The sequence below is a fragment of the Phoenix dactylifera genome, chromosome 3, assembly GCF_051530095.1.
Source record: "Phoenix dactylifera cultivar Ajwa chromosome 3, Ajwa_hap1_PhDact_Kaust_v1.1, whole genome shotgun sequence".
In the NCBI taxonomy this organism is placed as follows: Eukaryota; Viridiplantae; Streptophyta; class Magnoliopsida; order Arecales; family Arecaceae; genus Phoenix; species Phoenix dactylifera.
Genome location: NC_143192.1, coordinates 55,410,139 through 55,468,717, shown reverse-complemented (window position 1 = coordinate 55,468,717; position 58,579 = coordinate 55,410,139). Strand labels below are relative to the sequence as shown.

The window sequence follows — 58,579 nt, the reverse complement described above, 5'->3', positions numbered from 1 at the left end:
AGTCGACCCCTAGCATCTAGGAGTCGACTCATGTGAAGCTTGAGTCGACCCCAGGGATGAGAGGGTCGACTCGCATCTGCCACAGTGAAGAAACAGAGAGCAGTTTTTTGGGTTGCTTGCAGGAGTCGACTCCAGTCCTGCAGGAGTCGACTCCAGTCCTGCAGGAGTCGACTCCAGTCCTGCAGGAGTCGACTCCAGCTCAGGAAGACAGAGCGTGCCAGTTTCGGTGCTGATACTTGGAGTCGACCCGAGGATGTCCGAGTCGACTCGAACTTATCAGGAGTCGACCCCTGAAAGTGAAGAGTCGACTCCTGATCACGGGATTGATTGAAACGATGGCAAGATGGGTTTTTTGACTTAGGGTTTTCGTAGGGAAGTTTCCTTATGTGTTGAAAACCTATAAATAGGGTTTTTTGGTGAACCCTAGGTGAGAGGAGAGCGGCTGTAGTGAGTTTCTTTTGGAGTCCTATCTCTCTTGTAAGCCTTAGGTGTGCAATCTCCAACAGGAAGAGAGATCATTGTAACCCTTGCTGAATATATTGAATCTGTGCGTGTGGCCTCCGTGGACGTAACCCGTATTGGGGTGAACCACGTAAAATTGTTGTCTTTGTGATTGTTTGATTTTATTCTCTACTTCTTCTTCTTCTCGATTCGTCTTTCCGCAGTTTGGATCCAGAAAGGGAATAGTACGATTGAAGGGTGAGTGCTTTCATCTCTCAACACTTTGTAGTTAATCTAAATCTTAATCTTCATCTGATTTCGGTAAGTCAGTTGTCGGATTTGGGGTTTGTGACCACCTTCAATGATGATGCTTGGAAGATCACTAAGGGAGCCTTGGTGATTGCTCGAGGTGTAAGGTCAGGAACACTATACATGACAGCTGATACTGATTCCACCGTCAGTGCTGCAAATCCGACTGTTGATGCAAGGACATGGCACATGAGACTCGGCCACATGAGTCAGAAAGGGATGAAGGTGATGATGTCCAAAAGAAAATTGGGAGACCTGAAATCTGTGGATTTGGAATTCTGTGAAGATTGTGTACTGTCAAAACAGAAGAATGTCAGTTTTTCAAAAGGAGGTAGTACCAAGAAAAATTCTAAGTTGGAACTCGTACATACTGACGTATGGGGACCAACTCAAGTGGCTTCTCATGGAGGAGCAAGGTACTATGTCACGTTCATCGACGACGCTACCCGAAAGCTATGGGTCTACTTCTTGAAGCACAAATCCGATGTATTTGAGAAGTTCAAGAGGTGGAAGGCTTTAGTGGAGAATGAGACAGGTCAGAGATTGAAGTGTCTCAAGTCTGACAATGGGGGCGAATACTGCAGTGATGAGTTTGAGGCTTATTGTGCCTCAGCTGGAATTCGAAGACTAAAGACGGTTCCAGGAACGCCACAGCAAAATGGTGTTGCAGAACGCATGAACCGCACCATCAATGAGCGGGCACGATGCATGAGGCTTCATGCAGGGTTGCCGAAGATTTTTTGGGCGGAAGTGGTCAGTACAGCAGTGTATCTAATCAACAGAGGGCCTTCAGTTGCATTGGAGCTTGGACTGCCGGAGGAAGCATGGACTGGGAAAGAGGTGAAACTGTCTCACTTGCGTACTTTTGGTTGCATCTCTTACGTGCTCGATACTGCAGACAATCGAACCAAGCTGGATGCAAAGTCAAAGAAGTGCACATTCATTGGGTACGGTGGTGATGATTTTGGATACCGACTCTGGGATGCGACAGATCGGAAAGTCATCAGGAGCAGAAATGTTGTATTCAATGAAGAGGTTCTGTACAAGGACCTGCAGCAACAGACGAGCCAAGGCGTCAAAGCTGTAAAATCGGAATATGCAGAGCTGGATGATGAAACAATGTCTCGAGACGATGAAGAAGTTGCTGAGCCAGTGGGAGAAGCACAGCAAGAAGAAGAACCTCCAGCTGATATCCCGATTGCTTTACGCAAGTGTAAAAGAAATAGAAAAACTCCGTCTAGGTATGCTGACTCCCTACAATACCTGTTGCTTACAGATGGTGGTGAGCCAGAAAGCTACAAGGAGGCTTTGCAGGTTGAAGCCAGTGACAAGTGGAAGCTTGCCATGGATGATGAAATGGATTCCCTATCATCCAACAGGACGTGGGACTTGGTTCCACTTTCGAAGGGGAAGAGAGCTTTGCACAACAAGTGGGTATACAGACTAAAGCTTGAACCAGATGGTTCTGAGAGGTTCAAAGCGAGACTTGTTGTCAAGGGTTTTCAGCAGAAGGAGGGCATTGATTTTGACGAGATCTTTTCTCCAGTTGTGAAGATGTCTACTATCCGGATGGTGTTGAGTATAGTGGCAGCCAAAGACTTACATCTTGAGCAGCTTGACATCAAGACTGCATTTTTACATGGCGACCTTGAAGAGAAAATCTACATGAAGCAGCCAGAAGGATATGTAGTGAAGAGGAAGAAAGATTGGGTGTGCCGACTTCAGAAAAGTTTGTACGGGTTGAAACAAGCACCTCGTCAGTGGTACTTAAAGTTTGATCAGTTTATGCTGAAGAATAAGTTTCAGAGGTGTAATGGTGATCATTGCTGCTACTTTAAGGGATTGAAAAGCTCATATATCATTCTACTTCTGTATGTAGATGATATGTTGGTGGCAAGTGCCAACATGGGAGAGATTGTGAAACTGAAGAAACAATTATCCCAGGAGTTTTCAATGAAGGACTTGGGTGAAGCCAAGAAAGTCCTTGGGATGCGTATCAGCAGGGACAGGAAGCTTAAAACGTTGAAGTTGTCTCAAGCAGAGTATATTGATAAGGTGCTGAAGCGGTTCAATATGGACGGGGCTAAAGCTGTGAGTACTCCGCTGGGCGCACACTTCAAGTTATCTAAGCAGGAGTGTCCGACTACGCAGGATGATCGAGATGAGATGAAGTATGTACCCTACTCATCAGCGGTCGGAAGCCTTATGTATGCCATGGTTTGCACGAGACCGGATATTGCCCATGCAGTGGGAGTGGTGAGCAGATACATGAGCGATCCAGGCCAGGAGCATTGGAGAGCTGTGAAGTGGATATTGCGGTATCTGAAAGGAACCAGAGACTTAGGACTATGCTATGGTGGTCCTGATGTTTGCCTACATGGTTTCGTGGATTCTGACATGGCTGGAGACATTGATGGCAGAAAGAGTACTACTGGGTATGTGTTCACGCTGGGAAGTGCTGCAGTTTCATGGGTTTCGAAACTGCAGAAGATTGTAGCATTGTCTACGACCGAGGCCGAATACGTTGCTCTTACTGAAGCGAGCAAGGAGATGGTTTGGTTACAAGGTTTGATGAAAGAGCTTGGCATGGAGCAAGGCGATGCAAAGTTGTATAGCGACAGCCAGAGTGCTATACATTTGGCAAAGAATGCTGCTTTTCACTCAAGGACCAAACACATTGATATCAGATATCACTTTATTCGGTCACTCCTCGAAGAAGATTTTTTCCGGCTAGAGAAGATACATACAATGGACAACCCAGCAGATATGTTGACAAAGGTGGTTATTCTTGAGAAGTTGCACATATGTGCATCTTCTGTTGGTCTTCACAGCTAGAAGTGAAGACAGAGGTTCACACACATAGAGGATGATTTGGAGATCATGTTGCTGATGGGGTTACGGTTATTTCAGGCTTGTTTCTCGGCAAGTGGGAGATTGTTGAGAAAATGTGCCTCGAAACTCGAAACGACTGCAAATTGAATTCGGCTCAAGTTTGCTTGAAAAATTCTGTGCCAACTGAATGGAGTCGACCCCTAGCATCTAGGAGTCGACTCATGTGAAGCTTGAGTCGACCCCAGGGATGAGAGGGTCGACTCGCATCTGCCACAGTGAAGAAACAGAGAGCAGTTTTTTGGGTTGCTTGCAGGAGTCGGCTCCAGCCCTGCAGGAGTCGACTCCAGCCCTGCAGGAGTCGACTCCAGCCCTGCAGGAGTCGACTCTCTCAGGAAGACAGAGCGTGCCAGTTTCGGTGCTGATACTTGGAGTCGACCCGAGGATGTTTGAGTCGACTCGAACTTATTAGGAGTCGACCCCTGAAAGTGAAGAGTCGACTCCTGATCACGGGATTGATTGAAACGATGGCAAGATGGGTTTTTTGACTTAGGGTTTTCGTAGGGAAGTTTCCTTATGTGTTGAAAACCTATAAATAGGATTTTTTGGTGAACCCTAGGTGAGAGGAGAGCGGCTGTAGTGAGTTTCTTTTGGAGTCCTATCTCTCTTGTAAGCCCTAGGTGTGCAATCTCCAACAGAAAGAGAGATCATTGTAACCCTTGCTGAATATATTGAATCTGTGCGTGTGGCCTCCGTGGACGTAACCCGTATTGGGGTGAACCACGTAAAATTGTTGTCTTTGTGATTGTTTGATTTTATTCTCTACTTCTTCTTCTTCTCGATTCGTCTTTCCGCAGTTTGGATCCAGAAAGGGAATAGTACGATTGAAGGGTGAGTGCTTTCATCTCTCAACACTTTGTAGTTAATCTAAATCTTAATCTTCATCTGACTAGTAGATGTAGGCAAAGTTTCTCTCGCCTAATTCAAACAGGTTTGCACTAATTGGTTGCCAAAGCTGATGAGGGCAAAGGTTATCAAATCCTTCGGAGTCTGTTGAAGCAAGAAGTAATATTACAAAGAGCAACCAATTAATGCCTTAAGAACGGGTCAAGATTGCTTCGAGGTTTCAAGCCCGAAGAAGTGCTAACAACTGGGATGTCAGATAAGTAGTCGTGGGTTCAATTGTAAATGAAATGTCCTGAAAGACTAGAACTAGACATTGTAAGGGAGCAAGCGGTCGAACAGGACCAAGCGCGGGCGCAGTCTGGACAAGACAAGCGATGTTGAAATCATTATTATCCTTAAAAGCTTAAATTGGTAGAATGAAATAGACTTATTTATATATTTTATATCTTTTTATAAAAGCTATATGGCATATTTTCATGGAATGCAAACTTTATGCTTCTAGGGTCCTCATCAGGTCATCTATTATTTTTCAATCATCTAGAGAGATTTGAAATGTCGACAACAAGAAATGTAGACTTTCACATGTAGAATTTGAAAAGTTGATAAGAAAACTTCATGTTTGAGAGAGAAATACATGTGTGGTTGCGATCCATGTTGCGTCAACCATTAAATCGATCAATAACTATTAGCTAACGCATTTCAATGAACCAAGAGTGGCGAATGGAGTAAATCCTCGGTATATATGCCATGAACTAAATCACTTCCAGTTGAATAGGTCAGCCTGAGAAAATACCCAGCACGTGCCTTGGCTTGTTGTTGCGGCCCTCCTCGTTCCACGTCCCACCCGATCTCCTCCATATATTCAGTGGCGCACCAAGACGTATGTACTAACACACACACTATTGGGAAATCGAGGAAGCATATTGATTTTATTTCATGATCAAAAGAGAGATTGAATAAAGAATGAGAGTAACATTTATGGGAGAGTCCGGGAGAGGAGTCGTCGGAGGAGCAAAGCCATTCATGGGCGCATGGATGCTGCTCGATCTGCTGCTCCCTCTTGACGGCACTGCTCATTGCCGTGACGGCGTCGGCATTGCCCAACACGCTGCCTGGCTGCCCAGCGAGATGCGGCGACGTTAGCATTCCCTACCCATTCGGCATCGGCCCGGACTGCTCCCTTCCTGGCTTCAACCTCAGCTGCAATAAGGACAATGCCACTGGCGTCAAAAAACCTTACATCTACAACGTCGAGCTCATCAACATAGACTTGCTGGAAGCCCAGGCTCGGATCTACTATCCAATGTCCTGGCAATGCTACGACGCCACGTCTGACAACACGTCGTATTACAGATGGACTCTAAATTTCATCGGCAGTCCATTCCGGTTCTCTGACGAAAAAAACAAGTTCTTCGTTGTCGGCTGCGACACCCTCGCGTACTTCAATGGGAAGAACCAGAAAGACAGCTACTCGGGTGGATGCGTGTTGAGCTGTAACAGCGCTGAGAGCCTGACAAACGGGTCATGCTCCGGCATCGGCTGCTGCCAGACCACCATCCCCAAGGGAATCAACTATTATGAAGTGACCTTCGATGGCAACTTCAACAACTCCCGGGTGGGGAAATTCAATCCCTGCAGCTACGCCGTTCTGGCCGAAGTGAACTGGTTCAATTTCACCACGGCTTACGTCACTACCAGCGAGCTCAATGAGACGAACGGAGGGCGGGCGCCTGCGGTGCTGGACTGGGCCATCGGCAACGAGACATGTGAGGTCGCGCAGCGCAACACAACCTCCTATGGGTGCCGCAGCGAGCACAGTGACTGCTTTAACTCCTCCAATGGCCCAGGATATCTTTGCAACTGCTCCAGGGGCTACGAAGGCAACCCCTATCTTCCCGATGGATGCCAAGGTCTATAATTATCTTCTCTCTCTGTGAGTATATGCGTCTCTCTCTCTGTTTCTGGAGCTGACCTTTTGATTTGTTGGACTGCGATGTTAGATATTGACGAGTGCGCTCTCAAGTATCCATGCAATGGGACTTGCACCAACATACCTGGGGATTACATTTGTACATGTCCACCAGGCACGAAAGGCGACGCGAAAAAAGGAACCTGCACTCCCGACCACGGAAGCCGCATCTCATCAGTGAAATTGGTTATAGGTAATCCCTCCCTTAGCAATAAATTTCGGTTTCTCCTACTTCCATCAAGTTTCTTTAGACATGCATCACGCACAAACTTAAACGGCGCAGAGCACAGAACTAGGCTGCTTAAAAGTCACAATCTTTCTTTAGCATGGGAAAGGAATAAAAATGAGGGAAAACCTCCTCGTTATTCGAACTCATGAATTATTTCTCCATCTGTCTATTTACAATCTCCAGGCATTGTCACAAGCACCAGCTTGGCCCTTCTACTCTTACTATGCATTGTCGTTTCCATGGTATATGATAGAAGAAAACTTTTGAGGATAAAAGAGGAATACTTCCGGCAACATGGAGGGCGGTTGCTGCTAGAAGAGATAAAGTCGAAGCAAGGTCTTGCATTTAAAGTATTTACGAAAGAAGAGCTAGAGCAAGCAACAAACAACTTTGACAAGAACCGAATTCTTGGAGGTGGAGGCCATGGAACTGTCTATAAGGGAATACTGAATGACAATCATATAGTTGCCGTAAAAAAATCAAAAATAATTGATGATCACCAGAAGAACGAATTTGGGAAGGAGATGGTTATTCTTTCTCAGATCAACCATAAGAATGTGGTGAAGCTCTTGGGATGTTGTCTAGAGGTGGAAGTCCCTATGCTGGTTTATGAATTTGTCTCCAATGAAACCTTATTCCAATTAATTCATAACAGGAATAGGACATCCCATATTTCATTGGATACCCGTTTGGAGATTGCTTCACAGTCTGCAGAAGCCCTTGCATATCTACATTCATCAGCATCCTCTCCAATTATTCATGGAGATGTCAAGTCTTCCAACATACTTTTAGATGACAATCACAATGCAAAGGTGTCGGATTTTGGAGCTTCGATGTTGGTGCCAAAGGATGAAACTCAGTTTGCTACACTAGTTCAGGGGACTTGCGGTTATTTGGATCCTGAATACCTACAAACATGCCAATTAACCAATAAAAGTGATGTTTATAGTTTTGGTGTTGTTCTTTTGGAGCTCCTCACTGGAAAGAAGGCAGTTTATTTTGAAGGATCTGATGAAGAAAGGAGCCTCTCATCAAGTTTCTTATCCGCCATGAAGGAGGATCAACTTCTACAGCTTTTGGACAATCATATTAAAAACGAAGAGAAAATGGAGTTGGTACAAGAAGTGGCTGAGCTAGCAAGGCGATGCCTCAATGTTAGGGGTGAAGATAGGCCTATAATGAAGGAGGTTGCCGATGACCTAGATCGGTTAAGAAAATTCAAGCAGCATCCATTTTTACAGCATAATACGGAAGAGATTGAGAGCTTGCTTGGTGAGCCATCAAGTTACACTAAAAATGGAATCTCTGGTTGCTACAGTTTAGGAAAAAAAGGAACGATGGATATAGAATGTGGAAGATGATCTTTATTTTTCGAAGAAGAGTTGGAGGATGATCGTATTGCATAGAATAATACAAGTTTCTACCCCTATGTATGTATTAGAATTATGATGTTGATTTATATGTACTTGTGCATGCGTCTGCGAGATGCCGTATTTCTAGTTTATGAAATATGGTTAGTTTAAATTATATATTTATGGTTTCATCATGATTGTTGTTGGTGCTGCTGTTGTTTTGCTAATTATCTTAAACACAATTAAAATTTTTGGACTTTTATTTGAACAAAAGATAGTTCCAAATTCGATTATTCTATTTACTTAAAAAATAATGGTATACCTCAAATACAAACTTGAAATACATAGTGTAAAAACTCTCAACCATGTGACAGATCCGCAGATGAATGATTTCCAAAAGAAAATTGCTTGGACTTCTATATTTTAGAATTGATGGGCAACCATGCTACCCATTTGGTTGCCGGCCGGCTAGAAGCCCGCGAAAGGGGCTCCGCGCTTTCACGCCTCGTTGACTCTACATGGGAATAAGATGACCCGGTCCAATTTTAACCAACGTCTTGGAAATGTGAACTTCTATTCATATGGGAACACATTGAATGCATCGGAGATACGGTGACAGAAATTTAGGAACACCTCTAGACCATCACTTCCAGACCTGTACGTATTTTGAGGGAACAGTCTTTGCCTGCTATATTTTATACTGAGTTTGGCATGATATTATGTCACACTGGCTTCAAGGGGGCACTCTGGTTGCTCTAGCTTTCTCTACAATGTAATTGAAGGACTATGGACATGGAAACTGTTAGTGAATCTAATCTAAATCTTCATCTGGATAATAGATATAGGCAAAGGTCTTTTTAATTAGCTTCCGTCAATTCTGGTCGCTGCCAATAAAACTGATGAAACGTTGAAGCAAGATATATTGACTTCAAAAGGGTTGGCATTATTTTCAGGTTTAAGTATAATGAAATACTGGCCAAACTGATGAAAAAACATAAAGAATGTAGCTCAATAATAGCATTTGATTGTAATAGATCGCGAAATTGAAAACGGTTCCACTTCATACACCAAACTCAAGGGTCGCTTCGATCACCCATAGTTCCTGCATTAATCGGCAGGGCACAATTAAACAACTTAATACATATGACATGATCATGTCCAATTGTTTGTGCCAATTTTGCTCAAACATCCATAGTCGATACATGCACAAACAAAGTAGGTATTTTGTCAGATCCTCCAATGCAACATGCAAACTAGAGAGAATCTAAGAACGTCAGTTGACTCTGCTTGGGATTGGGATGCCTAATTGATGCATGTACCACTAGATGCATTGATCCACCTTTTTGCTTCATTAACATATTTCAACTTGCTGGCAAGAACGTTATTTTAGCACCAATTGCCATTGATAGCTCTTTCTCCGAACTATTGATAACCACTTCGCTTGGGAGAAAGGAAAAAAAAAAAGATAAGCTCTCTGGTTTTGAGTCCAGCACCCGCATCAGAAGTCTGTGGGCACGGGGGACAAGCTCAAAGATAATGCAAACTAATGAAGATAGAAGCCTCATCTCTGTTCAAGGAGAGAAGATGCTTGAGTGGTTCTAGCATCGAGCATTCCTTGCATTCTTGAAATATGGTATACGTGTATGTATGTATATAGACTTGGCTATACTTGAATAGATTTTCTCTCAGATTCAATCAAATATAGAATGGATGATGGGAGTCCTACATCGATGATTGGAGTCATTGAATGTGATCTACCATCCCCAAATTGCTTATACACCAAAAATTATGGGAATTGGAAATCTCTGATCTATGCATAGTGGTCAAAAAATTGGATAGTTTAAGGAAAATAAAATAATACTTATATTTTTGATCATTTATTGTATAGCCTAGGAGTCTTTAAATTGTATAATATTTTGGCATGCAAGCAGTTTAGAAATGGTAGGTCACATCCTATTTTGTTGCTTCTAGTCCACTATATCCGCACCGACCTCTTTCTTCATGCATGATATGGTGGAAGAGCTAGCACACAAACAAGAGAGAAAAGATAGATAAGAATAAAATTAGGTTCAATAGAAAAGTAGAAAATAAGGGTGGTAATTTTTTAAATCCTATCTATGTTTTTTCTCGCACATTAATCACTCCATCGACACCTATTTCATAATCCAGCATATAATTGTTAATTTTCCCTTCTTTATTATTTAAAGATCTTGTCTATGCCAATGCTAGCCAACCATTCTCTCTTATGAGGATTTAACTTTTTTTATATATATAAGCTAGGAGATGAGTCCTGCGCATGAAAAAAAAAAACTTAAGGCATATTAGAACATAAAACTGACTAGAATTTTTTGTGTATATTTTTTGTGAACCTGTCCTCTTTATACAAAATCCTAAGGAAAGAAAAGTAATTTCCTGGGCCGTCTGTTAGTCTGCCTCAAAGCTTTCACTGTCACCAGTGTTTGATTTGCTTCGCCTCCAAACTTGTTCTGGCTTTTGCATTTGGGATGAACAACTCAATGGATGAATGAGTCTTCATTCTTGACTAATTCTGCTACATCAACTACTTCTACGAAATTGTCTTTGGCTTCTTCTTCTTCTTCTTTTTCATAAAATCTTTGTCAAGTGTAACTTTCTTAATTTCTGTGATACAGCTTTATCCTTGCCCTGTTTTGACATTATATTTAGTTACCTTTAAGTATTGGCGTAAGGAATCTACTTCAATTTCCAAGAATAATCACATACGTACATGATGCAGCCATCTAATCGAGTCGCCAAAACTTATCGATCATTTTACTGGCTTTTATGTCAAGATGAGCATCCTGGCAAGCTAGAATGTGCGTATTTTTTGGTAGATTCCCAAATTTTAGTATCTCAAGTTTGCCCAAGCCGGAGAAGATAACCACATGTTCTTTATGAAGACAATATATTCAGGATTCAACTAGGCAAATACCATGCGAATGTAAGACTGAATACTCAATGAAATTATTGTGACATTTTCATCTTATTTCGGTAAAAGATGGAATATTATATGGAAATGGGAAATGGACTACTGTTCCTCTGTTGAGTACTTGTCCTTTCATTAAAGATGCTATTAGCCAGTATTCTGTGAAGACTTGTACATTTGTGAAAGAACCTCAGCATAAGTCAATGTACATCCAGGGACTCGAAAATAAAGAAAAGGAAAATGATTGTTCGGAAAGTCAATGGACCTGAAAAATAAGTCATTGTAAATCCAGCGACCTGCTGATAATTTTTCATTATTATAAGCTCAATGACTGCATCCATTGACATCTTCATTGTGGAAATATGCCTTGACTTGAATTAATTTATCTTTAAACCAGGTCAACTCAACCTTAGTAATTAACGTGGAGGTGGTGAGGTTGATGACAATGAATGACTTGGTCTTGGTAAAGAAAAAGGAATTGCTGCCATGAACCTAAGTATTTGATCTCAATGGCATTTCTAACCTCCTTCGTGGCCTGGTAAATAGATATGGACACATACATAGATATGGATACTTATTTTTATAATAAATAGTTATGGGCACATATTTTTTATAATAAACACTTAATTTATATTACTTTGGAATGATCCACGAAAAAAAGGGGCAAAGACTAACATAAGAGCAATTTTGTAGTATATATCTGCAATCCAATTCAAATACGTACCTTCGACTGATAGGATTATACTATTAGTTAAATACACTCTTCCACACACCACAAGTCTCATCCTATATGGTTTAAAATAACAGCCATTTTATAATTGTTTCGGGCCCGCTCAATCCTTTTACATTTATAATAATGGATAAAAAAGAAAGTGATCGTCATAATAAATTTTTTGCTTTATTAAGAGCTCTTTATGACATAAAAATGGCTATTATCGTGAAGAAAGATTTTTTTTTTCAATTTTTTTAATATTTTAATAAAATGATAAAGACGATCACATCCTTTTTCTCCTTCAAATTTTTTAATACCAATTGACGCCAAGAAAGTGTTGAATTTAAACCGAAAATTCAAAGGCGGAAGGGGTATATCATTGCAATCGATTGTGGTGAGGTAGAATCTCACTACGGCATGAATGATGCAAGGATGGCGGTAGCTGGAAGATGTGCATGAGCGGATTATTTTCTTCTAAGGCCGAAAGTACCATCTTGGCCAACCATTCTAAAGATATAGTTCTCACGCGCTCAGTCGTAAATCCTAAGAACCCACCAAAAATGAGAAAAGAGAGCATAGACAGAAGGCAAGAAAAGAATAATTTCCACAAATAGATTTTTCGCCACTTAAGGATCTCGTTTATCTCAAGTATAATTACAAGAGGAGCCCCGGTGGGGGTATTTATAAGTAGTAAGAGGATTCTTTTCTCAGGCTATCCAACGTGGGATTCTAAGTTTTATTCTAACTGGAACAACTTTATCTATTAATTTTTCTAATAACATCAAAAGTTCTCAAAAAGAAAGTTTATAAAATTCAAACTTGCTAGAATTAACTAGCACCAAACTTTCCTAATTGAGATAGGAGAATAATGAATCGTAACTAACTAGTTGACCCACCCGTATGGGAATTGCAACTCGTGCGATCGGGATCTACAACCCATGCGACCAAGATTCACGACCCGTGCAGCCGGAACTTGCGATCTATGTGGTCGTCAAGTGCATCCCTAGGCACTCGGCATCACTTGAGCCTTTACAAATCTTCCAATGATTGCGTTATGTATATAAAGTTTCTAGCTACTGCAGCACCAGCAACATGGAATAAGTGGAAATACTTAGCAAGGTCGTGGATGAGCCTTTTGCATCCATTCCATATGGATTACATAGTTGCAGGTAGATTCGAATCTCATCAAAAAGCATATATTATACAAATATTGTCTGTTGTAATTCTCTCATTAATAAATATGCGGCAAGCACATGTAATCTCGTGTTCTTAATTATATCCGGCCACTTTCAATTGAAGGTTTGTTGGTGCCGTAAACTCGTTGCGAATAGCCTGCTGTGTCCGACCTATTCTTATACCGTCTAAACATATATCTTAGGCTTTCATCTTCCAACCATGGAACCCGCTATAAATCAACACTGATTTTGTTTCATTGAGGAATAAGAAATCTCTGGCTTGTCATGGGACTTCTTTTTGTTCATGAACCCGGGAGGTCGTTCTCTCCAACTACGTAAGGTCTGAAGAAGACAAAACCAGCAGGATCCACCTGAGCTAGAGCGTTGAAGCTGTGATGGAAAACCAGCCGGCCAGCACGAGAACGATCCCATGCCATGCTCCTAAATAGTTTGCATATATAAAATACTAGTATTGGAACTTTAAGAGCACTTACATATGCCGGTAAAATAAAAATTCTTATTTGATATTTTTGTAAAAGTATGGATAATTAATTACCGGCACTATCAGTATATAAAAGAAGATCAAAAAATATTGGTAAAAAAAATTGTGGAATTCTTTTTTTGCTTACAGAAACACTTAAAAGTACTGTTAAAGCTAATTCTTGGTTATTGAGATTCACGGATAATTCATCTCAATATTTAGGGATAGATCTTACCCATCTTTTTATCCCCACAAAAAACCGAAATGATTGAAGTTTTTCTATTTGGAATCGTCTTAGGAATTTCATCTTTCTTATCTTATGAAATTTCGAGTTAGCGTCGAAAACAGCTTATTCGAGAACAGCAAGAGGGTATTCGAGAGCAGCTACTTCTCCTTCTTCTGTGGCATTTGTCCCTGATACATACTAGTGCTACTCCCTGCCTTCCTTTGTATTCATCCCATCTGAGATCGAATGAGGGTCATTTTGGTTGCAGGGGAAGCATTGGAAACCAGCCAGCCAGCCAGCTTATGGGTTTCGCGAGATCCCATGCCATGCTCCTAAATAGTCTGCGACCTGATTTCTTAATTTTTCTGAATATATGAAAGGCGCGAAGGGCTTGAGTTTATGACGTATTCCTGAACTAAACCAACTAATAATAATAATAGAGGAGCCACCTCCAATCCTCAGCCTTTGCGTACATTTAGTGGCTCCAAGGCTGATATGAATCATATGATGCCATTGATCCTAAGCAGCAACTAATTCAACGAAAGGAACTGAATCGATAGCCAGATTTATTGCACCAATGCATAGCAAGCGACGATCATGACCAGGAATTATAAACCTGCACCAGCCTCTCTTCTCCCTTTGAAAGCTCTATCAAAGTTGACCTTGTGAGGATCTAGTTGCTGGGGAGACCAAACTACAAGACCGAGTAAGAAGGCGGCCACCTATTTGTTTAAGTAACATATTCCAACTTGCTTGCAAGCATCTTATTTTAGCACCAGTTGCGTTTCATAGCTCTTTAAATTAACCTTTGATAACCACTTCGCTTGGGAGGAAAAATGATCATATATATAGAGAGAGAGACTAGGTCTCCTTTGAATGAACCGGTTTATATCGCAATGTATTGCGGCCGCAATCTGCCCTACTATCAAACAGATGTATAAGAAAAAAAAAATCCAAAATCCAAATAAAATAAAATTCTAGTTGGGCCTTAACTCAAGAAAGGATCGGTAGCAAATATGGGATACTTGTGATTGAAAGAGAGAGTTCTAGAATTTTAATGATGTCTCGGTCTAACTATCCACCATAGTATATACCATGATTCAAAAATATGCGATGACGGAAGTGACTTCCAGTTGAATAGGTCAGCCTTCGGTTGTTGTTGTGTCCACGTCCGACCCGATCTCCTCTATATATTGAGCGGCGCACCAAGGCATATGTACCAACTCTTAACTATTGGGAAGACGAGGAAGCATATTGATTTTATTTCATCAAAAGAGAGATTGAATAAAGAATGAGAGTTACATTTATGGGAGAGTCCGGGAGAGGGGTCGTCGGAGGAGCAAAGCCATTCATGGGCGCATGGATGCTGCTCTGCTACTCCCTCTTGACAGTACTGCTCATTGCCGTGACGGCATCGCCATTCAACAACACGCGGCCTGGCTGCCCAGAGACTTGCGGCGACGTTAGCATCCCCTACCCATTCGGCATCGGCCCGGAATGCTCCCTTCCTGGCTTCAAGCTCAGCTGCAATAAGGACAATTCCAGTGGCGTCCAAAAACCTTTCATCTACAACGTCGAGCTCATCAACATAGACTTGCTGGCAGCCCAAGCTAGCATCTACTATCCGATATCCTGGCAATGCTACAATGCCACATCCCACAATGTGTCGTATTACATGTGGAGTCTAGATTTCATCGGAGACCCATACCGGTTCTCCGACGACAAAAACAAGTTCTTCGTTGTCGGCTGCGACACCCTCGCGTACTTCAATGGGAAGAACCAGAAAGACAGCTACTCGGGTGGATGCGTATTGAGCTGTAACAGCACTGAGAGCCTGACAAACGGGTCATGCTCCGGCATCGGCTGTTGCCAGACCACCATCCCCAAGGGAATCAACTATTATGAAGTGATCTTCGATGGCAACTTCAACAACTCCCTGGTGTGGGATTTCAATCCCTGCAGCTACGCCGTTCTGGCCCAAGTGAACTGGTTCAATTTCACCACGGCTTACGTTACTACCAGCGAGCTCAATGAGACTAACGGAGGGCAGGCGCCTGCGGTGCTGGACTGGGCCATCGGCAACGAGACGTGCGAGGTCGCGCGGCGCAACACAACCTCCTATGCGTGCCGCAGCGAGCACAGTGACTGCTTCAACTCATCCAATGGCCCAGGATATATTTGCAACTGCTCCAGGGGCTACGAAGGCAACCCCTATCTTCCCGATGGATGCCATGGTCGATGATTGCCACCTCTCTCTGTGAGTATGTGTCTTTCTCTCCCTGTTTCTGGAGCTGACCTTTTGATTTGTTGGACTGGGATGTTAGATATTGACGAGTGCGCTCTCAAGTATCCATGCTATGGGACTTGTACCAACGTGCCCGGGGATTACAATTGTACATGTCTGCCTGGCACGAATGGCGACGCGAAAAAGGAACCCTGCAATCCCGACCAGGGAAGCCGCAGCCATCCTTTCTCATCAGTGAAATTGGTTATAGGTAATCCCTCCCTTGGCAAGAATTTCGGTTTCTACCGTTTCTATCAAGTTTCATTAGACGCGCATCAAGCGCAAACTTCCACTGTGCAGAGCATAGAACTAGGCTGCTTAAAAGTTTCAATCTTCCTTTAGCATGGGAAAGGAATAAAAATGAGGGAAAACCTCCTCATTATCCGAACTCATCGATGATTTCTCTGTCTGTCTATTTACGATCTCCAGGCATTGTCGGCAGCACCAGCTTGGCCCTTCTACTCTTACTATGCATTGTCGTTTCCATGGTATATGATAGAAGAAAACTTATGATGATAAAAGAGGAATACTTTCGGCGACATGGAGGGCGGTTGCTACTAGAAGAGATAAAGTCGAAGCAGGGTCTTGCATTTAAACTATTTACGAAAGAAGAGCTAGAGCAGGCAACAAACAACTTTGACAAGAACCGAATTCTTGGAGGTGGAGGCCATGGAACTGTCTATAAGGGAATACTGAATGACAACCATGCAGTTGCCGTAAAAAAATCAAAAATAATTGATGACCGCCAAAAGAAGGAATTTGGGAAGGAGATGGTTATTCTTTCTCAGATCAACCATAAGAATGTGGTGAAGCTCTTGGGATGCTGTCTGGAGGTGGAAGTCCCTATGTTGGTTTATGAATTTGTCTCCAATGGAACCTTATTCCAATATATCCATGACAGGAATAGGACATCCCACATTTCATTGGATACCCGTTTGAAGATTGCTGCACAGTCTGCAGAAGCCCTTGCATATCTACATTCATCAGCATCCCCTCCAATCCTTCATGGAGATGTCAAGTCTTCCAACATACTTTTGGATGACAACCACAATGCCAAGGTGTCGGATTTTGGAGCTTCAATGTTGGTGCCAAAAGATGAAACTCAATTTGCTACACTAGTTCAGGGGACTTGTGGTTACTTGGATCCTGAATACCTACAAACATGCCAATTAACCGATAAAAGTGATGTTTATAGTTTTGGTGTTGTTCTTTTGGAGCTCCTCACCGGAAAGAAGGCAGTTTATTTTGAAGGATCTGATGAAGAAAGGAGCCTCTCATCAAGTTTTTTATCCGCCATGAAGGAGGATCGACTTCTACAGCTTTTGGACAATCATATTAAAAATGAAGAGGATATGGAGTTGGTACAAGAAGTTGCTGAGCTAGCAAGGCGATGCCTCAATGTTAGGGGTGAAGATAGGCCTACAATGAAGGAGGTGGCCGATGACCTAGATCGGTTAAGAAAATTCAAGCAGCATCCATTTTTACAGCATAATTCTGAAGAGATTGAGAGCTTGCTTGACATGCCATCAAGCTACACTGATAATGAAATCTCTAGGTGCTACAGTATAGAAAAGAAAGTAGCACTGGATATAGAACGTGGAAGATGATCTTTATTTTTTTCTTTGATTTTTCGAAGAAGAATTGGAGGATGATCATATTGCATAGAATAATATAAGTGTCTACCCCTATGTAAAGGAACTATATATGATGTTGATTTATATGTACTTGTGTGTGCATTTACGAGATGCAGTATTTTTAGTTTATGAAATATGGCTTGTTTAAATTATATATGGTTTCATCCTGATTGTTGTTGATGCTGCTGTTGTTTTGCTAATCATCTGAACCACAGTTACAAAATTGTAGGCTTTTATTTGAATAGAGGGTAGTTCCAAGTTCGATTATTTCATTTACTTAAAAAATAATGGTATCCCCAAAGACAAACTTGAAATATATAGTGCAAAAATGCTTGGCTGTGGAACAGGCCCCACTACAGTAAAATAATAAAACGCCAACGCTTATCTGCCGACGCTAGAAAAAAGCGTCGGCAAATTCCGCTCCCGCGCCCCATGTTTCCAACGCTTTGTAGGAGCGTTGGTAATTCGAAGCAATTAACGACGCTTAAAAGCGTCGTCGCGGACCTAACAACCAAACGACGCTTATAAGCGTCGCCGAAGCCCACTTAATACCCAGCGGCCGACCCCGAGCCCGCAAAATTGCCCTAGCCCCCATTCCTCTCAAGCTCATCTTCCTCGTCTCCGGCGCTGCTTTAGCCCCCATTCCTCGTCTCCGGCGCTGCCTTAGCCCCCATTCCTCGTCTCCGGCGCTACCTCCTCTCCGGCGCGGACCGATCCCAACCTGCTCCGCCGGAGGTATTTTTCTCCTCCTCCCTCCTCTCCCACCGTCTCGCTTGTTCTCTTTCTTCTCCTCCTCCTCTTCTTCGGGTGTTCTGGGTTTGTTCTCTCTCCTTTCCGGCGTCGACCGACCGGCCCCAAGTCCCGATCGATTCAGGCCCGCCTCCGCCCGAGGAGAAAACTTGGATCCAACCCACCGCCTATCTCGGGGTAGAGGAAGGTACGGATTGGAAGTTCGATGTCCTGTTGGAGTTTATATTTTAATTTAATTCAATCCAGCGTTCTTTTAAAGCTAAGATAGGGGCTGAAAACCCTTGGTCTGCCGCAGATCCACATCCTCTCCGTCTCAGCGATCGAAGAGAGTTCGCAGCCATTTTCGGCTCCAGCAATCGTATGCTCTCTCTCTCTCTGCCTTTCTTTTGAGCAAGTGGATATTTATCTTGTTTCATTGTTCTGTACCATTTAGGTATAGGGGTTTATACAAATTATGGGTGTAACAGAGAATGTTCTATTAGGAAGAACAATGAACAATATCCTGATATTTTTATTAATATTTGGAGGTATAATACCACTTCTGTGCATTGAATTGCAGGGAATTTAGGTTGATTTTTAATTCCTCGGGATTAAAGCACATCTCAGACCATGAGGATTTAGTTTGAAACTTTAGAAGGTTATCAATATGACTCATTTATGTGAATAATTATGGGATTCAATAATGTTACTAGGTATATCAATGATCCTTGATATTCAACTGGTTCTTTACTCTATCATGCCACATACTGTGATATTGCAAAATAAACAAGTATAGGGTTCTGGGAAATACAAACTAGTGATAGCAAAGCTTGTCAGCATCACACTGCATGATGTGCATTACTAAATCGAAAGATGGATTTTAATAACTTTATCTTTGCTCTCCCATACCTGAGTTGCAAGCATCCCCTCTACTATTTCATATGAGCTCTTGCTTCTATTTCTCTGCTTTCTGAAGTTCATTGCATAAACAATTTATTTTGTATATTTATTTAAGCCACTTTTAAGTAAAACTAGTATTATAGCCCTTCATATTGTTGGACTGAATTTGATTGGTAATGATATTTTACTACTAAAGTATCTTTTAATATGATATGTCCGACTTTACTAACATCTTGTTCTAACAGTTCCAACATACTTTCAGGCCTTTAGTTCCCTGTTCTTGCATTTGAATTTTCACCTGTTCCCCTCTTTCATTTTCATGCTGCTATTATTATATCCAGTCAACATAAAATATTGTTTCAAGTACAAGATTTTCACAGCGACCTTACTAACTAGAATATGTGTTAAGGTTCAAAATCTTTTATTAACTTTGCCAACTGTTGACTATAGTGCATGACTTCATCGCATGCTTTGGTAATTATATATTCTCTTGTTCATTTGAGTATAGTTATGTGTGCAAGGACCAAGCATCATTAACTTTGCATAAGTTCTTTTGGATCCAAAAGTCCATGCTATTGTGTAAATTGATGATTCATTATATTGGTAAATTGAAAGCTCGTCTTGTTTAAAGAATTAATGTTGCTTCCTTTGTTCAAATTGTTCTCTCTTTTGATTTTCTTTCACTGCACTGCAGGTTCTGCTTACAACACCCACAACTCCAACAGAAAGAGTGAAAGCCATCGTAGAAGCTTCAGAAGGTTTCATATATCTTGTAAGTTGTTCTGTGAAACTGGTTGAAATCATTATGTTGCCCTGTTTAATGGACATTTTTGTGTTAAATTACATAAAATCGTACACCACCAAACCACCATTCACCAAGCACAAGCACCAAACAGGAAAATCTAGAAAAGGCAAATGCAATTTCTTCTACCTTGAAGAGGTTATTTATCTTCTGATATTTCAGGTTAATTGTTGCTGCATCATTAATAGATTTTCTGTTGTTTTTTTCCTCTTTTCTTTGGCCTAATTTTGCTGCAAGGAAACCCATTAATTGTAATTTATTTTAACATTAGCTTATTTTATTGCAGTTTTGGATTGTTCAACTTATGTTTTAGTGCATCACTAGATATCTGCTATAGTGCTTTCCATGTGAAGTCCTCTCAAATCCATATAAGAGAAACTGTTACAACTTGTATGAAGTTTCTATCTGGATCGGTAGACTGGTTCCTCTCTTGACAAGATCAATTTCATGTTGTTTATTGGGTTCAGGCCTACTGACATGGTAGCTTACTTTGCATTAGATTGAAGTCAAACTAGGATTGCTTCGCTCCTTTCCAAGAGGAACTGTATCAAGACTTAGAAGCCAACACTCACAAATTCTGCGTTTGCATCACTCTCCTAACATATAATAGATCACTACTAACATATCATTAACGTAGGTTTTAGTGGATCACTGGGGGCATGCCGCCCCTCCCATAATGGCTACCTACTGGCTGTATGTCCTGCTGATTCCATGATGAACGTGCATTACATTTGGTGGCGGTTTTTTCTGACATATAGAACCACTATTCTGATGCTGTAGGATCCCGTGTAGATCATTAGTAGTCCAGTGCAATTGTGAAATATATGGACCACTCAAGTCCTTATATTTCAAATCTAACAGTCATAATAATGCTGAGGCAATTCCTGTTACAAGATCTTTTCAGCCTTAAGAAACTTTCCTCTTCCCTATTGAGGTGATGACATAGAACCTTCCATCTTCCTCATGTAAATTATTTGAAATTATATAAGCACCATGACCTATTTAATTTTGCCTGATTGGATCATGATCATTCTCAATTTTTTGTGTAATTATTGCTTAGTCATTTGCGCACTGCTGAAGCTTTCAGTCTTTAACTTGCCACCCATGAGACTTCCTCCATGGAAACATTAATTACTTAAAATTTATTTGTTCTATGCTGGTGCGATGCTACCACTGCTCATTAATTATCTTAGTTTAAATCTCCACTTCTTTTTTGATATTTCAAATCATGGTTTTCAGTACTGGTTTGTGTCGGTGTACTGACTCACCAGTAACGAACTGAAACTTGGTATGCCCCCGTATTGAGTGTTGGTACCAAGAACCGGATGTACCGGCAATATACCAGTTGGGCATTGATACAGTACTGAAATCGGTATTGAAAGCTTTGATTCGAATAACTACTACATTAATTTTAACTTTTTTAATTGTTGGATTTGTTATATATTTTTTATATAGGTGAGCTCTGTTGGAGTTACAGGTGCCCGTTCATCAGTTAGTTCACGTGTTCAACATCTCCTACAGGAACTTAAAGAGGTTTGTCACCCTCCTTTCCGTTTCCTTCATTATTGCAAAGCAAACCATCTGTCACTGAAGTGGTCAAATTTAACATTGACATTATTAAATATAGTGTGTGATGTCGAGTACTCTGAGCATGTAACTCAGTATTATTAGCAAATGTTAGTACTAACATGAGTACATATTTTTTAGGTTGGGAAGGATCACGATTTTGTTGTTTGCAAATTTTACTTGACTTGTGTACCAACAGTTATTTCATGGATTCTTCTGGTAAAGCCACATGAATGATTTATGGTTGTCTGGTCAGCCAGCAACTATCCTGTCTGTTAACTGAGGACTCTGTGATAAGATATAGTGGAGTTGAACAGTTGATGACAGGTCTCTGATTGAAGAGGAAAGTTCAATATGTTTGTTTTATCATATTCTAGTGGAAGGTTAATTGCCCTATTACCCTAGGCCAAATTAGTTTTGTTTTAAAACAGTGACCTCTGTGTATAGAATTCTTATGACCTATTCAATCACTCATTTTCTTATTATGCATTAGCCACTCTTTTGTAATGCATGGTACTTGCTTCATAAGTTATTTTACAGTATTGAAATATAAGAATGGGATCCAACTCTGTCCTAGTAAGTCTTCTTTTTTTGTTAAAGATTTGTTTAAAGGTTTTATTGTTTTAGTGTGTCAATGCCCCTTGAGGTTATATTGTGGCTGTTCTCACAGTTTATGGTCTCAAAAAGTTATATACATGTTCATCTTATACTTCAGGATGATGCATCTTATATGCTAATTTTTTAGGACCTACTTGCATGCCTGGCTCCCATGTTTGTGTATTATACTCCACATGGGTGAGAAGGCCCGAATAGAGTATGTGCATAGAGGGAGAAGAGCATGGGATCAAGGCCCGCCACCAGTTTTGCAATCATGAGAATTTTGGCTAGTAGAAATCAATTTTGGCCAAAATTAACTTTTATGCATTACTTTGATATAACTTTGATGCATTATGCATTACTTGCCCTTATGCATATTAGATCTTGATTCGTAATATCTTGGATTGGTGCACTTACCCTTATGAGAAATGATAAGATCAACTTTAGGCTCCTATGAAACTACATATGTAAGGTAGGTTTCTTAACAAGCTATGGTTTTGTTTTGAGAATGATTACAGCGCATTATTTTGGTATTTTGAATGTCAGGCAATATATTGTGAGGTTATAGTAAGTGTCACATGCTTTTCTTCATGCAATTTATATGTAGTCCATCCTTCTAATAGTGTTTATCTTTTTTATATGAACTGCAGTTCAATCGGTATTCTAATAGAATGGACAAAAGTTGGATAAATAAGTTAAGATCCAGTGCCGAATATTTGGATGGAGTTCAGAATTTCATTAAGTTTGCCTTTGAGAAATCTAATATGAACGGAAAAATTTTATGTCCATGTCAAAAATGTGTAAACGGTTCTGCTCTTGATCCAAAAATTGTTGAAGAACATTTGGTATGGAATGGTTTTCTAAAGGGTTATACTGAATGGGTACTCCATGGAGAGTTCATACCTTCATGTAACCAACCCTCCGATCTAGAAGACACCTTCAATTTTGGATGTAGTGACACGGAACAAAATTCTGTAGAAGAAGATGATATAAGGGGCCTACTTAGAGATGCTCTTGGACATAATATCAAAACTGTAGGAGAAGATGAGCGTGCAGTTATTGATCAGTCCATGCATGTTGAGGAATCTATACATGCTGATGACACAGCTCATTATGATAACTTGGTGAAAGATTGTGATCAAGAACTGTATCCGGGTTGTAAGAATTTTACGAAGATTTCTTTTCTTCTGCATTTATTACATTTGAAATATTTGAATGGGTGGTCCAGCAAGTCTTTTACCATGCTTCTTCAATTATTAAAGGATGCATTTCCGGAAGGTGTTACTCTGCCATCATCTTCATATGAAGCCAAAAAACTGATAAAAGAGTTGGACCTTGGATATGAGAAGATACACAGTTGTCCGAATGACTGCATTTTATATCGTGATGAAAATAGGAACCAAGAGTCGTGCCGAATATGTGGAACTTCACGATGGGGAAAACATAAAGATGACGAGAATGATTCGTTGACTGAAGTGGATGCTGCACCGACTAAGAAAAAACCGGCTAAAATTTTGAGGTATTTTCCTCTTATACCAAGATTGAAAAGGATGTTTGCATCACCGAAGACGGCTTCCTCGATGAGATGGCATGACGAAGGCCGTACAAAGGATGGAATGTTACGATACCCAGCGGATAGTCCCGCATGGAAAGCATTTGATGATAGGCATCCCGAATTTGCTTCTGATGCTCGCAGTGTCAGACTGGGTTTGGCTACTGATGGGTTTAATCCCTTTCGAACTATGAGTTCTACATACAGCATTTGGCCGGTTGTTTTGGTTCCATATAATTTACCACCATGGATGTGTATGAAACAGTCTTCACTCATTTTGTCAATGGTTATTCCAGGTGATAAGGGCCCAGGTAATGATATTGATGTTTTTTTGCAGCCTTTAATAGAGGAATTGAAACAGTTATGGGAGGGTATTGATGCATTTGATGCTTTTGCTGGCCAAAATTTCAAATTGCGTGCAGCTCTTATTTGGACTATCAATGATTTTCCTGCATATGCTAATTTATCTGGTTGGAGCACTAAGGGGCGTACTGCATGTCCTTCTTGTGGAGATTCAACCCATTCGTATTGGTTAAAAAATGGAGGAAAGTTCTGTTATATGGGCCATCGTCAGTGGTTAGAAGCAAACCATCCATTTCGATTTCAGAAAGACTTGTTTGATTGTACCATAGAGTTGCGATCTGCCCCTGTTCCACCAACTGGAACTGAAGTCTTCAGACAAATGCATGACACCAATTATATACCGGGTAAGGTCGCCAAATGTTCAAAGAAGAGGGGGAGGGAGCATGTTGGCAGCACAATGAATGAAGGATTAATAGCAGAGGTTGAAGAGGATGCTGACAACTTTTTTGAGGATGAAGACAACGTATATGGTCAGGAAACAATGGCAGCATCTACACAAAAACAACTATGGAAAAAAAAGAGCATTTTCTTTGATTTACCTTATTGGGAGTATAATCTTCTTCGACATAACCTTGATGTGATGCATATAAAGAAGAACGTTTGTGATAACCTGATTGGAACATTGTTAAATCTTGAAGGGAAGACCAAAGATAACTTGAAAGCGCGTCTTGATTTGAAAGATATGGGCATAAGACAAGAGCTTCATCCGACAGAGCTTGCCAATGATAAATTTTATATACCTCCTGCATGTTATACAATGTCTACTCAAGAGAAAGATCTTTTTCTAACAGTTCTGAAAAATTTGAAGGTTCCTGATGGGTACTCATCGAATATTTCACGATGCGTAAATCTCAAAGAGCGAAAACTTTCAAATCTTAAAAGTCACGATTGTCACATTTTGATGCAAGATATCTTTCCATTGGCTTTAAGATCGTCAACACTGAAACAAGTTTTTGCAATTGTTTCTCAATTATCATCATTCTTTAAGGCATTATGTTCCAAAGTTCTTGATCCTAAGGAGCTTGATCAATTGGAGTCTAATATTGCACTTACACTATGCAATATGGAAAAGATCTTTCCTCCTGGGTTTTTTACTATTATGGTTCATCTACTCATTCACTTAGCGGCGGAAGCTAAACTTGGTGGCCCGGTTCACTACCGATGGATGTATCCTATTGAGAGGTGATTTTTCTAAACTCTAATATAATTATTTAATAATCAGTTTGATTTTGATATTTATTTTAAAAATTTATTGTTGAAGGTTTCTTATGCGCTTAAAAGATTATGTACGCAATCGAGCCTATCCCGAGGGCTCGATTGCTGAAGGATATATTGCTGAGGAGTGTTTGACATTTTGTTCGAGATATCTTGAAGGTGTTGAAACGGTTTTCAATCGACCTCAAAGGAATTGTGATATCATAGAGAATGCAGATGTTTACAAGTTCTCATCTGGCGGAAGAGTTTTGGGAAAAGTTGAAAGTGTTGTTCTTGACCAGAAATCGTTGGCACAGGCACATCGCTATGTCTTACTTCATAGTGATATAATATCCGAGTCTCGCAGGTTAGTACGGTTACTTAAAATCTAAATTTACTGTCATGTCAGAAGAATGTAATATTGGCTTTTAATTAATGATTTTCTGATCGTGTAGAGAATTTTTAATAGCTCAGCGAAGTCTCAACCATAACATTCGTTCTACACCAAGGATTGAGCAACGATGGTTGGTTGAGTTATTTCCAGAATGACTTTTCAAACAGGTTAGATGTCTAATATATTAAGCTTTTTTTTAAAATTTTTGTAGAGAGAAATTAATCATTACTTCCATAATTTTTTTTAGGTGCCGGTGATGATGGAGAGGAATTGTTCTGAGGAGTTAATAGTCATTGCTCGAGGTTCGAATAATATTGTCAACAGATATGATGGGTTTATTATAAATGGTTTTAAATTTCATACTCAAGAGCGTGAGAAATTTAGAAAAACCCAAAATAGTGAAGTAATGGTTGAGGCGGATGGAAAAAATTATTATGGTGCTCTAACAGATATTTATGAGTTGGATTATTATGGAAAGTTTAAGGTAGTATTATTTCGATGTAATTGGGTGGATATAAACTCACCTAGAGGTTTGAGGCAAGATATAAATGGCTTCACACTAGTAAATTTTTCAAGGTTGATACATACAGGTGTGCTATTGAAAGATGATCCATTTGTTTTTTCATCTCAAGCTCGACAAGTATTTTTTGTGCAAGACTCAAAAGATAAAAATTGGTCTCTTGTTATTAAGACGAAACCTAGGGACTTGTATGATATGGAAAAAAGGTTGCAAGAGGAGGAAGATGATACTTATACTCAGTGTATGCCTTATAATATTGTGCCAACTGATGAAGTAAATGCGCCAAGGAGTTTGATTAGGATGGATGTTGAATGAGAATGTAGTTTCATAATGGTAAGTAAAATTTATCATTTAACCAAGTATTATATTCTCTTTTATTATCCCTTTATTTAGTATAAATTTATTATTTAACCAAATATTGATTCTTTTTTGTGCATTCCAGGTAACAATATGCATCGAAGGAGACGATTTAGAGATGTGGAGTTCCAGCATTCTCAAGTGGGATCTACTTCTGAGCAGTCCCTGCAGTCCCAGCAGCCATGTGAGCACCAGCAGCACGAGTCAGGATCTCAGCACGAGCCTCCTGCTGATTGTCCGGAGGATGAGCTCCGGATCCAGGGTAATTCGATTTAAAGTTCATATTTTATGTTCATATTTGTCTTCAACTTTTTAAGACTTTCCCTGCTAGTTTGACATGCTTGTTGAGTATCCAACTCTCTGATAAAGAGATGCTTATAACACAATTTTCTGGCTTGTTTTGCAGCCGAGTTATTGTTTGCATGTATTCAATGGGCACAACTCCCAGGTGACATCTCTTGATTTTCATCCAAAGAAGACAGATCTCCTCTGCTCTTGTGATGGCAATGGTGAAATTCGGTTATGGAGTGTTAGCCATGTGAACACTTTTTTTTTTGTTGAGTTTGTTTTACATTGAAACTACAATATGACAATTGAAACATATGTATTACTCTGCATGTATTACTCTGCCATTCCAAGAACATCATTAAGTTGTAGGAACTTTTTATGGAAGTTATACTCCAGCCCCTTCCATTGTTAGCCATGTGAATGATTTTTTTTTGTTGAGTTTGTTTTACGTTGAAACTACAATATGACAATTGAAACATATGTATTACTCTGCATGTATTATACATCCATCTATTTTTGAGTATTTGATTGATCCTACATCTATCTCTTGGTTATGTAATGAAAATAAGTTGAATCCTGAATGAATGTGTTTAATTTGGTGTGCAGGTCTGTGGGTAAGACACAAATGAATGAACAATCCTCAAGAAGTCACTTTGTGTTCACTTTACGGATAACTGGAGTTAATGAGGTGGGCAGGTGTTAGTTATATCACTGATTTAATTAGTTATACCTGCCGATATGTACTGATTGACTACGTATGTCCAGAGCACAGAGCAGCAGGTTCAAGGGGTGTTGAATTTAATTGATCTTGCTGGTCCGATATGTACATCTATCTCTTGGTTATGTAATGAAAATAAGTTGAATCCTGAATGAATGTGTTTAATTTGGTGTGCAGGTCTGTGGGTAAGACACAAATGAATGAACAATCCTCAAGAAGTCACTTTGTGTTCACTTTACGGATAACTGGAGTTAATGAGGTGGGCAGGTGTTAGTTATATCACTGATTTAATTAGTTATACCTGCCGATATGTACTGATTGACTACGTATGTCCAGAGCACAGAGCAGCAGGTTCAAGGGGTGTTGAATTTAATTGATCTTGCTGGTCCGATATGTACATCTATCTCTTGGTTATGTAATGAAAATAAGTTGAATCCTGAATGAATGTGTTTAATTTGGTGTGCAGGTCTGTGGGTAAGACACAAATGAATGAACAATCCTCAAGAAGTCACTTTGTGTTCACTTTACGGATAACTGGAGTTAATGAGGTGGGCAGGTGTTAGTTATATCACTGATTTAATTAGTTATACCTGCCGATATGTACTGATTGACTACGTATGTCCAGAGCACAGAGCAGCAGGTTCAAGGGGTGTTGAATTTAATTGATCTTGCTGGAAGTGAGCGTCTTGCTAAAAGTGGCTCCACCGGTGACCGCCTCAAAGAAACACAGGTGCTCTTGAACTCTTTATCAATGTCCACTTCTTTCTCAGCTTGTATTTAATGTGGTATTCCTTCTTCCTCTGAGTTATTGCAGGCGATTAACAAAAGTTTATCAGCCTTGAGTGACGTGATCTTTGCTATTGCAAAGAAAGAGGATCATGTGCCTTTCAGGAACTCCAAGCTTACGTATCTTCTGCAGGTAAAGTACTATTTCCCCTGGTAACATATTTGGGATAATTAGATTTTTATCTTCAACTGAGATGTTATAATTGTATAATGACTCCCAACTGCAACTAACCTAATATCCAAATTTGTGTTAGCCTTGCCTTGGTGGAGACTCTAAAACATTAATGTTTGTCAACATCTCCCCGGAATCATCGTCTGTCGGGGAGTCAATTTGCTCTCTTCGTTTTGCTGCAAGGGTTAATTCATGTGAGATTGGGATTCCCCGTCGCCAGACCCAGATGCGTCCTTCAGACTCGCGCTTGAGCTATGGTTAAGCAACCTGGCAACTACTGTGCATCCTCTTGCTCCATATGATTACCCGTTGCTGCAGCTGTTATGGCATATTTAATGACTATTAGGCTTCTAACATTGTCTGTCTGTAACCAATACCAAGGAAATGAAATCAATGTTGTGTTGTTGTTGAATTTGTAGAGGGAAGGCATTATGTTGATTGTGGTAATATTCGTATCAAAATTCCTTCTCACTGACGTTATCTCTCTTATAATTGAATCAAATTTTTACATGAACGATTCCAAAATCAATTCAGCTGGAATGGATGAACAGCTTTTCCTTTCTTTCCTTGCAGTCTTTGATCTCCAATGCAGCTATATGGAACTTAAAAAATGGGCATTTATGAACTAATGTATACAGGTTCTGAAAAAGAAGCCAAAGAAGGGCTCAAAGAATTTTGTATACAGGTTTAACATTTGTTTCTACGAATTTGTTAAAAAAAAAATGCTATTGCCGACGCTTAAAAGCGTCGGCAATAACTCTCCCGGCACAGGTATACCGAAGCACAAAAGCATCGGTAATACAAGAACTACCGACGCTTAAAAGCGTCGGTAATAGACCGACGCATAAAAGCGTCGGAAAAATTGCCTTTGCCGACGCGTTTAAAAGCGTCGGGTTATCTGCCGACGCTGACGAAACGCGTCGGAACGAAAATCTTCCACGCCCACCTGCCCGACGATTTCGTCACGCTTTTGGACGCGTGGGGAGGAAAATTTCCGACGCGTATAAGCGTCGGTAAAAGCTCTGCAAAGCGCCGGAAAAAATTACTTCTTTTGTAGTGCCCGCAGATGAATAAATTCCTCAAAAAAATTATAATTGTCAAGTACGAACCAGTAAACAAACATTATAACCTATAGTCAGCATGATTTTTGAAGTTCAATTATTTGGCACAACTCCAGCTTACATGCCCATTGCATTAAGGTACATCTTAGGTTTGGGCACTTTCAAGTAAGTGAGCTTCTTATAAATTTCTTTGAAATGATTACTGGTACATTTCTTTCACTATTTTACAAAACATAATTAGACCTATTAATGCATCTGTCTTATTCGGTGGCTCTACATGGGAATAAGATGACCTGATCCAATTCGACCCAGTGTCTTGCAATTATGAATTTCTATTGGAATAGGAACACATTGAATGCAAAACCTCCATAAGTATACCCTTGAGAGTTAATAATAAAAAATGTCTCACCTCCCTTATCTTCTCCCTTATCTTCTTAGTGAACTCAATGTGAACATATATAATTTAAAACCTTCATAAGCACCTTTGAGAGTTAATTATAAAAAAATGTCCCACCTCTTTTATCTTCTTAGTAATATAAGAAAACTTTTCCATTTGAACTCGACACATGTTTGCACTGTCTTTTCCTGATGGGATAGGGATTTCATATTTCACATGAACGATGGTTTCACCGCCCAAATCCACCATTAGATCGTCAACTAGTCGCTTTAGGAGATGTGCAAGTGGATGCATGATGAGTTTGGAGCGCTCTGAAATCTGTGCAATGGGTGATCCTTTATGAAAAAGAAAGTGGATCATCGCTTGTTTTTTTTTAGTGATGCTCTTAATTGGTCGATTCCTTGCATAGATCCTCGTTCCGTCCTTTCTAAGGAGCTCTCCCTTAAAAAAAATTCTCGTTCCAGTTGCTACAAAATTCGAAGCTGCATCTACTCTTCAGCTTTGCATCACATGGGCAGCTCTCTTGCTTTTCTTTCTAGAAAACAATGAACCAAGAGTGGCGAATGGAGTGGATCCTCAATATATCTAGATTCCTACAACTTGATGTATTTTGATGCACCGATAAAGTAACACAGTTGAGATTTACCTCCCTTCGATAAGCATGGTTATCTCATCCAGCTTTATGATAGTAATGAGGAGAGGAAAGAAAAGGCTCTCATGTGGACTGATCGTAGGCTAGAGGGATCTTCAATTCGACCGTGGGTTAAAGAATCTTAATTTCTTTGTTTTTTTAGCCTTGGGGTACCGAAGGAAAAAAAAAGAACCTCACATCCGGCAATTGTTTGGCATTTACTCCTGCTAGCGATTGGCTGCTGGAGAAGACCAAGCAATAGAGCAAGTCGTCAGCGAGGGTGATTGCTTACTAACGAGTTTTCTATCGCTATCCATCTAAAAGATTGTGAAAATAATTTTTTCTGATTTAATATTTTAGAAAAACGAACGTTGTGCGGATAAAAATGGCCGTCCAAGGCCCCAAGAAATGAGGGATCGAGTTAAACGCGTCTTGAATACACCATCAAGTGAGAATGTTGAACCAGTCCAACTAGCAGCTAGGGAACTTGGTTGTCACGACAAATTAATGTCGCATTCATCTCGCAATCGGAATAGGGATGGAGTGAAGTAAAAATCAAAATAGCTTTTTTTTTTAACGTGCTTGATCCGTAACTGAAATCAAAATTAAATTAAAAAATTAATTAAATATTAAAGTATTTTTAAAAATTAAATAATTAAAGAGATATTTTTGAAACAATAATTTTTTAAAAAATAAATATGATAGAATAAGATTTAAATATTAAAAAGACAGCTCGGGTTAGGTAATGGAAATGTGACTCCGTCCAAATAAAATAAAATTCTAGTTGGGCCTTAACTCAAGAAAGGATCGGTAGCAAATATGGGATACTTGTGATTGAAAGAGAGAGTTCTAGAATTTTAATTATGTCTCGGTCTAACTATCCACCATAGTATATACCATGATTCAAAAATATATACCTTGTGAGGATCGGTTGTTGTTGTGTCCACGTCCCACCCGATCTCCTCTATATATCGAGCGGCGCACCAAGGCATACGTACCAACTCTAACTATTGGGAACACGAGGAAGCATATTTACGAAAGAAGAGCTAGAGCAGGCAACAAACAACTTTGACAAGAACCGAATTCTTAGTGCGTTCGCAAAAATGCTATCCCAAGTGCAGGAGAATCGCACAAGTAGTATACTCGAAAGTCCGAGGTCGAATCCTCAGGGAACGGTATATTATTAGTGTAATTTCAGATGCAATTTTTCGTTGATTTTCAGAAATTAAAAGCAGAGAATAACAGATAATTAAATAAAGTTCAAGAATATAGATAAAGATAGGGATCTGGATTCCCCCTTGACAATGTTGTTTTCAACAGTTAAATTCTGCGATTCTTGATTTAGGATATTTAGATAGAATAGTTCTAATCATAGAATATATAATTTGAAAACATGGATTCAACATCCAAGTATTAATCGTGCCGGTTACGTCTACAACAAATCAAACATCGAAACAATCCATGCATCAATATATATAAACCATACAAGATCTATCTAATAAATAAATATGCAAGAATCCAAAACATATCAATGGATATAAATCAACTAGAATAAAAGTTTAGAGCGTACTTGAAGAAAGCAACATGACAAGGGTTCATCCATCACCCTTTGCTAAGGGAGTTAGCAAGCCATTACAAACATCAAATCCTTTGACATCAACTTTCTTGGTTTTTTTTTTCTTTTTCTTTTTAGAAATAGGGCATACCCTATTTCTTTCTTTCTTCCCTTCTCTATTTTCTTTTTTTTTCAATCGCCCAGCGCCCCGTTGAATCCCTCCTAGCCCCCTTTTATAGCCTTCCCGACCTATCAAGCGGAGAATACGATCTTCCGCGTGAGAGGATTAGGGCGGAGGAATGGCCTCTGTCCTCGGATGCGGTTGAGACGCGGAATGGAGTTGTGAACGAAATAAAAGGATGGCACGGGATGCTTGATTCGCAGAGATGGTTGATCGCGGAAGATGGGGCGCTAATCTGCTCTGTGAACGCGGACAAATGGACTGCATGCTGAAGAAACTAATGCGGAGGGCATGGACGCTGATCTTGGCTGGGAGATTGCAGACGGATGAAGCCGCGGATGCTGGAGGGGGCTGATCGCTGGCTCATGGATGGCTGCAGGTGGGATGGAATGCGTGAGATGCGTGGGAGAAGAAGCTCGGACGCCATGGATCTGGGACTTCGGAAGATCGCGGATGCCATGAGCCAGCATCCTGGGAGGCTCGCAGGAGGATGCTTCGCGGGAGATTCGGAGAAGACGGACGTGATGGAGGAAGCGGACGGATGGGCTTGGGATTCGGATGACGCACTGGGACGTGGACGGTGAAGATCACGGTTGGACGCTTGGAGGGAGCTGGGATGCACGAGATGCTGGGAGACCTCACGGGAGGAGGAGATGGAAGCGCTGGAACGTGGACGGTGAAGATGGAAAACAACTTATGATGGCGCTTGGGGTGATGCTGATTTGGAATCACAAAGTCAATTGACTACAGATGGCTGGAAGCTTGGGTTGCATCGCAGAATATGGAAAGTCGCTCGGGTGCATGGAAGAAGAGTCATGGACTCTGTTCTGCAGTTGAAAAGATGCATTCTTTTTAGATGAATTTATATAAAATAATAATAAAAATTATAATAAGTACTAAGGATAAAATATTTAATCATGCAAATGTTAACACCTATTATTTATCATTTTTTTGCTAGCATTAGGCTAAGTTAATTGGTACTTAGATCGCACTTTTGTGCTCTCATCACTGTCTATAAGGGAATACTGAATGACAACCATGCAGTTGCCGTAAAAAAATCAAAAATAATTGATGATCACCAAAAGAAGGAATTTGGGAAAAAGATGGTTATTCTTTCTCAGATCAACCATAAGAATGTAGTGAAGCTCTTGGGATGTTGTCTGGAGGTGGAAGTCCCTATGCTGGTTTATGAATTTGTCTCAAATGGAACGTTATTCTAATTAATCCATGATAGGAATAGAACATCCCACATTTCATTGGATACCCATTTGGAGATTGCTTTATAGTCCGTAGAAATCCTTGCATATCTATATTTATCAGCTTCCCTTGCAATCCTTCATGGAGATGTCAAATCTTCCAACATACTTTTGGATGACAACCACAACGCAAAGGTGTCAGATTTTGGAGCTTCAATATTGGTGCCAAAGGATGAAACTCAGCTTGCTACACTAGTTTGGGGGACTTGTGGTTATTGGATCTTGAATACCTACAAACATGCCAATTAACCGATAAAAGTGATGTTTATAGTTTTGGTGTTGTTCTTTTGGAGCTCCTCACTGGAAAGAAGGCAGTTTATTTTGAAGGATCTAATGAAGAAAGGAGCCTCTCATCAAGTTTTTTATCTGCCATGAAGGAGGATCGACTTCTACAGCTTTTGGACAATCATATTACAAATGAAGGGGATACGGAGTTGGTAAAAGAATTTGTTGAGCTAGCAAGGTAATGCCTCAATGTTAGAGGTGAAGATAGGCCTACGATGAAGGAGGTGGCTGATGACCTAGATCGGTTAAGAAAATTCAAGCAGCATCCATTTTTACATCATAATACAGAAGAGATTGAGAGCTTCCTTGGTGAGCCATCAAGCTACACTGAAAATGAAATTTCTGGGTGCTATAGTATAGAAAAGAAAGCAGCGATGGATATAGAATATGGAAGATGATTTTTATTTTTTCTCTTTGTTTTTCGAAGAAGAGTTGGAGGATGATCATATTGCATAGAATAATACAAATTTCTACCCTTATGTATTAGAACTATGATGCTGATTTATATGTACTTGTGCATACGTTTGTAAGATGCAATATTGCTAGTTTATGAAACATGGTTAGTTTAAATTATATATTTATGGTTTTATCGTTATTGTTTTTTTTACTGTTGTTGTTTTGCTAATTATCTTAAACACAATTAAAATTTTTGGACTTTTATTTGAACAAAAGATAGTTCCAAATTCGATTATTCTATTTACTTAAAAAATAATGGTATACCTCAAATACAAACTTGAAATACATAGTGTAAAAACTCTCAACCATGTGACAGATCCGCAGATGAATGATTTCCAAAAGAAAATTGCTTGGACTTCTATATTTTAGAATTGATGGGCAACCATGCTACCCATTTGGTTGCCGGCCGGCTAGAAGCCCGCGAAAGGGGCTCCGCGCTTTCACGCCTCGTTGACTCTACATGGGAATAAGATGACCCGGTCCAATTTTAACCAACGTCTTGGAAATGTGAACTTCTATTCATATGGGAACACATTGAATGCATCGGAGATACGGTGACAGAAATTTAGGAACACCTCTAGACCATCACTTCCAGACCTGTACGTATTTTGAGGGAACAGTCTTTGCCTGCTATATTTTATACTGAGTTTGGCATGATATTATGTCACACTGGCTTCAAGGGGGCACTCTGGTTGCTCTAGCTTTCTCTACAATGTAATTGAAGGACTATGGACATGGAAACTGTTAGTGAATCTAATCTAAATCTTCATCTGGATAATAGATATAGGCAAAGGTCTTTTTAATTAGCTTCCGTCAATTCTGGTCGCTGCCAATAAAACTGATGAAACGTTGAAGCAAGATATATTGACTTCAAAAGGGTTGGGATTATTTTCAGGTTTAAGTATAATGAAATACTGGCCAAACTGATGAAAAAACATAAAGAATGTAGCTCAATAATAGCATTTGATTGTAATAGATCGTGAAGTTGAAAACGGTTTCCACTTCATACACCAAACTCAAGGGTCCGCTTCGATCACCCATCGTTCCGGCATTAATCGGCAGGGCACAATTAAACAAGTTAATACATATGGCATGATCATGTCCAATTGTTTGTGCCAATTTTGCTCAAACATCCATAGTCGATACATGCACAAACAAAAGTAGGTATTTTGTCAGATCCTCCAATGCAACATGCAAACTAGGGAGAATCTAAGCACGTCGGTTGACTCTGCTTGGGATTGGGATGCCTAATTGATGCATGTACCACTAGATGCATTGATCCACCTTTTTGCTTCATTAACATATTTCAACTTGCTGGCAAGAACGTTATTTTAGCACCAATTGCCATTGATAGCTCTTTCTCCGAACTATTGATAACCACTTTGCTTGGGAGAAAGGAAAAAAATGATAAGCTCTCTGGTTTTGGGGCTAGCGCCCGCATCAGAAGTCTGTGGGCACCGGGAACAAGCTCAAGGATAATGCAAACCACTGAAGATGGAAGCCTCGTATCTGCATCCTGCATCTCCTACCCCCACCATCACGTATTTGATCTCAATTGCTTTTTTTATGGGTTTTTTTTTTTGCATGAAAATCCTCCTAAATATCAAATTTTGCATAAATCCTTCCAAAATTAATATTTACATGTATACCCTCGTAAAACACTTGTTTTTCTATTTTACAATTTTTTATCTTTAAATCCATGCCATCTAACGCCGTTAAAAAATTAACGGTTTCAAATTAAAATGACTAAAATACTGTATTAAAAAAAATTTATAAGCGGGAAGAAGGATCACGACCGCGATAGCCGGGAGAAGAAGGCGATCGTGAGCGGATTGTGATGGAGGGACAAAAAAGTAATTTCAAAATCTAGTTTATTTTTAATTAAAATAAATATGGTTTTTATTAACGGTGTTAGAAGAACCGTTATATTAGAAAAATTTGTGCAAAAACAATGTTTTATGAGGGTATAGAAATAAATATAAATTTTAAGAAGGCATTCATGCAAATTTAAATTTTGAGAAGGGTATTCATGCAAAAAATTCTTTTTTTTGGAGGGGGGTGCCACCCAGTTTTTATTGTGGGAAAATAGAGAAAGAGAAAGAATGTTTAAGGAGAAAAGATGCTTGAGTGGTTCTCGCATCGAGCATTACTTGCATTCTTGAAATATGGTATACATATATGTATGTATATAGATTTGGCTATACTTAAATAGATTTTCTCTCAGATTCAATCAGATATAGAATGGATGATGGAAGTCCTACATCAATGATTGGTGTCATTGAATGTGATATACCATCTCCAAATTGCTTATATACCAAAAATCATGTGAATTGGAAATCTCTGACCTATGCATAGTAGTCAAAAATTGGATAGTTTTAAAAAAATAAAATAATACTTATATTTTTGACCATTTGTTGTATAGGCTAGAAGCCTTTAAATTACATAATATTTTGGTATGTAAGCAATTTAGAAATCATAGATCACATCCTATTGCTTCCAGTCCACTATGTCGGCACCGTCCTGTCTCTTCATGCATGATATGGTGGAAGAGATAGCAGACAAACAAGAGAAAAAAAGATAGATAAGAATAAAATTAGGTTCAACTGAAAAGTAGAAAATAAAGGTGGTAATTTTTTAAATCCTAACTCTGTTTTTTCTCGCACATTAACCTGCTGATAATTTTTCATTATTATAAGCTCAATGACTGCATCCATTGACATCTTCATTGTGGAAATATGCCTTGACTTGAATTAATTTATCTTTTAACTAGGTCAACTCAATCTTAGTCCACGCACATATCTTAATTAACGTGGATGTGGTGAGGTTGATGACAATGAATAACTTGGTCTTGGTAAAGAAAAAGAAATTGCTGCCATGAACCTAAGTGTCTGATCTCAATGGCATTTCTAACCTCCTTCGTCGCCTGGTAAATAGATATGGACAAATACATAGATATGGATACTTATTTTTATAATAAATAGTTATGGGCACATTTTATTTTATAATAAACACTTAATTTATATTACTTTGGAATGATCCACGAAAAAAAGGGGAAAGACTAACATAAGAGCAATTTTGTAATATATATCTGCAATCCAATTCAAATACCTTCGGTTGATAGGATTATGCTATTAGTTAAATATACTCTTCCACACACCACAAGTCTCATCCCATATGGTTTAAAATAACAGCCATTTTATAATTGTTTCAGCCCCCCCTCAATCCTTTTACATTTATAATAATGGATAAAAGAGAAGGTGATCGTCATAATAAATTATTTGCTTTATTAAGAGCTTATTATGACATAAAAATGGCTATTATCGTGAATAAAGAATTTTTTCAAAATTTATTTTTTAATATTTTAATAAAATGATAAAGACCATCATATCCTTCTTCTTCTTTGAATTTTCTGATACCAATTGACACCAAGGAGGTGTTGAATTTAGACTAAAAATTCGAAGAAGAAAAATGTATATTGTTGCAACCGATTCTGGCAAGATAGAAACCCCACTACGGCATGAACGATGAAGGTAGCCGGAAGAGGTGCATGTGCGGATTACTCTCTTCTAAGGCTGAAAATACCATATTGGCTAGCTATTCCAAAGATGCAGTTCTCACGCGCTCACTCGTAAACCCTAAGAACCCACCAAAACTAAGAAAAGAGAGCATATATATATAGAGAAGGCAATGGAAGAATAATTCCCACAAAAAATTTTTCACTATTTAAAGATCTCAAGTATAATTACAAGAGGAGCTCCAGTGGAAGTATTTATAAGTGGTACAAAAGGATTCTTTTTTCTAGCTATCCAATATGAAATTCTAAGTTCTATTCTAAGTGGAAAAACTCTAGCTATTAACTTTCCTAATAACATTAAAAGTTCTCAAATAGAAAGTTTACAAAAATCAAACATTTTGGAATTAACTAACACCAAACTTTCTCAATAGATATAGAAAAATAACGAATCGTAACAAACTAGTTGACCAGATTGCAACCCCTGTACGAGAATCGCAACCCCTGTGGCCAGATCCACGACCCATGCATCACCTGAGCCTTTACAAATCTTCCAATGATTGCGTAATGTATATAAAGTTTCTAGCTCCCACAATACCAGCACATGGAATAAGTGGAAATACTTATAAAGCAAGGTCGTGGATGAGACTTTTGCATCCATTCCATATGGATGACATACTTGCACGTAGATCCGAATCTCATGAAAAAGCTTATGTAATATAAATATGCGATAAGCACATCTAATCTCGTGTTCTTAATTATATCCGGCCACTCTTCAACTGACGGTTTGTTGGCGTTGCGAATAGCCGCCATAAATTAATACTTATCTTAAGCCTTCATCTTCCAACCATGTGGAACTCGCCATAATTTAATACTTATTCTGTTTCATTGAGGAATAAGAAATCTCTAAGTTGCCGTGGGAGTTCTTTTGGTTCACGAACCCGGCCGGGAGGTCGTTCTCTCCAACTACGTAAGGTCTGAACAAGACAAAAACAGCATGCAGGATCCACCTAAGCATAAGAGCGTTGAAGCTGTGCTGGAAAACTAGCCAGCCAGCCAGCACATGGGTTTCTCGTGAACGATGCCATGCCATGCTGTTAAATAGTTTGAATATTAGACCCACAGACTGGTTAGGAGTTTGGCATCTTTTCGGGCAGCACATATGTATCGGAAGGCGAACAGAATCACAGACTGGGTCGCTTTCTACGTTGCTCGGCACTCTGGAGAGTTCTTTTGGACTAGTATCACTGAGGTTCCTTCTTCCTTGTATCATTTGGTTGCTTCTGATTTAGCAGGTTGTACTCATGTAAGAGCAATTTGAATGCCATTTTCTATCCAAAAAAAAAATAGTTTGCATATATAAAATGATAGGATTGAAACTTTGAGAACACTTACATATGCAGCTAAAATAAATATTTTTATTGATATTTTTTAAAAAAATACTAGACACTATCTATATATAAAAAAATCAAAAAATATTATTAAAAATATTTGCGGCATTATTTATTTTGCTTAGGGTAACACTTAAAAATACTGTTAATAACTGTTTTGGTTGTAGGGAAGCGATGGAAAGCCAGCCAGCCATGCTTCTAAATAGTCTGCGACCTGATTTCTTAATTTTCCTGAATATATGTAAGGCACGAAGGGCTTGAGTTTATGACGTATTCTGTCAATATCTCGAAGGCAAGGGTGGTCACGCACTACTTGAACTAAACCAACTAATAATAACAGAGGAATCACCTCCAATCCTCTGCTTTTGCACATTTAGTGGCTCCAAGGCTGATATGATGCCATCCTAATTAAGCAGCAATTAACTAATTATTCAACGGAAGGAACTGAATCAATAGCGAGATTTATTGCACCAACGCAAAGCAAGCGACGATCTTGATCAAGAATTATAAACCTGCATGTACCAGCCTCTCTTCTCCCTTGAAACCTCTATCAAAGTTGACCTTGAGAGTATCTAGTTGCTGGGGAGACCAAACTACAAGACCGAGTAAGAAGGCGGCCACCTTTTTGTTTGAGTAACATATTCCAACTTGCTTACAAGCATCTTATTTTAGCACCAGTTGCGTTTTATAGCTCTTTAAATTAACCTTTGATAACCACTTCGCTTGGGAGGAATAATGATCATATATATAGAGAGAGACTAGGTCTCCTTTGAATGAACCGGTTTATGTCGCAATGTATTGCGACCGCAATATATCTTCCCTACTATCAAACAGATGTATAAGAAGAAAAAAAAATCCAAAATCCAAATAAAATAAAATTCTAGTTGGGCGTTAACTCAAGAAAGGATCGGTGGCAAATATGGGATAGCAAATATGTCTTGGTCTAACTATCCACTATACTATATAGTTATACCATGATGAATATACATGCAATGACCTAAATCACTTCCAGCTGAATAGGTCAGCCTGAGAAAATACCCAGCACGTGCCTTGGCTTGTTGCTGGGGCCCTCCTCGCTCCACGTCCCACTCGATCTCCTCCATATATTTAGTGGCGCACTAAGGCAAATGTTCCAACTCTAACTATTGGGAAATCGAGGAAGCATATTGATTTTATTTCATCAAAAGAGAGATTGAATAAAGAATGAGAGTTACATTTATGGGAGAGTCCGGGAGAGGAGTCGTCGGAGGAGCAAAGCCATTCATGGGCGCAAGGATGCTGCTGTGCCACTCCCTCTTGACGGTACTGCTCATTGCCGTGACGGCGTCGGCATTGCCCAGCACACTGCCTGGCTGCCCAGCGACATGCGGCAACGTTAGCATCCCCTACCCATTCGGCATCGGCCCGGATTGCTCCCTTCCTGGCTTCAACCTCAGCTGCAATGACAATGCCAGTGGCGTTAAGAAACCTTTCATCTACAACGTGGAGCTCATCAACATATCCTTGCTGCCGGCCCAGGCTCGCGTCTACAATTACATATCCTGGCAATGCTACAATGCAAAGTACGATAACGTGTCGTCCAACACATGGACTCTACGTTTCATCCGTGAGCCATACCGGTTCTCCGATGCCGATAACAAGTTCACAGTTGTCGGCTGCGACACCCTCGCGTACATCAGAGGGCAGAACCAGAAAGATAGCTACGCGGGCGGATGCGTAACGGTCTGCGGCAGCAGTGAGAGCCTGACAAACGGGTCATGCTCCGGCATCGGCTGCTGCCAGACATCCATCCCCAAGGGAATCAACTATTATAAAGTGTCCTTCAATCGCAACTACAACAACTCCCGGGTGTGGAAATTCAATCCCTGCAGCTACGCCGTTCTGGCCGAAGCCGACTGGTTCAAGTTCAGCACGACTTACATTAATACCCGCCAGCTCAATGAGACGAACGGAGGGCGGGCGCCCATTGTGCTGGACTGGGCCATCGGCAACGAGACGTGCGAGGTCGCAAAGCGCAACACAACCTCCTATGCGTGCCTCAGCGAGCACAGTGACTGCTTTAACTCCTCCAATGGCCCAGGATATATTTGCAACTGCTCCAGGGGCTACCAAGGCAACGCCTATCTTCCCAATGGATGTCAAGGTCCATTGTTACCTTCTCTCTCTGGGAGTGTATGTGTCTTTCTCTCTCTGTTTCCGGAGCTGACCTTTCTATTTGTTGAACTGGGTTGCTAGATATTGACGAGTGCACTCTCAAAGACGAGTATCCATGCCATGGGACCTGTACCAACCTACCTGGGGATTACATTTGTTCATGTCCGCAAGGCACGAATGGCGACGCGAAAAAAGGAACCTGCCAGGGAAGCCGCGGCAATCCTTTCTCATCAGTGAAATTGGTTATAGGTAATCCCTCCCTTAGCAATAAATTTCGGTTTCTACCGCTTCTATCAAGTTTCATTAGACATGCATCAAGCACAAACTTCAACCATGCAAAGCATAGAATTCTAGACTGCTTAAAAGTTTCAATCTTTCGTTTAGTATGGGAAAGAAATAAACGCGAGGGAAAACCTAGCTCCTTGTTATTCGAACTCATGGATTATTACTCTACCTGTCTATTTACAATCTCCAGGCATTGTCGCTAGCACCAGCTTTGCCCTTCTACTATTACTATGCATTGTCCTTTCCCTGGTACGTGAAAGAAGAAAACTTATGAGGATAAAAGAGGAATACTTTCGGCGACATGGAGGGCGGTTGCTACTGGAAGAGATAAAGTCGAAGCAAGGTCTTGCATTTAAGGTATATACAAAAGGAGAGCTAGAGCAGGCAACAAACAACTTTGATAAGAACCGAATTCTTGGAGGTGGAGGCCATGGAACTGTCTATAAGGGAATACTGAATGACAACCATGCAGTTGCCATAAAAAAATCAAAAATAATTGATGATTACCAAAAGAAGGAATTTGGGAAGGAGATGGTTATTCTTTCTCAAATCAACCATAAGAATGTGGTGAAGCTCTTGGGATGCTGTCTGGAGGTGGAAGTCCCTATGTTGGTTTATGAATTTGTCTCCAATGGAACCTTATTCCAATATATCCATGACAGGAATAGGACATCCCACATTTCATTGGATACCCGTTTGGAGATTGCTTCACAGTCTGCAGAAGCTCTTGCATATCTACATTCATCAGCATCCCCTCCAATTATTCATGGAGATGTCAAGTCTTCTAACATACTTTTAGATGACAACCACAACGCAAAGGTGTCGGATTTTGGAGCTTCGATGTTGGTGCCAAAGGATGAAACTCAGTTTGCTACACTAGTTCAGGGGACTTGCGGTTACTTGGATCCTGAATACCTGCAAACATGCCAATTAACCGATAAAAGTGATGTCTATAGTTTTGGTGTTGTTCTTTTGGAGCTCCTCACCGGAAAGAAGGCTTTTTATTTTGAAGGATCTGATGAAGAAAGAAGCCTCTCATCAAGTTTTTTATCCGCCATGAAGGAGGAACGACTTCTACAACTTTTAGACAATCATATCAAAAATGAAGAGGATATGGAGTTGGTGCAAGAAATTGCTGAGCTAGCAAGGCGATGCCTCAATGTTATGGGTGAAGATAGGCCTACAATGAAGGAGGTTGCCGATGACCTAGATCGGTTAAGAAAATTCAAGCAGCATCCATTTTTGCAGCATAATACAGAAGAGATTGAGAACTTGCTTGGTGAGCCGTCAAGCTACACTGAAAATGAAATCTCTGGGTGCTACAGTATAGAAAAGAAAGCAGCGATGGATATAGAATATGGAAGATGATCTTTATTTTTTCTCTTTATTTTTCGAAGAAGAGTTGGAGGATGATCATATTGCATAGAATAATACAAATTTCTACCCTTATGTACGTATTAGAACTATGAAGCTGATTTATATGTACTTGTGCATACGTCTGTGAGATGTCGTATTTCTAGTTTATGAAATATGGTTAGTTTAAATTATATATTTATGGTTTCATCGTGATTGTTGTTGGTGTTGCTGTTGTTTTGCTAATCATCTGAACCACAATTACAAATTTTGGGCCTTTTTTTTAACAGAGGGTAGCTTTAAATTCGATTATTCCATTTACTTAAAAAATAATGATATCCCCCAAATACAAACTTGAAATATACAACATACATACACTCAAACATGTAAAAGACCCGTAGATGAATAATTTTTTCGAAAAAAATAATGGGATTTCTATAGTTTAAATTTGATATGGCCAGCCATGTGAGCCTTTTAGTTACAGCCGGCTAGAAGCTTGTGCAAGGGGCTCCGTGCTTTCACACCTTGATTGACATCATTCTTTGGACTTTGTTTACTGCTGGCTGGACATGAACACCCGAGTCTTTGAGGATAGAGGTGTGCACCCAAGAGTGGTGGGGGAAAGGGCCCTACTTCATGCGGTAGAGGTCTTTGACATCACTGCGTCATCATCCCTTGGGCTAGACGGAGAAATCTGGGGCTCTTACTCCACTCTTGTAGCTTTCGGGATCATGCTTGTCTCTTGGGAGCCCCCACCTCCTAGTTTTCTTAAGGTGAAGTTTGACGGCAGTGTCACGGTGGATGGGTGCAGTGGCACTGAGTTTGTCATTAGAGATCAGCAGGCCAGACTAGTGACGGCCGGAGGATGGCACATTTTCGACCAGACTGCTGCCGGGGCCAAGGTCAGAGCCGCTTGGGAGGATGTTTCCTATGCGAGATGGGTGCTGGGTGTGGATCACATCATCCTTGAGGGGATGATGCCACAGTGATCGAAGGGATCCTGAGCTCTGGGCGGTCTAATGGGAGCATGCAGTTGATTCATGATACTCGCTGTCTTCTGGATGAATGTATTGCATTTCGGACTACTCATGTGTATAGGGAGGCCAACTGTGCTGCGAACTAGGTGGCCTCCTATGCGGCCTATTATGTCGGAGATGTCATCTGGGACAGACGCAACTCGGTCCCATCCACTTTGCAATTTCTGCTTCTTTCTGACTTTTTGAGTTATACTCACACTCGTTGTGTGTGAATCGCCAATGTACCAAAAAAAAAAAAAAACATGAGCATCATAATCTATGTTCGATGTGATTCTTGAAGTTCAATTATTTGACATAACTCATTAAATGCCCTCTCAAGTTTTGATGCTTTCAAGCAAGTCAGTCTCTCATAAATTTCTTTGGAGTGATCAGTGGTGCTTTTTTCCCATCATATTACAAAACAGAATTGGAGCTATTAGTGCCTCAATCTTACTAGGTGACTCTACTTGGGACTGACCTGACCCGACCTGATTCCATCCAATGTCCAGCAAACATAAACTTCTATAGAAATGCGAACACATTGAATGCAAAACCACCATGCTGTACCATCAAGAGCTAATGGCAAAAAAAAAAAAAAATATCCCACGTCTCTTATCAAGAGTTGAATAGAAAAATATCCCACCCTTCTTATCTCCTTACTGTTGTAAGAAAACTCTTCTATTTGAACTCCACGCATGCTTGGACTCCCGTATTTTAATATTTTTTCCATGTTTGTGCACCATCTTTTCTCGGAGGGAGAGGGAAGGATTCACCTTTCTTCGTTCGAATCCACCGGCAATCGACCACTAGTTGTTTTGAGATCACAGATGGATGCATGATAGAGTTTGGAACGCTATGAGATCTATGAGTGGGTAACCCAACAGACTAGGGACTATAGACATGTAAATCAATCCTCTTTCCACAAATATCAAACACTCGGTAAGTGAATCTAATCTAAATCTTCACCTGGATAAAGATATAGGCAAAGGTTTTTTTTAACCTTCCTCAATTCTGGTCACTACTAATCTTGTTGCCAAAACTGATGAATTGTTGAAACAAGAGGTAACCATTGACTTGAAAAAGGGTCGACATTATTTTCAGGTTTCAAGTATAATGAAGTACAGGCTTATTCCAATATAGAGAGAATCTAATCACATAGGTTGACTCGGCTTGGGTTTGGGATGCCTAATTGTTGCACATTAGGGGATTGAATTCAAATAACATGCTTGTCTCATTAATGTAACTTTGGATGCATGGAGCCACCTATTTGATTTAGTAACATATTTCAACTTACTTGCAAGCATCTTATTTTAGCATCAATTGCCTTTGTAGCTCTTTTCAAACCATTTATAACCACTTTGCTTGGGAGAAATAAAAAAAATGATAAATTATCTGTCCGGAGTCTAGACCCCGCATAAAAAATGATAGAAGGGAGAGGAGGGAGGGAGAGAGATTGGAGGAGAGCATTTTTTCTTTTTACAGGCTTTATCTTGGTCCCTCTTTAGAAAATTCTAAAGAGAGAAAGAATAGTCAATATTTTATTTGTTCGACATTTTGAGAAATTATTTAAAAATTTTAAATTTTTATTCCTACAATTTGCAAGAAATTTTTTATCAATGATTTTGAGAATAATACTATCATATTATAACAATGCCGCCATCATAGTCATCAAAATAATTATGATTTTAGTATCAGTTAACTCTAAATTATATGAAATGGGGCAAATTTTCTAATATTTTAATGAACAGATTTTAATCAAACTTTTTATTTACCTCGACTTTATAAATTAATTTTTCATTTAATTAGTACTACAGTGACAAGTTAGTAGCTAGAATGAGAGAGTCTTGATGAATAATCGCTCCCCATTTTATGTTCATTTTTTTTTAATTTTTAATGTACCCATGTGCATAGTATATGCAAAGTAATACTAAAAGTAATCGTTAATAATACTTCGTCTGTCGGTACGTCTATGCGGCAACGGAAACAAGTATTTGCATTCTTTCGGTCTATTTGGGCTCGCGAGGGGACTATGTTATTCAGTGTATATCTCGAGACCAATCACCTCGTGATGCAGGCGAATTAAGGTTCCAGGAATATGGTATTCAGTGTATATCTCGAGACCAGACTATCTGACCGAGTCTGTAGCCGTCGCAAGGCAGCCAAGATCCTGTTGAAGTCGGCGTTGGATGCCCAAGAACCCGTTTAATTTTCACGATTCCTAGCGCCGATCAGACCAAGAGAAACAGATATCGGGCTTGGACGGCCACTGTCCGCCTCTTGCGCACGGCTCCCTTCTCTTCCCCTCCCTAAAAGAACTAAAACCCTAAAACCCCAAAGAAATCTGAAATCAAGAAGATATAATCTCCAAGAAATGGCGACGATGATCCCAAACGCCTTCCGGTGCCCCAGTTCTAACCCCGCCCGGCGGTGGAGCTTCTTCTCCGATGGCTCGGTTCCGGTCGCTCCGCTTGCCTCCTCGGTGAGGTAAATCCTTTGAAATTTCTCTCTGACATCCTCGCCGCCATATTCGTCCCTTTTTTTTGACGCACCCAATGGAATTCGCGGTTCTCTACTAACCCAATGATTATGATTCATATCCCAAACTATAGTCAAGAAACTGAAGAATCTTATAATTTCAATACAGATGATGTGCTTGATGTTTGTGGATTTCTGGATTGATATATTCCTGTGTTTCCACATATCCATTCTCATATGCGTCTGGATACCCGCAAATGTGTGCGAGTGAACCCCAGTTGCGGGAGGTGGCCTTTTTCCGTTGTTTGGATTGCTGTAACTTGGCCAAAGTCCTGCAAATCAAACTGCATTTTGGGGCTCTTGTGCAGTAGTTTGTCTTATCAAATAGGCCGTGAGACAAACAAAAAGGCTTTAGAGGTCTCTATCTTCATGATAGGTTCATGTCCTAACAAGGGTAGTGGTTGGTGGAGACATAATTAATATTACTTCAGTAGTACAACCAGACACAGTTACAATTTTCATTTACAAGAAAACAAACATAAGATTTTATTTTATTGCGACTCCAAATGCTATCATTGCAATCAATGTAAGTTCTTGAATAAAAATTAGATGGTTGTGATTGAAGATATAAATTAAAACGCCCTTTGCTTCTTTTTTTTTTTTATGTTTGGTTTTTCTGTTTAGCTAAGCCAAAAATCTTTTTCTTGATTTTTATTGACATGTTCAATTATATTTTTTGGATTTTTGGTATTTTGTTTGCCTGTAATCACCTTCTAAATTTCGTATAAAAAAAAAAGATGTGCGGAATTTGTCTGATGTCTTCAGTCATCTATTGGACAAGGTCCATGCCTCTCCGCTCACACATTATTGCTAGAAGTGAAAGGTTTTGATTACGTTGGAAGAGGAATTTGACTTACCACATACTCCTTTTCAGTATTCTCAATTTCACCCTCTCTTCTGGTTTCCAGTGCTAGATTTTGTTGTTTTGGTGCTTGGGTTGTGGTTTTATTGGATAGCTTTTTATTTTTATTGGATAGCTTTTACTTGGTTTTTATTCTGATAGGTTCTCTAGGATACCCATAAGGCACTATCGGATGGTCTGCACAGCTACGTCTGCTGCGGGGAGCCCGCATGCAAATAGTGATGAAAACCCGTATGAGGTAATAAATATGTACTTTGAGTTCATCATATCAGCATCTGATATTACTGGAAGATTGTTTTAATTATCTATAGTATCATTGTTTTGGTTACTAGGTTATTGGTGTGAGTCCGATAGAAGGATTTGATACGATGAAGGCAGCCTACACAAGAAGGCGTAAGGATGCAGAGAGGAGGGGGGATGAAGCATATGCGGCAAAAGTAGGTTAAGAAGGGATTCCTTGACTTGCATTGTATTCACAATTAGTTTTAAGGACATTGATTTCCATCTTATTTCTTTGAATTTTCTTTATATATATCACCCATTTCCCCAAGGTAATGAATAAGTTTACATATATGGGACATTTACTTTGAATACTTAATTGAATATTGTGTTTTTCCAGCTAGAGAGGGCATATGATAAGATCATGATGTCGCAGTTGCAAAATCGGAAGAAGGGCCTTGCGTTTGGATCATTTAAGGTCAAGCTCCATGCTTTTCCTTCTCATCTTCTGATCTTTCTCTTGCGGTGGCAGATAAAGACAACTATATGTTATTTGAGCCTATGATTGGCTGGCAATGATGGCTACATGCATGATTTTCTGATTTGTCTGGAGCTAAGCAGTGGGAAATAATTCAAGGGGTTTGCAACTCTGCTATTTCTTTTACAGCAGTTTGATATTAATGCCATGGAAGAATTTTCTATTGCCATCACCTTCTCTACATTTGGTCCTTGATCCTTCTTCCATAGCATTAAAGCTTTTTGAACATTTGTTTGGCAGTTAGAGGATAGGCTTGCGATTAGCTAATGGAACTAAGTAAATTTCACCATATCAACCACTTCATAGGAAAGCAACATCCATCATCATCTCATCCAATAACGCAGTAACATTGAGTTTTCATAAAACACAGTAATAACCAGTACAATTCTCTGTATTGTGTCTCTCATGGTAATCATGAGCCCTTTGATGGTTATGGATGTGTAAGTACTTTTGAAAGATATTCTATAGCTAGATCTTTTCGAGTCTCATGTTTAGTTGGAATATCCAAGGATTAAAGCATGGCTCTTAACTCTTTGAGCTGTTGATCCATCCTATTGGCATATATATTTTCCGTTATGACATATGACGTCATCTTGATCTCTCATGGTGGTTTAGTGGCCCTGTATGTTTTCCTGCTTCTAAAGTGCATGCAATAATTCAATAAAGAAGAGTAACAAATTCTGCAGTAGGCGTACTATCATACCACTTTTCATGTCTGGATGATGTAGCATTGCAAAGTCCAACACTAAGTTCCACTTTTCTTGCCCTCTTTCATGATTTCTTGTTTTCTGATGCTAGTGATTGTATGTACTCCTATCTCTTGTAATCCTTCATCTATATCGAAAGAAAAAAGATGGAGCAGGAAGGTAGTTTAAACCAATGCTCAAATTGAATAGCTAAGCAACTGAAAAGCAAATTCGGCAGATTAATATAAGCCATACTGTAAGAGCAGTTAGATATCAACACTAAGTTCTAACAATTTAACACAAAATTCCAAAGAAAGTGATAGTGTAAGTGTAAAATTTCAAACTAATTAAGAACAGGAGGAATAGCTAGATTAATGGCCAAAGGGATAAAGGAGTTGCTCCTATTTTTGTGGATAAGAATGAGGTGCCAAACTTAAATTCTTTATGGCTCCAAATAGAAATGCACCATTGAGAAATTTTGGAGTCACAATAAGGAATTCTCATGTATAAATTCTTTTGCACAATTTAATTTAAAATGTTTACAATGTGCAACTACATGCATTTGTGCAACATATGCCCAACCTAAATACAGACTACTTTAGCTATTAAATGTAGGTTGCTTTAAAGCCGTTTAATCATAAACATTAACTCCTATTAAACCTCACAATTTAGAACATTCAAATATGATTGAATTTTGTGTGGCATGTAGTTCTACTCAGTTATACTACTATCTATAGCGTTGATACCACTAGGACTGGCATCACTTTGGAGATCTTCTCTCTAACTATCATGCCCAGAGAATGTTAGTGCAAAACACCCTACTATGTCCGCTGCTACGCAGACTGGTGTCTGTATTAAGACAGACAAAAATAGACCTTTTTGCTGTTGTTCCAGTAGCTCATTTAGAACATGTTGGTTCATGTAGACTTTCTATTGATGTCTTTTTGACCATTCATAATTTCCTCATGGCCTCATGGGTTTAATCTTTGATGTTTTCATTAGCCACGGGATGCCGTTAAAATATCATGTTTGAAGGAAAATAATTCTTTGCAGTTTGTACTTCTTTGTAGGTCATTTTGATGTAAAATGAATGCTTGGTTCGTAGCATATATTGGGAATCTTGTTATGCATTATGGTAATCTTAGTTGACCATGCTGTTCTGTTCTTGAAATCATCTATATGTGTGTGTGTGTGTGTGTATGCATATATCACACCATTGTCTTGGTGTTTCTTTTAGATTTTCATTAACCAAATCGATTTTTTCTTTTAAACTCTTTCTTGGTGGATGTAAATTTATATAAGTTATTGTTAAGAGATGTATGATACCCTGTACTCAGAAATTCCCTTTTCAACTTTTGATTTTTTTTTCTTTTGCGATTGTTAATAAATTGACAGGGTTACGGCAATTGCATTAATTGCTTATGCTTACAATTTCCCCTGCATATATATATATATTTTAAAGCATTCTATCATGCAGGTGTCCAAGGATATTAAGTATGCTGATAAGCAACCTATCGTCCCATGGGGACCTAGGTATTCTCTTCTTTATGTATAACATTAGGAAAATTTCTTATTTACTCATTCTGAGTGTTAAAGAGGTAGATAAGTTATTTAAATGCTATGGTCTCATTCTGATTTATTCATCTATGTCCACTCTACACTGATGATATTTGCTGCAAAATGAACTAATCTATAAATTATAATCAGTTGCAATTCATTGGTTGAGCTGCTAAGTTGTAAATATGATTGGTTACTGCAGATCTTGACGATTCGTTCTTTTGTAGAAGTTCTGCTCATAATTTTTTTGTTTGTAATGTAGATTATTCTACAGAGAGAGATATGGAGCAGATAGATTTGGCCTTTCTTTTCCTTTCAGAGAACTTGCTCAAACATTCCCCATAATTAATTCCATATAAGCAAACATTTCTTTGGAATCCTGGCTATTATTCTTTCAGAATCCTAAATCTCTTGATTTCAGCTTGTATCTTGCGCGCTGGGTTAATAAACCAATTCACATGCTGCAGCTCACACTGCTCCACAAAGAATGCCTATGGTTAAAAAGGTGAACGGGGAACTAATCATACAATAACTCTAATAATCCAAAGGCTGAGTCAATTGATATTTGTAATAATTTCAAAATGACATTATTACGCTTCTTTTTTTATTCAACTATTTAATCTCACCAAAAAAATGATCTAATTAAGAAATTATTTCGTTTACAAAAAAAATTGATGTTGTTTCGAAATGTAATGACTAGAAGAGTGATTGATAATAACAATCCACATAAAGAGTCAAACATGAGAGGCATTTTGTTGATGCGAGCTACAATAATGACAATCATGATTAGAATTAAGAGTTAAGGAAGTTATTACCTTATTCAATAAGAAGTTGCAAATAATATGTTTTAGGTAGTGCATCTTTTTCAGCCTATGGAATGACAATCTCAAATGCTAGCTTTATATCTGGAGGATCTGAAAATTGCTCTGTCATTCCTTTGTGCAACCAAATAATTGAAGTTTTGGCACAAAGATAAGCTGATTTAAAAACTGAGTAATGGGCATTTTCTTTTAGTCAATGTTCTTCGCTATAAATCTGGCTATTGCATGGTGATCATTTTATTCAATTTATAATGAGTTAAATTGATTAAAGATTTCAAGTTTTAAAACTGTGATGTCTTTGTCTAGATTTGCGATGCACACATAATATTTCTTGAATCCTAGCAGTTTAAAGTTATTCACATGTAATATATCTTGAAATAAAGTTACTATTTTTTTCTCTCTCTAAAAGCTAAAACTAATGTTTTTGATGATTGCCAAAACAAAGAAATCTTCATAACAAAAAAAAAAGAAAAAAAATCTATACATATGTGAAATGGAACACTTAATAAAGTTGTTTGAGTATGCTAAAAAGCTGAATTGCTTGTTAGGTTTAGAAAATTACCTTTCTCTTATTTCATTGGATCACAAGAGTTCTATTGTCATTGTCATCATTATTGATATTATTTCAATCGACGGTTTTCTAATGGATTTGTTATTTGGCTACTTGTGTACATACTTCCCTTACAAATCAGCATTCTGGGCATTAAGGCAGTCACATGATAAACATAATATCCATGAAGACGTTGAGCTTGATGTGTGAAATAAAGTATGAACATAGAATCAAGTTACATTCAGAGAGCCCTCCGTGGAAATGAAGTAGTGGAGAACCAAAGAAGATATTCTAGTTTTGTTACTACTGAAGATAAAGATGGTACTTGGGACCTGTCTATTTGGTTTGAGCGGTCTGGGAGGAGAAAGCTGGATGTCTAGAAATGGCAGAAAAAGATTTAAGGATCCTCTTCATGTTGCAACTATGTTTTCGATAGAAATAGTTGACTACAAAGTACAAACTATTCTTAAAGCTAGGTAAAATGGTTTGGATGAAACCGATGAGTTTACAATTATCGTAGTTACAGTCTTACTGTAGGTTCTTCTACATCCTATCTTTCTATATCATAAACTACTATCAAGCGGGCACGTGCAATGCTCATTGGAGGGAAAAGAGAAGAGAATGTGATAAAGTTCAATATGTTCCAATCTGTATGGGAGTTGAATTATAGGAAGAGATGGAGTCCAATCTGTTTTAGAGTTTTATGGAAGGGGACGATTTGGTTGGAAAACAAGGGGAAAAAGCATATGCGAGCGAGAAGGTTAGTGGATCATTAGTGTAATTTTTAGGATAGGTAGGAGGGGTATTTTTGCTATAAAATTGACAGTCGGAATCAAGAAAGAATATTTCCTGATTTCAAAACTGTCATTTATATATATATATATGTATATGTATAAATGTATATATGTATATGTATAAATGTATATAGTATGTTCAAGCATAGGAAAAGTTTCATGAACCAGTCAACTCTGCACTTCATATTGGTGATCACATCTTTCTCTTTATTGCTCTCTCAGCAGAAAGAAACTTTTTCATTTTTCTCTCGCTCTATGTCTCCCCTCTTTTTTATTTCTTTAATAACTTAAAGAATCGGATAGTTTATTTTCTCCTTATGATCATCCACAGAACAATGAAACCTAGCAACAGGGCTAAGAGATGTTGTATCTTATAATCACAAATACTAACCAAATATGTATATGTTCACATATGTCTGTGTATATACTAGCAACTGGGCACATGCAATGCACGTTGGATGGCAGAGAGAAGAGAAAGAGATAGAGTCCAGTATATTAGGGGTCCAGTCTGTTTTTGAGCGATTTGATTGGAAAAGGAGAGAGACCGCTTGTCATGGGTGAGAAAGTTAGAGAGATAAGTAATGTATTTTTGTAATATAAACAATAGGGATTTTCTTGCAATAAATAGGAGATGGAATCAAGAAGGAATGTTCTCTTATTCCAAAACTGCCATGTTTATATATAATATAGATTAATATAATGTGATTCTCTTCTTCCAAAGAAATTGCAAGGAATAATTTAATCTATTATGATTACTAATTCTTATACGTAGTGGCATTCTCGCAATCTGAAAAATTCATGTTCTGGGTACTTTCTGTGTTGTTATTAGTGGTCTGTTGTACTCCTACATACTTATGCTTTTAGTTTTATTAGTTCTCCTAAGAAAATTGAAGTTGCCCCTTTTTATGACCGAACATTTTCATATATATTATATATATGATCGGCATCATTGGTTTGCAGGTATTCCAGGTCTAATGTAAAAGACATGCGCATAAATATGGCAATATCTGCAGTATTTGTAAGATTTTCTGAATTTGTTAAAATAGGATTTTCTAGTTATATTTTCTAGTTATATACTGGTGTAATGTTTTTTCTGGATAAGATTGATAGTTGTATAATAATTGAATGTTATTGTTCATGGGCTTTTCACTGATGTTTTTACTCATAAAGATGAGGGGTCAGCGTTATTACCATTTCATTTCATCATTGGCCTGTGCCAGATCAATACCAGCACCGGTTGCATGATACATTTCGTGCCAGCAGAAAATACATAAATATGAATTTTTGAATGGTCAATTTTGCAAGATTTGCAGATAGTCGACCTGTTTGAAGATCTGATATGAAATTAAAATATCAAAATAACAGCATAATATAAATTATAACACACTTCTATATAATAACTTTAATATATTTTGTACAAGTAATGTGAATCCTTTTCTTTCTTTTTGGCAATCTAAATTTCCTTCTCACCATGGCCGATTTTCCATTTTGCATCATAATCAAATATCAACAGTTGCATCAGTCATGCTAGCAATTGAAAAAAATGATGCCGGAATCTGCAGTCAGATGAAGAAAACTACTATGTTTTGCAGTGGAAAATATGTTTATGATTTTATATCATATCTTCATCATATCCTTTTATTGCCATTTGTTCCATCATGCCTTCAAAACACTGATATGGATGTACATAGACAGCTTTTTGGAACTATGTAGTTCCAATTATTCAGCATCATTGGGCATAGGCTGCTTTGTAGTACCATTGCGTTTATTTTACTGGGCATTGCTTTTGTACAACTGCCAGAGAAAAGTGCACTCTTTTCTCAATTTTGTCATTAGCAGTGGATAATCAAATAATTTCATGCAATTACTTGTTCGCACATCTCTATTTTTGGTACACTTCTCTTTTTGAAACCTATATCTACCAGTGCTGCCTGTAGAAATCTGACTTACTGGGTTATATTTTACCCTGCAACTCCATTGAATCTGGTTCTTTTTGGTTCTAATATAATAAGTTTAACGTGTTCTTGGGAAGCTTAGTGGTGGGCATCGTGTCATTTTCTTTAGCTTCAACCATGGACCAGCTACCAGTTCTTCATTCACTGCATGTCAATTGCTATTGTGATCATGTTTATCTTCAGTGATACAGTTTAATGTTGCTTTGTTTTTAACTTTTGTGTATTAAAGTGAATTTGCAGTGTAAATTGTTTTACTTCTTTCACATTATGGGATTAGGACTTCATCTTTTACCTTGAAATTCAACTGGCACTTTATCAATAATTCATCTAATGGTCTGCAGATGAGGACATTTATAAATATAACTTCATGGGAATGACCAAGCAGCTGTAGAGCTTAAAATATTTTTCATCTATAGGATAATGATTATAAGTTTCATATATTTTTTTGTAATTGGTAGAGTATGTTTGTAGATCATTGTTTTAGTTTGATATAAGCAAAATATGGTACACATCTGTTAACTAACAATTTACTCATCTCTATGCATTCTGCAGACAATTTGGATTTTTATCAAACGCAGTGCTGAATGGAAGCCTCTGCAATTTCTAGCTTTCATTTTTTTCTACCGAATATTTGAGAAATTGAAATCTTTTGAGCCAGCAGTATCTCCAACTTTTACTGTGAGTAATACAAAACTAATAATGTAGGACCTGTTAGAGCTTTGATTTGTTTCTGATGAGTCATGTATCAATAGACATTAGGTTGAGAATGTCCCTGTTAAGGACTTTTGTTTTTCTGTTATGAGCTGTTGATTGACACACATTAGACTGACAGTCACAAGATTTAAGAATTTACCATATATGGATTACTGTCAAGTGGTTAAACAAATTTGCACCCCCTGATTTGCCAGTGTATGCAGTATAAGTTTATAAAACAACAGTTATTTGTTGGTTAGTACTAAAAACTTTTTATTTTCTTTTTTATGCTTCATTTTTTGCTTAAAGAGTACCACCTATAATATAAAAAGTTTATGGTTATACAATTAAGCTAGTTGCAATTGAGTTGACCAGAATAAGTGGCTCTGTGCTGCAGGAGGATGGTGAGGATGAAGGTAGGGCATTACGTATGGGAAAGCGACTACTTCGTTCTCTTTCACTGGTTTTTGGGTGTATAGCTGTTTCATCTTTGGTATGTGAATGACAAATACTTTAGGTGCTTGCTTTTTTTGTATATTGATGCTTAATTACGTTCCAAGAAAACTAAATTCACAATTTCATTCTCACTGGTTTTCCTTTTTTTTTTAGTTTGGTTTTCATTCATTTTAGTTGGTTTGATCCACTGATGGTGTTGCAGGGTTATACCGGACTACTCAACCTGATCGAGTTTCTAGGACATTACATTCCTGTCTTTCTTTACAATAACCAGGTAATTGCTTAAGGGCCTGTTTGGTATCACTATTGTCTGTGATTTAGGTTCTCTATGAATCTGTGAAATACCACATGAAGATTGATAAATTTTATTCTGCTATTTCTTTGCTTTTATTCACTCTTTGAAAGCAATAAATTTTTGCCACCGAAAGAGCTAGACTTTACAAACAAAGTTAGATAAACAAAGTGGTATTGTCTTACATGTTGTGCAGTCTAGTTGATTTTCTTCTTGGGTTTTTACAAAACAGAAACAGAAAACAAAAAGCAATATCAAACAGGGCCTAGATATTTCTTTATAATATATGCTCATATAGTTTTACCAGATCAAATATGCATGATATATACAAGCTACGAGGATTAGGACTATCCATGGATTGGATCAGATCAAGCTCCAAACTCAGACAAGAATATGATTTGATATGCAGGATGCTAACTACTTAATCATCATAACTGGACGGATAGACATTGCACATGTGCATGCACACACCACTTATGCAGATGCGAACATTTTTAGAAAAGGGATGAATGGATTAGTGCATGGAATTCTAGAGGGGTAAAAGAATTGATGATTTCGATAGTAAGGAGTGGTAGAGGGAAAGTGATGGATTGGACTTGAGAATATGAAGATAATGGGAAGTTTTATCATTTTAAGTTTTCCATATCTTTTGATACAACAATAACAAGTTTATGCCTAAGCAAGATAATTATTTGTGTCTTCCAATATTGGATAATATGTGTATCCATTGATTATTTGTCCTAAAAATGGATGAAAGGATGGCAAGTAGAGATCCCAAGGTAATACTAGGAGAGGCTTAACCACAGAACTTCTTGTCTTGCAGAAATGCATGTGTTCACTAGCATCCGGAAGCGAAGAATATTTAATGTAAGAGACAAAAGTAAGGTGGCAAAATTCTCATGGGAAGTTATACCTTCTGAAAGGTGAATTTTTGTGAAAGGGATGTGAAACCTGCAAATTCTTAGTAGGTAAAAATTGATAGTTGGACTAGATGGTAGTAACTGCATTGTCGAAGGCTCAAGGCACCATGGACTCTTGGAGCCTAGGTACAAGGCGCAATGCAAGGTGGGTGCCTGGATGAAGTGAGGCACAAAAATATTAACATACATATATAATAACAAATAAATGAATCCAGACACCTTAAATAATGAATTATCAATTTATAAACATAAATACAAATAGAAGAAGCAAAGACATGGCATGTAAAATATCGAAAAGTCAAATATAATAAGATAATAAGCTACTATGAAATAACTATTATGGTACCACTACCCAAGTATGAACTATCGTACTACATAAAGATATTAAACCACAAGCTAGCGTTCAGAGATGAAAGGTGAATTCTCCAAGCTTTAAGTCAAAACATGAAAGCAAGCATATAAATTCAGTTGTCCAGAATACAACTAAAAGGAGACCAAGGTATCTATCATGAAATCTGATCGGAGACTCTAAGTCATCATAGAAGTCCTATTCCCTAATGATCGTTATCATGATTATTATCAAGTGTAATCATATACATCTTATATGATCATTAATATGCAGGACATTATGCTTAATTCTGCTATATTCATGTGCATTTAGTGCTCATATAACTAAACTGCCCTCATGGTGTTTTGTTTGGCTCAACAGGAGCTGCTTGTTACGACGGCAACATCCATCTTGCTCTACACCATGGCATCATATTACCGATGATAACTATTTTCAGGTGTTCTGCAGGCGTTTAAAACCTAGACAGCATGTTGTCAAAATTTAGAGCTATTCTTAGTCACATGTCTGTTCTTATGTATAGAAAAGGCACCTTCACTAGGTGGCTGCCTGTTTTTGAGTATAGGGCGTACTCTTTTATGCTGCAGCATGGTTTGATCTGATTCAGGTGCAATTGTTTGGGCTTTCATTGCATGGAAATCTTGTGGTTGAGTGTTGAAGTGGCAATTTCTGTAGCTGGCGAACACTGCAGCACCAATCTTTTGATGACGGTGGTCAGTAATTCTTGTATGCGTAAATGATCATAAAACCCCTTGCAGTAATCGTTCAAGGCTTCAACCTGCTGTTATCATGAAGCTATCATGGAAATTGCCTTTGTCGAGCTTCATGCTTCTTAGGAAGAGTTGAAAGAGAGTCCAGCATCAGCTAGAAAGCAACAAAATTTATTTATTGAATCTGTCATTCTGAAACCCCACAATAAACTAACATCAGAAATTTTTTAAGATTCTTGTCATTTGCTTCATGTCAGCCCTTGACTTCTTGTGAAATTATGCTTATATTTGGGTGAGTCTTTACCTTGAATGGTTAGAGGCGTTAGATCAATCCATTCCTGATGCAGAGGAATGTAATGTCAGTCCTGTTGGACGATTAGGCTCGTCAGAAATATTGTTTTTGTAATGTTGGTTGTCTGCATCATTTTTAAATCTAGGTAGAAGGTGAAACAGAATAGTTAAAATTTGATCTGAATATAACATGGGTGAAAGCCGTGTTGAAGGATTTAGAGAACTTGTGGCAGCGGTGGAGCAGCGGGGTTGTCCAAGATAGAAGTGAATTAAACCGGTTTGGTAATGCAAGAGTTACCTGGTTCTTTTGCAATGCTTGCTTATTCGGTCCTGAAGCAGCATCTGACATGGAGAAAGGTACGCTGGCTATTGAAGCATGGAGTAGAATCTAAT

General features: G+C 38.8%; 5 protein-coding genes and 2 pseudogenes across 8 annotated transcripts; all 7 read left to right on the top strand.

Annotated features, from left to right (window-relative positions):
* Positions 1–6,866: 6,866 nt before the first annotated feature.
* Positions 6,867–8,044, top strand: LOC149768168 (wall-associated receptor kinase 3 pseudogene; annotated as a pseudogene).
* A 6,653-nt stretch (positions 8,045–14,697) lies between these two features.
* Positions 14,698–17,643, top strand: LOC149768167 (wall-associated receptor kinase 3-like). The gene is made up of 3 exons (XM_089929868.1): positions 14,698–15,807; positions 15,898–16,068; positions 16,287–17,643. The coding sequence occupies exons 1-3, from the start codon at positions 14,865–14,867 to the stop codon at positions 17,462–17,464; spliced, it is 2,292 nt and encodes a 763-aa protein (XP_089785994.1). The 5' UTR covers positions 14,698–14,864; the 3' UTR covers positions 17,465–17,643.
* Positions 17,644–18,537: 894 nt separating this feature from the next.
* On the top strand, positions 18,538–26,514 carry LOC149768166 (uncharacterized). Its single transcript, XM_089929870.1, has 6 exons — positions 18,538–18,599; positions 19,815–19,892; positions 21,378–21,455; positions 24,809–25,182; positions 25,262–25,561; positions 25,650–26,514. Exons 4-6 carry the CDS (start codon positions 24,902–24,904, stop codon positions 25,741–25,743), a joined length of 675 nt encoding a protein of 224 aa, XP_089785996.1. The 5' UTR covers positions 18,538–18,599; positions 19,815–19,892; positions 21,378–21,455; positions 24,809–24,901; the 3' UTR covers positions 25,744–26,514.
* A 1,358-nt stretch (positions 26,515–27,872) lies between these two features.
* LOC149768165 (kinesin-like protein KIN-14N) lies at positions 27,873–28,939 on the top strand. Its single transcript, XM_089929869.1, has 4 exons — positions 27,873–28,019; positions 28,097–28,201; positions 28,286–28,390; positions 28,512–28,939. Exons 1-4 carry the CDS (start codon positions 27,912–27,914, stop codon positions 28,689–28,691), a joined length of 498 nt encoding a protein of 165 aa, XP_089785995.1. The 5' UTR covers positions 27,873–27,911; the 3' UTR covers positions 28,692–28,939.
* Positions 28,940–33,120: 4,181 nt separating this feature from the next.
* LOC149768164 (wall-associated receptor kinase 5 pseudogene) lies at positions 33,121–34,226 on the top strand (annotated as a pseudogene).
* A 6,073-nt stretch (positions 34,227–40,299) lies between these two features.
* Positions 40,300–43,062, top strand: LOC120104793 (wall-associated receptor kinase 2-like). The gene is made up of 3 exons (XM_039116558.3): positions 40,300–41,296; positions 41,389–41,556; positions 41,783–43,062. Exons 1-3 carry the CDS (start codon positions 40,357–40,359, stop codon positions 42,958–42,960), a joined length of 2,286 nt encoding a protein of 761 aa, XP_038972486.3. The 5' UTR covers positions 40,300–40,356; the 3' UTR covers positions 42,961–43,062.
* A 2,945-nt stretch (positions 43,063–46,007) lies between these two features.
* On the top strand, positions 46,008–58,146 carry CJD1 (Chloroplast J-like domain 1). 4 transcript variants are annotated; one of them, XM_008803910.5, is made up of 10 exons: positions 46,008–46,445; positions 47,500–47,596; positions 47,691–47,795; positions 47,978–48,055; positions 50,279–50,334; positions 53,484–53,541; positions 55,031–55,156; positions 55,569–55,664; positions 55,830–55,901; positions 57,549–58,146. In XM_008803910.5, the coding sequence occupies exons 1-10, from the start codon at positions 46,333–46,335 to the stop codon at positions 57,609–57,611; spliced, it is 864 nt and encodes a 287-aa protein (XP_008802132.3). In that variant the 5' UTR covers positions 46,008–46,332; the 3' UTR covers positions 57,612–58,146. The 4 variants fall into 4 exon arrangements, with proteins under 4 accessions (XP_008802132.3, XP_088575338.1, XP_008802131.3 ...); XM_088719212.2 differs by lacking the exon at positions 57,549–58,146 and adding an exon at positions 56,743–57,510 and having other exon boundaries at positions 46,074–46,445; positions 50,264–50,334; XM_008803909.5 differs by having other exon boundaries at positions 46,077–46,445; positions 50,264–50,334.
* Positions 58,147–58,579: the final 433 nt, after the last annotated feature.

What these genes read in the sequence shown, in the direction of transcription:
- CJD1 (XM_008803909.5), top strand. Translation starts at nt 46,333, where the DNA reads ATGGCGACGATGATCCCAAACGCCTTCCGGTGCCCCAGTTCTAACCCC. An exon ending in ATCGTCCCATGGGGACCTAG is followed by an intron (nt 50,335 to 53,483) that starts GTATTCTCTTCT and finishes ATTGGTTTGCAG; the next exon opens with GTATTCCAGGTCTAATGTAA. An exon ending in GTATAGCTGTTTCATCTTTG is followed by an intron (nt 55,665 to 55,829) that starts GTATGTGAATGA and finishes ATGGTGTTGCAG; the next exon opens with GGTTATACCGGACTACTCAA.
- LOC149768167 (XM_089929868.1), top strand. Translation starts at nt 14,865, where the DNA reads ATGAGAGTTACATTTATGGGAGAGTCCGGGAGAGGGGTCGTCGGAGGA. An exon ending in TCTTCCCGATGGATGCCATG is followed by an intron (nt 15,808 to 15,897) that starts GTCGATGATTGC and finishes CTGGGATGTTAG; the next exon opens with ATATTGACGAGTGCGCTCTC. An exon ending in ATCAGTGAAATTGGTTATAG is followed by an intron (nt 16,069 to 16,286) that starts GTAATCCCTCCC and finishes TACGATCTCCAG; the next exon opens with GCATTGTCGGCAGCACCAGC.
- LOC120104793 (XM_039116558.3), top strand. Translation starts at nt 40,357, where the DNA reads ATGAGAGTTACATTTATGGGAGAGTCCGGGAGAGGAGTCGTCGGAGGA. An exon ending in TCTTCCCAATGGATGTCAAG is followed by an intron (nt 41,297 to 41,388) that starts GTCCATTGTTAC and finishes CTGGGTTGCTAG; the next exon opens with ATATTGACGAGTGCACTCTC. An exon ending in ATCAGTGAAATTGGTTATAG is followed by an intron (nt 41,557 to 41,782) that starts GTAATCCCTCCC and finishes TACAATCTCCAG; the next exon opens with GCATTGTCGCTAGCACCAGC.
- LOC149768165 (XM_089929869.1), top strand. Translation starts at nt 27,912, where the DNA reads ATGAATGTGTTTAATTTGGTGTGCAGGTCTGTGGGTAAGACACAAATG. An exon ending in GGATAACTGGAGTTAATGAG is followed by an intron (nt 28,020 to 28,096) that starts GTGGGCAGGTGT and finishes ACGTATGTCCAG; the next exon opens with AGCACAGAGCAGCAGGTTCA. An exon ending in ACCGCCTCAAAGAAACACAG is followed by an intron (nt 28,202 to 28,285) that starts GTGCTCTTGAAC and finishes GAGTTATTGCAG; the next exon opens with GCGATTAACAAAAGTTTATC.
- LOC149768166 (XM_089929870.1), top strand. Translation starts at nt 24,902, where the DNA reads ATGCAAGATATCTTTCCATTGGCTTTAAGATCGTCAACACTGAAACAA. An exon ending in TGGATGTATCCTATTGAGAG is followed by an intron (nt 25,183 to 25,261) that starts GTGATTTTTCTA and finishes TTATTGTTGAAG; the next exon opens with GTTTCTTATGCGCTTAAAAG. An exon ending in ATAATATCCGAGTCTCGCAG is followed by an intron (nt 25,562 to 25,649) that starts GTTAGTACGGTT and finishes CTGATCGTGTAG; the next exon opens with AGAATTTTTAATAGCTCAGC.